Raw genomic sequence first — 72,089 nt, 5'->3', positions numbered from 1 at the left:
GTACGAAGTTGCGGATGTCAACATCGTATCACATTTGAAACCATGTTTTGATACATATGCAAAAAACCTTGATGTACCTTAGAAGTTGCGGATAACTAGCCTCACTTCAAGCCGCTAGCTTGTTAGACCGGAAGAGGGACACTATTATTGATCAGCCCCAGGTGATTCCACTCTCATCACCTGATGACCATTCACCACATACTGGATTACAAATCCACAATGAGCCTCAAACACTTCATCGATCCACATATATATTCAACATTCACACTATCTTTCACCACAAACTGAATCAAAACATCCTAATAAGCCGCAAACGCCTATACCATCTAAAACCTCTGACCTAGTAGACAAAACAATCCACCATCTTTTTTATACCTAATCAAGTTTGTAAACTTCAAAAAAAGCTTATATGGAATAAAGCAGACAAGTATAAAGTGGTATGAAAAATTAGTCACTTTTCATTCTCAAGACAATGAATTCACTGTTTCATCTTGCAAGTAAGAATACTTGCTTTGTAGTTCATTATCAATTGTAATATTCATTTGATCCATGCCAATTCTCTCTTCAATTCACTTTCTCAACAACATGTTTATCATTGAAGGTTGAAAACTTAGAAAAGAGAAAAAACAACTACTATTCTTTTGGTAAGACATAAATAACAAATAGTGGGAAAAAAGGTTAATCCTTTCTAGAATCACCTCTAAATGATTGCCAAAAAACAGGCCAATTCTTTTGTGCTTCAGTCCATCCCAAAAGTGACCCTTCCCTCAAAGGATCCCAACTTGCAGACACAATCCCATAACTCACACCCAAAAGAGCAGTCCCAAAAAAGAAGAAAGACACAATGAAAGGAACCCAAGTTGGCACATCAATTTTCAAACCAACTTTAAGATAGTAAAAAAATGGAAAAAACAAAAGCCCAATACTCAATGGAATCCCCACAGATAATCCCATTCTACCTATCATTCTGTTGGTCACTACTTCAGGAATCACCCCTTCATCTCTCTCTTCTTCTTTTCCCTCTTCTTCTCTATTATCCTCTTCTTTGTTCTTTTTGAGATTCTTAAATGTCTTTTTCTTTTTCTTTGGAGAAGGTCCAAATCCCTTTGAACCCTTTAAGGTTGCATGAATAGGTACAATGTGAGAGAAGTGAAATTGTGTTCTATGAATAGAAAACTGAGTCTTGTTGGTGAAAATCCAAATGTTATTGTGCCTAATATTCTGCAGATAATAATAAGAATCAGACAGAAAATACTATATAATTGAACATTTTAAAACCATAACTGTTGAGTCCTATGTTGTAGTATACCATGTTAATGATGTTTTCTTAAAATTAGTAAAATAAATGGAAATATATAAAAGATTTTGAGAAACTGAATGGAGAGAAGAGTGAGAAGGAACCTTGTGAAGAAACTGTGGATTGAGAAGTGTGGAGGGAGTTGTTGTAACAGTCATGATGAAGGTGTTGTTGATGGAATGAGAAGATGTTGGAGTGTTTCACAGAAGATAAGGTTGTGAGGGAAATCTATGTTCTTTTTTACCCCACACTTTTTGTGACACTTCACAAATTTGCTTCGTTTTGGATATGCTGCATTATTGAAACGACACAGTAGTGTAGTTGAATTAGATTAAAAACAGAAACTTGTCTTGGTTTAGCCAGTTATCATTTATTTTATGAAATTATTTTAAATTTGTTTGAATATGGATTTGGTTTCTGAAAAAAAAAGTTTTTATTTGACTAAAGTTTTTATAAATATTTTTTTTTCTGTTCTTTTATTTTAATCCAATAAAATTAAGTTAAATTAGAATTGTTTTGTAAGATATTTAATTTAAATTTTATGTTAATAATGGATGAACCAAAATTAAATATTTTAAAAAAAAGAAGATTAAAGAAAAAATTTATTATTAAAAGAGACTACCTTAACACAAAAAATGCAAAGATAAAAACTCAAGAAAAACTATTTTAAAACATACAAATAATCAAAGACAAAATTAGATGAAAATGAAAACACATCAATTGAAGATATCAAATGTTGGAAATTTGAAGCTTATTGTCGCTTCGATGGTGAGTTGATTACCACTTTCTAATAGGATCCTGACCCAAGGGCCTTTGTCACTGGATGAGTCATCCACAAATCTGTCTATCTAAAAGGCGTATCGTATGTTTCTAATATGGTATTTGTCTTGAAATTAGTCAGAATTTTGGCTTTGAAGACTCTTTAAGATTATTAAGTGATATTTGTAGTGTTATATTTGTAGAAATCCTAAACTAGGGCGCCCTCGCCTAGGAGTTGTGTCGTCCGGATGACGACCCGGATACCCGCCCAGAAGTAACCCTGACGTATGAGTTAAGAAAGAAGGAGTCTCCACTAACTCCTGAAATATAGGTGGTCAATAACTTCCCTTGAGAAGGAGGAAGAGGTTGATGCCATTAAGGGTGACTCAATCCCTAGGTCATATGGACCTTTATAAATACATCTCCCTCAAAGGGAGAAAGAACCAACCCTAAGTGATACATATTCATTACACCTTATAAAGCACAACGTTCATTCCAATCTTAACACACAACTACCCATAATTACACGCTTGCTACCAATCATCACCGCTCATCAGCATAGCCTCTCACCTCACGTGAGCAGGTCTACTAAACTCCCTTAAAACACCACCGTACATGACTTCTCGCTACCGTGGACAAACCCTAACCAACCTATTATGTTGTAAGCCTACTAAGACCTCTGAGTCTACATGTTATTGCAGGGAGAACACACACATATACTTTTTGACAAGTATAATGGTGCCTACCGTGGGGCCCTGATAAAATTAACATGGACGACACCCTTCTTTTCGTCACCACCACCCTTCCTACTATTGTCGTTCACCCCTACATTTAGCCATCTTTAGTTATGGTTAATAGGAAAACTCTATCTCATATGCCATAAGGCACCAGCGGTAGTGGTGATGCCAACGCTCTAGCGGAGATGCGTGCCACTATGGACGAATTACGCCGCCATAACCAGACGTTGGAATACGACATCCACAACATCAGACATCGCCAACAAGACTCCAACCCTCTGGAGGAGATGGAATTGTTGGACCCATAACCACTCTCCGATGAGATATGAGGGGTGTCTGTCCGAGAGGGTTTCGAACCTCCCTCCATGGTCAAGTTTGATGGACGCATTGATCCCTACGAGCACATTGTCTTCATCAAAACACATATGGTCATTATAGGAGTTCCTGACTCCTTGAAATAAAAGCTTCTATCTGACACTTTAAGGGATTTCGCCCTTAGATGGTATACGGTTTACCTCGTGCTTCCATTAACAGTTACCAAGAACTAGTAAGGAAGATGATACACCAGTTTGTCGACAACCGCCACAAGAAGATGTCCACTACCAACCTGTTCAATATACACCAGGATCCATCGGAGTCGCTAAGGGATTATCTTGCCCATTTCACTGAAGCCATGGTTAGGGTCTTCCCACCAAACCAATAAATATTTGTGGGGGCATTCTAAAATGGGTTTAAGGCGGGATACTTCAACGAGTCCCTCGCCCAGAAGCCAACACTATCGTTGGCAGAAGTGGTCACCAGAATTAAGTGCTTAATAAAGGGTGAGGAGAGAAACGCTGAAAAGAAGGCATGCAACGTCAAATTACGTATTCCCAACATTGAATGCTCACATCAACAGAGGAAGATCAATTATACCTCACTTATAAAGGACAAAGCATCATTCAAAAGGTAGGCTAGACGACAAAGAACTTCACACCTTTGGACACTCACCGTTAGAAAATATGATGCGAGGTACTTTACTTGCACACCATCCTTACACACATTTCCCCTAATGCAATGCAATGGGTTCTGAACTGGGAAGATGGTGCAAGTTTCACAAGGTAAAGGAACATCCCACTTAGGACTGCTATCAAATCAAGAAGAAAACTGAAAGACTAATACAAGAGGGGAACCTAAAGAAATATGTGAAGGGAGAATCCTCGCGCTCATCATATGAATCTAGCTCGTGCGGGCCAAACAATTCTAGGAGCCCTAGGCTCAACAAATCCAAAGAGTCACATTAAGGAGATGATAGAAAGGTTACGTGTAACACACTCAAAACTATAACATGAGGGTTCACCAAAGGCGGGGAGACTAACTCCACCAGAAAAAGCTATGCTTGCCAGATCCTGAGTATAAAAAACCTCCCTGAGGTCAAGATTGAAAGATGCAGCCGACATTCACCATCATAACGATGATCCCATGGTCATTGTCGTCAAATGTGAATATTGGGAGATTAAAAGAGTTCTCGTCGACCAAGGGAGTTCTGGAGACATATTGTACTAGGAGGCGTTTGAAAGACTTTTCCTTGACCCAAAAGACCTAAATCCCTTCAGAGGGTTACTAGAAGGTGTTGTATCCCGGAAAAGGAGAACACGACGCTTGCAAGGCGCAATTTCACGCTCGCGGAATGCACTAACAGAGTCCCTGCCGAACTTTATTTATTCCTAAAGAGGGAAAGAGAAAATATCAATAAAACCTAAAAAGAAAGACAATGATTACGACCGTCGTAACCAAATCAAGATCCAGGAGTCGATTACACAAGGGGAAGGTATTAACACCCCTCACATTCGTTGTACTCAATGAGAACCATTTGGTTAGTTTTGCGCGTTAGTGTTAGCTTTAAAATGTTTGTCTTTTCGAGTTATTGAAAGGAAAAAGATTAGGACCAAAAGATTTTTTTTATTAGGGTGTCTGACGAGACTTTGAGTTTCGCTCATACGTATCTCCTAGTACGATGGAGAACTCAAGGCTACGCAGTTTTGGGTATAAAATATTTATTTGTTGATCAATTTTGGTGAGAGCTATTTTGTCTCAATCGACTAAAAACAATTACTTGCTACCCAAAACAGGTGGAGAAAGGAACGTTTACAGCATGGTAGAATGGATTTACAACTCAATATTTGCGGGAAACATCACTAGCTTACTTAGATAATCAAGTGAACGAAGTGTTGTCTTGCATCGTCTCAAGACAAAATATCTTTCATTTGTGAAAAGGGTTTGAAAGTCGTCGCGCGACAGCGAGAAAAGAGTTTGATTGGTTTAATGTATTTTTGGGTGATGACAAGAGCTCGGATGGACGAGAACTACATCTCGGATTCCAACTCTTGGGAGCTCGTGGACTACACAATGTTCCTTTTTCATATTATTTGTGAAAAAAGACTAATAGTTTTAGGTATTTTTGAGTTTATTGAGAAAATGCACTTGATGTTGATTGAGTTTTGTTTCACATTGTGAAATTTCTTGGAGGATGATGAGTGTTTGGATGGGCGAGAACTACATCTTAGATCCCAACTCTCAGGAGCTCGTGGACTACACCCCATTCCTTTTCATCTTATTTTATTGAAAAATGTCAAATAGTGATTAGGTATTTTTGAACTTTTTTGGGAAAATGGCTCGAAATTGGACCAAGCATTTGATTATTGTTTGCAAAAAGGTTTGAAAAGAATGGTTTGAGGTGGTTTAAAAATGAATTTGAAAATAGCTTGACATTGGATCAAGCATTTGACTTGTATTGCAAAATAGTTTGAAAATGATTTTGAAAATGTTGGAATCGATGGGTAAAGTGATGGATAGGAATAGTAGAATAAAGGGTGTGAATTGGATCGCAAAGGGGTGTGAGTTCAAGGGTAGTGACGTGAACTTAAGCACAAGGTGTAAACCAAACGCCACAAGTTTCGAATCAGATATACATACAAGAATTCAACAATTATAAAGGGGTACAAGGGCATACACAATATTTACATCACACATCCACAACAAATAAATTAAGAAAGTAAACTGAAAATAAATGTGCACAAATTAACACCATGACGCAAAGACGCGAATCAAAGTTGCATACGCGAAGACGTGCAAAGGCTACCATAAGAAATTAAATTTGACATAAACATAACGACATTAGGCCGTTGTTCTTAACGTAAATCAATATGACAAATTGCTAACGCGTAAGCGGTCATCGCAAGTCGAATTAAGAAGCAACAATATAATAAAGTCAAATGAAAGCACAAAGTTGCAAATCGAAACGCGAATTGGTAAACACACAAAAAACGGATTGCCACTATGCTAAACCATCAGACATGTGTAAAATCAAAACGCAACAATACGCGATTAAAGAATCGCACATAAACCAATAAAATTAACCATTAGCTTGCTACACTTAACGTGATCATTGCAAGATGGATCAAAATCGCACGACAACCAAATTCAAAATAATAATAATAATAATAATAATAATAATAATAATAATAATAATAATAATAATAATAATAAAATAAAATAAAATTCAAAGCAAAATGAAATATAACGCGTTAAGCAAAAATCCAACAATGTTGTTAACGCAAGAATTCGAGCATCCTAACTGGATCAAACTAAAACAAATGTCACGCATCATATACACACATATATGCAAACAGCGTATCGACATGATTCAATCCAAATAAGATAATCAAACCTAAAATAAACAATAGCATCCCACGCAGATTATATTTTTCATTATTCAGCAGTGTTACAATATTTTTACACCAGATCTATGTAATCGAAAAACTAAAAACCAAACACAACACGCACACGCATTATCCAACAATATTCTGAATTGTTACAATATCGAAACATATCTAAAAAAATAAGAATAGTAAAAAACAACTTTTATAGTAAAGAACTTATCTGAAGGTGAATGATTCACCTTTTCTTTTTAAAGAGATTGGGTAACAGGTTTTATGGTGTGAGTGTGGTTTATGAGATGATGAAGTTTATGTTTGAGTGTTAGGTTACTACTGTTTGGAAATGAAGAGGAAAAGCTACCGAGATCGAAGTGGTATCAGGTTCTACTTTGTGTGAAGGTCTTTTTCCATTGCCTTTTTCTTTCTCAATTTTCAACAAATGAAAATAGAGATGTGTTTTGTTCAAATGGGTGTTGCCAGTGTTGTTATTGTTTTTTCTCTCAATACACACATATTAGCTTATATACAAGTGAGTTAGGACTTTTGATTTAATTTTTAAAGTCCACAAATGCCCTTGATGTTTAATTTAGAGACAAAACTAGTTAGAAACAAACTAAACCAAATCAAATCAAATCATTTTAAATAATAAAAAATAAATCGAAACGAAAACGTTAAAAATTCTATTTAATTATTATGAATATTTAGACAAAAAAAATAAAGACTCAAAATGAATAAAAATCGGTCAAAAAAATATCCGAAAATTAAAATGAATGCACCAAAATAGTCAGTGGAAAATTAACCTCTGGAAAACAAACATGTTTTGATCAAATTTTGAAGTAAAAAATGATCGGTTAAAAGGCTCAGGCTGATCAAAATGCTACCACAAAAGGAGTCGAAAAATAAAACGAGCACACAAGGTTAAACTACGTGAATCGTAGATTAATAAAATTGACGTCTTCGAGCTCGATTTTGAATTTTTTTGCCCACTAATTTTACATGCATTTGAGAATCAATCCAACAGGTTTATCTGTATATCCGAAAATTTATTATGGTTGACATTTTAGGCATTATGCAAGATGAAATACATTTTATGTTATGCAGGTGAGGCGAATGCCATGATGAATGTATCGATTCGATGATTCAGGGTCAAAATTGGGGTGTAACAGCTGCACTTATTTAAATATCTTTGCCAAATGATATGGGCGATGGCAATCCTCATAGCATCCTGGTGAAAGATATTTAAATACAGAAGACCCAAATTTTGTACCTCAATACAGATGACATGATATGATATATTATGTATGCAGGAATGACTCTTTTTTTTCTTTTCATTTTGATTTGCTATAAGTATGAAGTGATATGAGGTGACTTGTGGGGAACGAAGGAGATATATGGTAACGGTGATCCACAGGAAACAGAAATGAGGGTAAATAATCATTGGGGATAACACTCCACTGGAGAAATGACACTGAGGAATATGCAAAGGTGAATGTTATCAATTGGTCAGAGATGACAAACAAACACTTTGGAATATACTTTAGAGTTTTGGAGATTTCTGAAGAAATTCATCCAATCAAAGATTTTGGAGATCCATAACAAGGAAATCATCCAACACTAGATTATGAAGGTCTCTAACAAGAAAATCATCCAAACAAACAAAATGGAGATCCCTAACAAAGAATTCATCCTAGATAAACTCGGGAGCTTTCTAACAAGAAATTCATCCCCACAAAAGAAACTTGGAGATCCTTTACAAAGAATGATCCAAGACAAAACTCGAGAGTTTTCTAACAAGAAAAGCATCCACATAAAATACTTTGAGGATTCTTGACAAAGAATTCAATCAAGACAAAAACGTTGGAGTCTTCTAATAAGAACAACTTCCAATCCTCTAGGAATTTCATAAAATAAAGGGTCATACATGACTTTCTAGGAAAAATCAGGACAAACAGGGTAATAAAACTTTTTGTATGTGCCAACAAAGTTGGACTTAGACCGTAAGCATTGGTAACAACCAACTTCTAACGAATTGGTGCCATTTACAATTGGACTTTCAAAGATGAGGCCAGTGACAACTGGACCTTAAACAGTGTCAATGACAGTTGGATTTTGAAAATAGGGTGCTAGTTACAACTGGACTCTAATAGGGGATGCTTGCGACAACTAGAATTTAGGTATCAATGACAATTGGATTTTAAAACAGGGTGTCAGTTACAACTGGACTTTAGAGATGCCAATAACAATTGGACTTTGCAAATGGTGCCAGTGATAACTGAACTTTCAAGAATGATGCCAATAACAATTGGACTTTGAAACTGATACCGATGACAACTGGATTTTGGATACCAATAACAATTAGATTTTAAAGGTGCCAATGACAATTGGACTTGCAAAATGGTCTCAGTAACAACTGGACTTTAAATACCAATGACAATTGGACTTTGAGGATACCAATAACAATTGGATTTTAAAAATGAATTTATTTGACAACTAGACTTTGAATGAGACCAGTGACAACTGAATTTAAAGATGGTGCCACTAACTAGATTTTTTTTACCCAAATACCTCTAATTTTCAAAAAATATCCCAAAATAACCCTGATTTCAAAAAAAATTCCAAACTACCCCACTTTTAAGAGGAGGCGCCAGACCAATTGGTGCCAGCTCCTAAAGTTAGAGAGGAGGCGCCAATTGGATTGGCTAGGGCACATGGTGTTGTCAATCCAATTGGCGCCCATGTGTTACTTTTGAGAGGAGGCGCCAATTGGTCTGGCGCCTCAATGTAAAGTGTAATTTTTTTTGTTATAAATAGAGGTATTGTGTGAATCATTTTTCCACATCTCATTTTATCATTTTGCAAACATGTTTGGTGTTATTCGTCGCTATGGAAATGTGATTTATTCGAGAGACAAACCTCAGATGTTGATGCTCTTCTGGAACATCACTAGTTTCGATCAACTGAAGAGGGAGCTGGTTCGTTGGTTAGATGGAAAAATACCAGAAGGGGAAAAAATTAGAAGTATTGAGAGACTCGACAGTATATTTGGTTGGGTGCGAATCAAAATTGATAAGGATGCTAGGGAAATGATGTTTGGACGAGATGACATCAGTTTTATTGTTGTAATCAGTTAGAAAAAATTTGTTTTAAGTTTTCTTATGTTGTAGTGATGTTTGTTGTTAACCTTGTTGTAACAAAAAGTTAATGATATATAAAAATTGAAGGTTACAAAAAGATTATGACGCCGATGTTGCTCCTCGATTGGGACAATTGTTCTTATTGTGTCCTGGTTAACGATACTACATAGTCTTATCATTTTATCAGTCGTATCCATTTCTGTTCTAATACGTGTGCTGTTTGGCCGTCCTTTTTTCTTTCTTCGTATCTCGTCGTTGTGTCAAACAATGTCACCTTCACATGGAGGTCAATATTCCTCCATTGGTAGCACTGAGAAACTTTTGTTATACACATTCATAACGGTAATGACCTTGTAAACATTAGATAGATGGGTGTAAGCGTCTTGGCGAGTATGTGCGCATGCTACAATGACATGGGAGCAAGGAATGCAGAAGACCTGGAACTTTCCACAGTCGCACCAACTTCTATTTAGTTTGACAACATATGATAAATTTGGTCTCCCCTCATTGTGGTCCATTGGTTCCTATACGCTGAAATTTTTCCTATGACGGTCAAAGACTGTTACCACGTGTGTGCTAGCTTTGATGCTCTCCTCTTTCATCACTTTCATCTAACCTCCAACAACATTGCCAGACCGGCTACACACAACCCCCATCCGTCAAACTTTCAGTTCCATAAACACACAAACATACAACCCTAACATGCCATACACCCAACCACAATACCAAGAGTATATCCCGTACCACCACCAACAACTAGATCATCAACCAGAGAACCAACATCGCTTCGCACCCAACACATCACCCTACCAAAGCCGCCTTAGCCAAAACACTTAACGATCATTTAACACCAACCGTCCCTCCTCCTACCATAGCCAAGAAGCCCAAACATCTCAAAAATGAAACCTTCAACAACCCTATCTCTACCAAACACCACAATAATCCTTCCAACCTTTCCTCGACGCATCATTCACACCAATGTCTCCCTTCAATCATCCTAGTCGCCCACCAGCAAGTCAAACACAACCCAACTACTCTGACATGGGTCATAAACTCAGCCATGGCGGTACATCTTCGATGCATACACAAGACTACGCTGATTTGTCTGACTATCTCAACAGGAAATCTTCCGCAGTTGGTAGTGATGTTCCTGGGCCCTCAGATGCTCAAACACCTGTGGTGAATCATCAACGTGGGTTAGGGCCACAGGTTCCGGTAGCTGGGTGATGTGGGACCGAAGGTCGGTTAGGTGATCCCGATCATCAACATTAGTCTTTTTTGTGTAAACGGGAATTAATATTAATATGAATTGGTCTGATTTCGACTTTATGTATCATCTAGACTATTTTTGAAAAAAATTTACAAAACACACAGAGGTGCCAATCCAATTGGCGTCTCCCTTTAATCTTTACACATAGACGCCAATTGGATTGGCAGCACCATGTGTCTTAGCCAGTTCAATTGACGCCTCCTCTCTAAGTTTAAGAGGAGACGCCAATTGGATTGACGTCTCCTCTTAAAAATGTGGTAGATTGATATTTTTTTTGAAATCAAGATATTTTGAGATTTTTTTTTCAAGTATTATTTTAATAAAAAATCCCACTAACTACAATTGGACTTTGCCAATCATGCAAACTTTTATTTCAAATTTTCTACAAATAATTGATTTTAAAAATTAAAATTAAAATAATTTTAATATTAAAAAATATTTCAAAAAAATAAAATAAAATTACGGATTAAAAAAAAAACATCTCAACTTACATTTAAAAAAAAACTGTTTAAGAATATATCATAATGTATCAAAAAAAGAGTCGACAAAATAATTGATACTACAGAATATTTTATTATAATACAAGAAGAAAATAATAAGATATGTCTGTTGTTCTATCAGATCTGTCGAGGCTCATACTCTTGCCTATTCTCTCTCTCTTCAATCCTCACTGAATCCCTTACCACCACTTTGGCCATCACATTTCTGAATCTTGAATCCTAAAACCTGTCAAGTGAAGCAAATTCATCCATATCCAAAACTCATGGCTGTTCCAACTTCAACCACTCTCTTAAAAATGGAGAACATACCTAACAAAGGTAGAGGCCTCATTGCAGCACAAGATCTCAAAGCTGGCCAAATAATCCTCACCGAATCCCCTCTCCTTCTCTACTCAGCTTCACCTCTCTTCTCTCCTTCACCCTCCCCTTACTGTCACCATTGCTTCAGAACCCTACCACCTTCACAAATATTTTCATGTCCTTCTTGCTCAAACTACCTTTTCTGCAGCCAGAAGTGTCTCTCCATTGCCCTTAACTCCTCTCACTCTTCTTGGACATGTCAAACACTCTCTCATCTTCAAAACCCCGCTTCACCTTTATCAGAAAAACCATCTCAACTCCAACTTCAAGCTCGTTTCATTGTTGCTGCTTACAATCTTGCTATTCGCACCCCTTCAGATCTTCAAGCTTTACTTTCTCTTCATAGTATTCCTAATGATGATGAAAGTGATGCTATAGTTTATGCTTCTAAGTTCATTCATTCTCTTATCTCGCCTTTTTGTCCACCCCACATGAATTTTTCGCCTCAACTAGCAGCTAAACTCATTGCAATAGAAAGAGCAAACTCTTTTTGCTTAATGGAACCTTATTCACCAAATGGGCCTCAAAGATCAATTAAGGCTTATGGAATTTACCAAAGAACTACTATTTGTAACCATGATTGTATTCCTAATGCATGCAGGTTTGATTATGTGGAAACTGGTGAGCCTGGTGATGAACATAATACTGATATTGTTCTTAGGTTGATTAAGGATGTTAGTGCTGGAAGTGAGATCTGCATAAGCTACTTTAGAATTAATAAGGATTACTCAACAAGGAAAAGAATCTTGATGGAGGATTTTGGTTTTGTTTGTGAGTGTGATCGGTGTAAGATTGAAGCAAATTGGAATGAGGGGGAGAACAAGGACAGTGATCTGCCACATGTGATTTTCTTGTCCAAGTTTGTTTGTGATAAGGTGAATTGTGCAGGTACTTTGGCTCCTCTGCCTCCAAAAGATGGTGAAAAATGTAATGTTCTTGAGTGTAACTTTTGTGGTAATTTGAAAGTTGACTCTACCACTTAAGTTCAGTTTGGATTACTTTTCTAAGTTTTCTTTTGTTAAAATGTTTGGACTTTTGTGGAAGGACTTATTTAGACTTTGTTTGAAACGTGTGTGGTGATTGCTCTTGTCTTCTAGCCATGGTTAGAAATAGTAACATGTTGCAATTCTGTATTTTATAACTTGATTCTATGAGAAATGTCTAAACTTTTATAGTAATTAATATGAATTTGGTGGGCTTGTTTTACTATATTCCATCATTTATGGTTGTGTGTGATGTTTACACCTATCAAACAGGTTTTCTTCCCAAGTGTTAGACCATCAGACAAGTTTCCTCCCGAGTGTTTGGTCTATGGGTTAGTATAGAATGATTTAGTTCTTCTTAATCCAAATTATAAAATGTTTTGAATATTTCATGCTAATTATGAAAAGTAATCAATATTGTATGAGAAATAAAAATTAAATATAATTTTATAATATTATCCTTTATTTATTACATATAAGAGAGAAATTTTAAGAATTGAAAAATAAAATAGTAATAAATGATTCAAGGTATATTGAGAAAAATGTCATTTATGTTACATTGAAACTATAAAATGATTTATAATTTGGACAATTTTTTTTTAAAAATGATTTATAATTTGGAACCGAAGGATTATATCTAATTTTCATTTTTAGAAAAGACAAGAAAATTGAATATTCATAATTAATTGTTGTAAATACTATTATAAGTAGAAGTAATACAATGAAGAAATAATGAAGTCAGAAATTGTGACATGTTATCAGAAACTTCAATCAAACCTGAAGTCTTATTACTTTGGCTAAATTGTGACATCCCACTAGTTCGCTCTCGAAACAGTGTTTATTGTTCGTTTTTATTTCAAAATCGTTTCTTTGAAAATTGAAATCTTGTATTTGATTGCGATTAAGAGTTGTTGGCTATTGTCTCGTGATTTCGTTTTTGCGATGTTCGTTGCTTCGTTATGGGCTTGATTTTGTGTTTATCGCGGTCGATTCTTGTTCGTTTGTTTACGATTTATTCTATTTTGTTCGGTGATTGTTGATTGTCATTTGTTTTCGATTCTTGTTCCTTCGGTTGTGATTGAGTCTGTTTCGTTGATTATTGATGGCAGATTGTTGTTCGATGATGGCAAATTATGGTGTGGTGATCACAAATTTCTCGTGTACTTAATTATTTTATTTTAGTATTTATCAATTTGGTGCACATTAATAAAAGGACAAAAAAAATCGATGCACGTGAAACAAGAAATTTATTTTACATTGAAATAAAAAAGTGTCACTATTATCATGGCTTCGAAAAACAAAAAAAAAATCAATTTGAAAATTTCAATTCAAAAGTGTGAAAGGAAAGAGATTATGGAATTACCTATCGAGAAATGTTGCATTAGATGCGTGGAAAATAAAATATGCTCAAATAATAATTTAGAATCTCAACATTATTGATTCTCAAATGATCAATAATTTACGCTCATTTCCAACTGCTCAAGAAATGTAGAACTATTTGAAGTGTAATTACATACATGATAATGATGGATCATTAGGAGGGGGAAGCATTCACATTGGGTCAAACACCCACCTAAAGATCAAAGACTCATTCAAATAAGTGAGAGAGACACTGCATATTCACCCAAAAGATTTATGGCGACACTTTGAAATAATGAGGTTGCTGCTATTAGTAGTTGAAAACCATGACAGGATCTAGGTAGTTTTGTATGGGATTCTGTTTGGAAATAGTTTGAAAACTCTAGATGTTAGTTGTAGCCCTAATAGGATGTAATTTGTGTTAGAATTTGATTGTTGATGCTATGAATTATGTTGGTATTTACTTTGAAAATAACATTAGATTAGAATTGTGATGCATTGGTTTGGATTGTTGATATTGTACCATGTGATTTGATATTTTACTTTTTATTTTTGAATGGTAATGATGTGTTATGCTTACGTGGAAATGCAAAGAAAGGAGATGGATTGATATTGCTATATTGTAGGAAAATGAATTTGGTTAGTGTTAATAGGGTGAGTTAACTTAAACTGAACCTGTTAACTTTGAGCTCATGTTAGTATTGACTGCTAGGTGGACTTGTTAAGTGAATTGGTATGGAATTGGTACTATGATGCAGGTTGAAATTGGCAAACACTAGTAGCTGTAATCGGTCACCTGATTTTGGTAACCGGTTACCAACTTGAAAGTTAGCTTTTTGTTATTGTGGGTGCATTGTGTTATGTGTATATGTATACTAGTTGCTACCATGTGATACTTGGATTGTTATACATGTGTTCCTATAATATTGGAAATGTTGGTTTCGATGTATGTACAATGATGACGGATGCATGAACTTGAGCATAACATGGAGTTTTGGCAACATGAGGGCTATATGGTTATATCATGGCACGAAACTAAAAGGAATATGGACATAAAGATGATGGATGAAGATGAAGAAAATAGGTTTATAGTAAATGACATGGTTAGGGTTTAGTTGGTTGACTTTGGTAAATTATTGACCAAAAAGTCAATAGTTGACTAAAAGTCAAATGTAGTCAAAATATGAATTTGTGTAATTTTGTATCTTGATGCCTTTATAATGTATTTGCATACTTGTAACTTGTAATTTGTGACTTATAATCTGTGACTTGTAATCCAAGTAATCCATTTTTAATTTGAATGCTTTTGAATACAAATGTTTGAATGTCATCCTTGAAATGAAACATGAAACATGATACTTAGCCTTGAACCCCAATCAAACAAATTGATGGGGTAATGCACAAACTAAAATAATCAGTTGAATTCAATCCACCAAAGTTGACCTAAGTTGTAATCCAAAAAACCAAACCAATGCCCTGATGCAAACCAAGTTATCCATGTATTCTAAAACCCAAGAATTAGGGTTTCGTGATCAAATCAAATATCGTGATGCAATCCAAACAAATCAAGATCTCAAGCACCAATAATTAGGGTTTCATGTCAAGATCTCAATGATGATCCTCCCCACTTAGATGCACCACAAAAGTTCTATCAGTTTTATTCCATGTCAACCATAACTAACAAGAGACTTAAGAACACGTGATGCTTGTTTTGAAAATACTAATGTGAATGAATGATATACATGAATATGGCATGATTATACAAATGAATTAAAGATCATGAGTCAGATGGAAAGAGAAAGGGGAAGGCATGATAGTTGCCCCTATTTAATCTTCTTGAACCTGAATGTAGGAATATCAACAACTTTTTAGGAATCTGAGGTAGAAGAGGTTGGTTGAAAAGTATATCAACAACGGCGCCAATTTGTTGAAAAGTATATCTTCGGCAAATATTTTTATATCGTATCCACAAAGATTGGTTGTTATTACCACCGTTCTATAATCCAAATTGTTATAAGTTTAGAAAGTAACCAAGTTATTTTGTTTGGAAAGTTATCTTTTTGAGTAAAATGTCACTAAAACAATAAAGTGGTTTTAATCAAATGTAAAAGCTTGGCAAGATTGGAGTTCACTATTCAAATTGTTTATGCTTCCTTATGACAACTATATAGATTCAAGATTATTGATGATGTTCAAGTATCCTCTCAACATCATTTATGTCTAAATGATATTGTGATAATCAGTATATTGATCCTTAGACGATCTCTCCACCTAACTATCAATATAACAATCTTTAATGGTTGATACAAAAGAAGAGTAATGAATAAATCTATCTCTACAACTTATTCACTACTTGAAAACATATTTTCTGTCAAGACTTAAATAATCTCTTTCAACAACTACTCAAATCTGATATTCAAATTAGGGCAAAAATATCTTTCAATACCTCAACAATCTTTCATCATAGATAAAAGTCAAATGAAATACATAACCAAATAAGAATAGCTACTACCTCCAATCTTGAAAAAATGGGGTTTAGCTTCTCATCATCATTTTGGACAGCAAAAGGCAATGGAGAAGATAAACTCTGTTTTTTTTCCTCTTACAACAATACTCAACTATGAATGAATGTGTGAATAATAAATTATTGAATGAACAATTTCCATTCTGATTTTCTAAAAGGATTGACATTTCCTAAAATGATCATTTTCATCCAAAGCTGAAAAGCTCTTCTAAGGCAGACACCAAAATGGCAAAACCAGCTGGCCTTGAACACAACACCCTTGGCCCAAAAACAGCTTGCTGGATTCGCAGGCTTCGCGGCGCGAACTGAAGCTACCTCAGCTTCCTTGCTTTGCAAGCTTAATCCAAATAGTCTTCCAAGTGGTATTCTTCCAAGTTAGGCCTCCAAATTGCATTCAACACTTCTTTAAAAATATGATTGTGCAATCCAAAGCTCTCTTGCCCAAAAATTCTACAAAACTAACAAATATGTGAAATAACTATTCAAAACAACATAAATTAAACTTAATTGCATTTATACAAAATAGTGAGAATAAAAGTGTGTAATTACATCAAAACTTGGTAAAAGGGACCAATAAAATGATATAAAAAGTAGTACTAATTGGCCCCTAACAGTATGCTACGTAACAAATGCGAGTTTTTTTGTGTGTGGAAGGATATGAATGATATCTACAAGGGTGAGACTCCTTTGGTGTAGGGTAGTAGACTTCGACTCTCCGTCATTTGATGTATAGAGCGGAGCTTGCCACAAAGGAGTGGACTTCCTGTTACCACAACTGTTGAAGATTCCAGTCCTGACCCCGCTGGAAAAAAATTAAGTGATTTGATAAGCAGTTATTGAGATGCCTTCGTGTATCAAGCGTTTACAATAGACTACTGATCTCCCTTTAGGATTTTTCAAATAATCAAAGCAATGCACAGAGTTTTCCTTTTGTTTTAGCTTCTTATTATTTTTGATGTTTAGTGGCATTATATGATCAAAATAAATAGTTATTTTGCAAACAAAATAGGAAAACTGAAAAATTAAAATGAAAAGCAATTGATAAGAGAAAAGTGAATTTTATTGATTGTGGAAAAATTTGTAAATATGATGTGTATACAAGGATAAAGAGAAAATTAAAAAAATTGAAAAATAAAGGTCCGGGCAATTAATGGCACGTCCAACGTAGATGGTTGTAACCGTCATTCTTATATCCATGTGATTACTTGTTGCGTCAAATTACGATTTACTATAGACTTATAAATTCCAAACATTAGAATACCAAAGTTACAAATTACGAATTACTCTGACTTTGTTAACTTAAACATTAGAATACTAAACTTACCGTAAACACTCCATCACCAACCATAAAAAACATCTATCTCTGTCATGAAGACCATCCACAATAAACATCAACAATCGACTTTTTTCTCAAAATGCCCCAAAGCTGAAATTAATATCCCATAATACCCCAGTTTGAAAAAAAATTCTCAATCTGCCCCCTTTTCTTATTTGGGCTCGTCCATTCATTGGGCGAGTTGATGAAGCCCATTTTGCGCTGGGTAGGCTAGGCCATTCATTGGCCGAGCTAGTGAAGGGATTAAATTTTTTTATTTTTTATTATTTTAAAAACTATTATATAATTAAATAACTTTATTAAAATTATTATTAAATAGTTTTCTAATTAATTCTATATTTAATTAATACAATTGATTTTTTTAAAAATAATAATAATATTTTTATAAAATACAAATAATAGTTTTCTAATATTGTTTTATTAAAATATTAATAATAAAAATGATTATTTTCTATAATATTAATAATAAAAATAATTTTTTTTCTTATATATTAATAATAAAAATTATATGTTTCCCTCCAAAATTTTAATAATTTTTTGGGAATGATATGTTTCCCTCCAAAATTTCAATGACCGAGCAATTGCTTTGTGTTTGTACTGTCTCGTCCAATGATTGGCCGAGTATTCAAGTATTAATTTTCTATAAATAGAAGAACTTGTAGAAATGTAACTTAGATCACAAAATCCTTTCTTTTGGTCAGAATGTCTGTTTGGGGTCTTGTATTTTATGGACAAGATGAAAAAATCAGTGTTTGCCTTGATCCGCAATGGAATTTCAGAACACTGATTTCAGCCATCCACACTGGCTTCCGACAGTTGGGCGGACGTCGTATGAAGGTGAGGAAAGTAGAGTATCATTGTCCATACATAACGTTGACTGATGCAAGCCCCGATGGTACATACATGTATTACCTGGATCGTATAGAAAATGATGAAGATGTCCAGTGTATGTTTTCGGCACATAGTGGTGAAGTTAATAGAGGAGTTGAAGGTCCACTTGTGTTGGTTGTTGTTGTTGATTAGTTTTTTAATTACCACCTATGTTGGTTGTTGTTGTTGTTGTTTAGTTAATGTGGTCGTACTTTGTAACCAAAAGCCTTTGATTATCAAATGTATTTCATAATTGTTTGTTCCCAAAAGACATTAGAAATACACAATGGTTTATATATAGTACGTGCATAGTAGTTAATAATTAAAAAAACAACAAAATCATCTGAACGGATATTTAAAATAACAACATAATCATCTGGATGGTCGCTGGGACGGTCCTGCAACATTAGGACATTTCCTACGCATGTGTCCTATTTCACGGTAAATTCCACACCTTCTCTTTTCCTTCTCAACGTCGTCCATCTCGGTTCTAATCCTGGTGCTGTTCGGGCTCCCTTTCTTCCTCCTTCTCATAGAGTCGTCGTGGCAAAGAGTAAATCCTTCATATTATGGCCAATTCTCCTCATGGGGAAGTCCTAGGAAACTCTCCTTATAGACCTTGAAGACGTTAAGAATTTTGAAGAGGTCTGAAATGTGAATGGAGTAGTCCTGGCGTATGCTCGAACATGTTGCGATTACATGGGAGCAAGGTAAGTGAAATGCATGAAATTTCCCACAGTCACAATGTTGTTTCCTCAGATCAACGCTGAATGTTCCGGTTGGTCGACCGTCGTTATGATTAATCTTCTCTTGGACCATGAAATAAAATCTCTCTCGATCGAACTGCATGATGTTGTGCATGTTAGCTTTGATGACTTCCTCAACCATCCCCTTGTTGCAGTTATCAGTGAAAACCTGCCCAGAGGCTAACATTTTTGTCCATTGATGACCTCTTCTACCAAATAGTGATCCTAAACGATAGTACGTAGATTTGACCAATGCAGTGATCAGAAGGTTTCGGGTTTCTTTTAGCACCGAGTTCATTGCTTTTGCTAGGTTAGTTGTCATGTGACCCCAGCGTTGCCCTCCGTCAAATGCCCCTGCCCACTTCTCCCGAGGGATGTTGTCTATCCATGATAAATCTTCGTTGTTTGTTCTTCGGATTTCCCCCCGATAGTAGTTAAATTTTGCCTCTATTAACGCATAACCCATGTTAACAACTATTTTGCGCAGATCCTTGTCTTTAATCTCGCGCATGAAGTTTTGCGCGATGTGTCTAATGCAATAGACGTGTGATGATGGAGGATACTGCCATCCATTTTTCGGATTGTTGTATGCACTCTTTATCGATTCATGCCTGTCTGATATTAGGCATAGATTTGCTTAGGGGTAACGTGTATTCTTAAATTCTTAAGAAAGAAACTCCAAGCTTCCTTTGTCTCACTTTCAACCAATGCGAACGCTATCGGAAATATGTTCTCGTTCCCATCCTGTGCCACATCCATCATCAGAGTCCCTCTGTACTTGCCATACAACCATGTTCCTTCAACCTGCACAATAGGTTTAAAATACACGAAACCACGTATACATGGTCGAAACGCCCAAAACAGACAATGAAATATCCTTTGGTCACCCAAGTATGAACCATCATTTGAAATCACAGGTAAGGATTGTAATTCTATAATGGTACCTGGTAGATATGTTTTCATTACCAGTATCCACTATGGCAGATCGTTGTAAGATGTCTCCCAATTTCCATACAGCGACTCAATTGCCTTACACTTTGCAATCCATGCCTTTTTGTAGGATATGATATACCTGTATTTCTCAGCAACATGAGCGATGATAACCTTCACCTTAAGAGAAGCGTCCCGATTTACAAGCTCCATTATGCTCTTACTAATAATTTCTGAACTGAGTTTTGTATGGTCTTGTGACATGGAAGTGGTTGTGCACGTATGAGGCCCACCAGACTTACCAACTCTCCACCTTGAGTTGCCCTTACGCAAAGAGACCCTGCATTTGAAATTGCATGTTGAATTTCTACATTTGATGACAAAACGTACATTCTCAGATTTAACCACAGAAAAATCTAGACTACGTTTTATATGCCCTTGTTGCAATGCCAGAACACACTCTTCCTTATTTTCATACTCGATGCCCTCATCTATTTCGTCAGCATTGTGAGTTGGTATGAAACTTCCGAAAATGGAGATTGGTTCAGCATCATCCAAACTTATGTTTTGCATGTGCACAAGTGGGTTGTACAAACTAATTGTTGCGCTCTTAGTGCAACGGTCAGTGTGTCGAATATGTCTTCATTGCCATCGTCATCGCTAACACCAAATAGATCTTCAAATCGAACCTCCTCAAGATCATCCTCACTATTCTCGCCTACCTCTTCATTTGGTATGAATGGTTCATTATTTTGAGTCTGTTCTTCATCAATGGCTTGACTCATTCCATAGTCGTGTGACTGTACAGATTGCGTTGGATAACGAAGATTTTCGTTGTGAGTCGGTTGTTCTTCAACATTTTCATTGTGACTCGGTTGTTCTTCAAGATTTTCGACTAGACGAACATATATCTCAATGGTGGGTAATTGAGATAATGTTATATGACATTGAAACATCGACTTGACATCTTCGTCGGTCTCAATGGGTGTCATTATGTAAAAGACGGTATTATCATCTCCATTAAATAATGGATGGCGATAAATGATGTCTTCAACATAACGTTGTAACTTTTTTTCAATAGGTCTTTTAAATGATGGAAGTTGGAGTTGATGTGGATTTTGAACATATGCAAATTCGTATTGCAAAATGAGAATCCCTCACTTGGATCTGTGAAAAGGGACCCTTCGGAATGGATAAAGACAATTAAATTTCTTTGAGCCATGGATGTGGAATATTTGATTTGATTTAGGAGATATGAATGTAGAATATTTTGTTTGATGAAAATAAGTAAAGATATAAATGTAGTAGATTTGGTTTGGTGAGAATGAATGAAGATGTTAATGGTATTTATAGTAAACCAAACCCTATACAAATCACATGCAGGAAGAGACAGAAAGCGTGAACCCTAGGCTTTACTAGCTCGTCCATTCATTGGGTGAGCCATAACCCTTGAAGAATAACCTCGTCATTCCATTGGACGAGCCCATACGGCAAATGAATTATCTCGTCATTCCATTGGACGAGCTCATACATAACAAAGCTTAACTCGTCCATCAAAGTGACGAGTCTGAAAGCAGGCTTTTGGGCAGTGAAATTTCTCATCAGCGTGGGAATCTCTTCTTTGCAGGATTCCTTGCCAAAATATTTTGCATGCATTCCATGAATTGTCCAATCACCCATTAAAATTCTAACCTATATATTTATTATATTTTACTACTATAAATAATCCTTTTCTCTACAATTCTTTCTCATCACCTTCCTACAATTTCTATTTCACAAATACTTACTCTCTTCAAATATTTACTCTCTACAAATATTCACTATCTTCAAATCCAAAATGTCTTTGTTATGGATGGGCGAATCACACCGTGGGACGGCGGCAAACATTGCCGAATACGTAAGTCTCTTTCAAATCTATTTCACAAATTCAATATGTAAATATCACATCAAATATTCATTACCATTTTTATTTGAATTTCAGCAAGATGATAGGTTTCGGGTCCATTCGCATACATACATTCAACCAAGTGCGGTTATAATACCGTATTTGGAACTAGCCGGTTTGCAAATGTGGCCAAGATTGCAAGTCTAAAAGTAGATTCTAAATTAATTGTTGCATTGTTAGAGAGATGGAGACCCGGGACACATACCTTTCATTTACCAACGGGTGAATGTACTATCACACTAGAGGATGTGAGTATGTTACTCGGTCTCCAAATCCATGGTAAAGCTGTTAATGGCCTACAAACGTAACCAATGATGTTTACATGGAGAATTTGGGCATCAAACCAACAACTTCGGATAAAAATGGGGCTTCTGTCAAAATAGTTTGGTTAGAAGAAGTATTAACACAACTGAAAAATAACCCTAACCCGACCGAGGCAGAAAATATTCTTCATTCAAAAATTTATATTTTACTTTTAATTGCTACTTTTTTAATGCCAGATAAGAGTCACAATTTGTTGCATTCTTCTTGGTTACCTTTAGTAGGAGACCTTGAAAAATGTAATACATACAGTTGGGGATCTGCTTGTCTGGTGACACTATATAGACATATGTGCAAGGCAGCCCATAAAGGAGTCAAGAGCATATGAGGATGTGTTGTATTACTAACTGTATGGGCATTCACACGCATACCCTTGTTAGCCCCGGTTAGTACCGAGGTTCCATCACATCCTTATGTATTAAGGTAACGATTTTTATTTAAATGCAATTTATATTTCTCAAAATTATTTATACGTCGCTTTAAGGTATTTTTTTAATATGCAAGATGGTGCAAACGAGGTATGAATTATGGAAATAATCCTCGTCATCATCTACGAGGGTACCGTGTTGCAATAGAACACATGGAAGAAAACGATGTAAGAATGATTAATTATAATATTCAACTTATTTAAATTTATTTTATACATTCTAATAGTTATATTTCTTTTAACAGTTTATTTGGAGGCCGTACATACAATATCCAGTGCCTGATTATAATGACAGCCGAGTTTGGAGTGCAACAACATATATGGTATGTTTCTTTACCGTTGAGATGCATCAGAGGGATCAAGTCAAACTCCAATTTGGATTTGAACAACAAATACCGTCTCAGCCAAGATGTCTAAGTGAACACCATAACATGACTATGGTCCAAGCTTGGGACACACATTGGCAAGATTTAAACAAAGAAGAGCTAAAAGAATGGAAAAGAAGAAGGCATTTGGTGTTACAAGGAAACTCGGTAATTGGTGAGTCTAAGCCGGGTAGAGAATACATGAATTGGTTTTTATCAATTCCTTTTATGCACGTTGCTCCAACACAGTTTTTGAATGATCCCCGTCAATGTGTAGCTTCTTCAACCCAACAAACAACATCACCCCCACAACAACATAACCAACCATCATCCTCAGCTCAACAAACTTACCAACACACCCAGACCACACAACAACACACAATTTATTCCACCTTAACCCAACACCATAATCCCCACACTCCATTCCCTCAAACAAACTACTATTACAACCAACAATATCAACAACAAACCAACCTACGCCCACCCATACAATACACTCAAATTCCTCAACCCAACTTTGAATACTCAAACCCTCATTCTCAACCCCAAACATCTAACACCACATTCGCACATCCCACTCCTACATACAACCCTGATGATGTCTATTATCCTCTTATCTAACACACCCAACCCAGCACCTACACACAACTCCCACATTCACTACCCAACTTTGACCTCACCGATGACCATCTAATGAATATGCCTTCTTTTCGCATTCAAGAACTCGACGGTATGGATATGCCTCCAAACACATCACAACAACATCTTAGTCAACAACAACATCAACAACAAGACGCCCATGATGAATTATCTTCCGGCTTATCTCCGTTTCCCGCAAGACGAAGACAAGAAGACTTGGGCAAGGAAAAACGCAAAAAAGTTGGCACAAGATGTGGAACAGGCGGTCACTATAAATAAAATGTATTCGTTCCATTATATCAATAAAATGTATTTCTTCCATTGTAATTCTTAAAAAAATAAATCATTTCTATTATTAATATTTAAAAAAAATTCATTTTATTATTAGTATTTTTAAAAAAACAATATTAGAAAACTATTATTATTAACATTTTATTTTAAATATTTTTATAAAAATATTATTATTTTTTTAAAAAAAATCAATTATATTAATTAAATATAGAATTAATTAGAAAACTATTTAATAATAATTTTAATAAAGTTATTTAATTATATAATAGTTTTTAAAATAATAAAAAATAAAAAAATTTAATCCCTTCACTAGCTCGGCCAATAAATGGCCGAGCCTATCCAGCGCAAAATGGTCTTCATCAACTCGTCCAATGAATGGACGAGCCCAAATCAAAAAAGGGGACAGATTGGGAAAAAAGATTCAAACTTAAATATTATGGAATATTAATTTCAACTTTGGGGCATTTTTTAGAAAAAAAGTCTGAACAATCAGTATATTCCGAACCATAATACATTATATTTATTTAAAACTTCATTTTCTTTGATTCTCTCTCTGTTTACCACATTAATAGAGCACTTTCTTTATTGGTGCATTGGTGGTGTCGATGAAATATTATACTATACCATAAACTTAACAACTACCTTAAAATAATAAGTATTGAAAAAATCAAAACCTTATTGGAGACTTTTCACGGTTGAACATAGCCGTCCTACTACCTTCCGCACCAGAAAACTATATATTTATTCAACAGTTCATTTTCTTTCACTCTCTACCACTTTCTTTATTTGAGTGCATTGGTGGTGTCAATGCAATATTATACTACTAGAGAAATAAGATATTAAAATCTGAGTTGTTAAGTATCATCTTGCCACCGTTTTGGTCATTACATTTATAGATATTGAATCCTAAAACTTTTGTGAAGAGTAGTTAATTCATCCATAGACAATAACCATGGCTGCTCTAACCTCTCTCTTTAAAATGGTGAACATACCTAACAAAGGTAGAGCCCTTATTGCAGCACAAGATCTCAAAGCTGGCCAAACAATCATCACTGAATCCCCTCTCCTTCTCTTCTCAGCATCACCTCTCTTCTCTCCTTCACCTTCCCCTTACTGTCACCACTGCTTCAGAACCCTACCACCTTCACAAACATTTTCATGTCCTTCTTGCTCAAACTACATTTTCTGCAGCCAAAAGTGTCTCTCTATTTCCCTCAACTCCTCTCACTCTTCTTGGACATGTCAAACACTCTCTCATCTTCAAAACCCCGCTTCACCTTTATCAGAAAAATCTTCTCAACTCCAAGTTCAAGCTCGTTTAATTGTTGCTGCTTACAATCTTGCTATTCACACTCCTTCAAATCTTGAGACTTTACTTTCTCTTCATAGTGTTCCGAATTATGATAAAAGTGATGCTATATTTGGTCCTGCTAACTTCATTCATTCTCTTATCTCACCTTTTTGTCCACCTCACATGAACTTTTCGCCAGAACTAGCAGCTAAAGTCATTGCAATAGAAAGAGCAAACTCTTTTAGCTTAATGGAACCTTATTCGCCAAATGGGCCTCAAAGATCCATTAAGGCTTATGGAATTTACCCAATTACCACTATTTTTAACCATGATTGTATTCCTAATGCATGCAGGTTTGATTACGTGGAAAAGGATGAACATAATACTGATATTGTTATTAGGTTGATTAAGGATGTTGATGCTGGAAGTGAGATCTGCATAAGCTACCAAAGGATTAATAAGGATTACTCAACGAGGAAAAGAATCTTGATGGAGGATTTTGGTTTTGTTTGTGAATGTGATAGGTGTAAGATTGAAGCAAATTGGAATGAGGGGGAGAACAAGGACAGTGATCTGCCACATAAGATTTTCTTGTCCAAGTTTGTTTGTGATAAGGTGAATTGTTCAGGAACTTTGGCTCCTCTACCTCCAAAAGATGGTGAAAAATGTAATGTTCTTGAGTGTAACTTTTGTGGTAATTTGAAAGTTGACTCTACCACTTAAGTTCAGTTTGGATTACTTTTCTAAGTCTTCTTTTGTTAAAATGTTTGGACTTTTGTGGAAGGACTTATTTAGACTTTGTTTGAAACGTGTGTGGTGATTGCTCATGTCTTCTAACCATGGTTAGAGAAGGTAACATGTTGCTATTGTTCTGTACTTATGTACAAACTTTTATAGGAATTGATATGAAATTGTGTACTTTTGATGGTTTCACTATTCCAAGTTTACTTATAAATTTTTTATCTTTTTTAATTCATTAAATAATCTATTTGTGAATTGTACTCCCTCGGTTCTATTTAAAAAATAAATAAATTAAATTCATTGAATAAATAAATAAGATATATTAGTTATAAATCTAAAAATTAATTTTTTGTATAAATAAGATCAGATATAAATAAATCAGATGATTATTCAATAAATTTAAAAAGTTAACATTCTCTTATAAATAGTATCAATTGCATTAATGAATGATCATCATAAAGTGTGTTTGAATAAATTATTTAATAAAAGAATTATTTTTTTAAAGAAATTTAAAATAATTTAACCAAAATCTATTATTTAGATAAATAAATATGGAGAATAATTAAAATAATATAAATTTATAAAATATTTTATTCAAATTATATTTTAAAAATTCCAAATGACATCAAAAAGTGATTTTTTTAAACCAAAATACCCCATTTAAAAAAAAATCCAAAAAAATCCCGTTTTCAAAAAATTTCTCAAACTATCCCAGTTTAAAAAAAATACGTAAGGCATAAGCGCCAGACCAATTGGCGCCTACCCTTAAACTTTAAGTGGAGGCGCCAATTGGATTGACTACAACACATGGTGTTGCCAATTCAATTGGCGCTCATGTTAAATTTTGAAGAGGAGGCACCAATTGGTCTGGCGCCTCAGTGTAATGTGATTTTTTTTATAAATAGATGTTTTGTGTGATTCATTTTTCCACATCTCATTTCGTCATATTGCAAACATGTTTGGTGTTCGTCGTCGCTATGGAAAAGTGATTCGAGAGACAATCCTCTGATGTTGATGCTCTTCTGAAACATATGTAGTTTGGATCAACTGAAGATGGAGTTGGTTCGTTGGTTAGATGGAAAAATACCATAAGGGAAAAAATTAGAAGTATTAAGAGACTCAATAGTATATTTGGTTGGGTGTGAGTAAAAACTGACAAGGATGTTAGGGAAATGATGTTTGGACGAGATGACATCAGTTTGATTGTTGCAATCAATTAGAAATGTTCTGTTTTAAGTTTGCTTATGTTGTAGTCATGTTTGTTGTTAACCTTGTTTTAACAAAAAGATAGTGATATATAAAAATGCAAGGTTACAAAAATTGAAAGGAGACACTAAATTATGATGCAGATGTTGCTCCTAGATTGTGACATTTGTTCTTATTGTGTCCTGGTTGACGACACATACCACATAATCTTATCATTTTATCAGTCGTATCCATTTCTATTCTAATACGCGTGTTGTTTAGCCATCCCTTTTTCTTCCTTCGCATTTCATCGTTGTGCCAAACTATGCCACCTTCATATGGAGACTAGTATTCCTCCATTGGTAACACCGAGAAGCTTTTGTTATCCACATTCATGACGATAATGGCCTTGTAAACATCAGTTAGATGGTTGTAAGCGTCCTGACGAGTACGTGCGCATGCCGCAATGACATGGGAGTAAAGAATACGGAAGGCCTGGAACTTTCCACAATTGCACCAACTTCTATTTAGTTTGACATCATAGGATAAATTTGGCCTCTCCTCATTGTGGTCAATTGTTTCCTGTACACTGAAATTTTGCATATGACGGTCAAAGACTGTAACCACGTGTGTGCTAGCTTTGATACTTTCCTCTTCATCACTTTCATACAACATTCACTGAATATTTGACCTGACATTAACACTGCACTCCATCTTTCACCTCTGGTTGGGAAGGTAGAAGCCAACCTAAAATAGGTTGTTCTGACCAAAGCGGTTATTGGTAGATTTCTAAAGCCTTTGAATACGTCGTTCATGCATTCCACAAGGTTTGTTATCATGTGGCCCCATCGACAGCCTCTGTCAAATGCCCTTGTCCACTGCTCTACTGGTATGTTATCCACCCATCTTCCTGCATCTGCATTAGACAATCTAATTTCATCACGGTAATATTGAAATGACGGTTGAGTTAGAGCATACCCTACATTCACCATTTTTTTGCGAAGGTACTTCTCTTTGATTGCACGCATGAAGTTTTGTGCGATATGTCTAATGCAATAGACATGGGTAGAAGGAGGACCATGCCATCCGTTATCATGGTTATTGTAAGCACTCTCAATGACAACATGTCTATCTGAAATCAAACAGAGATTGGTTTGTGGAGCGACATGTGTTCTGAGATGTCGAAGGAAGAAACCCTAACCACCAGCGGTTTCACCTTCAACCAGAGAAAAGGCAATGGGAAAGACATTATTATTGTCGTCTTGTGCAACAGCCATAAGAAAAGTATCCTTGTATTTGTTGTATAACCATGTTCCATCAATTTGAATAATAGAATGGCAGAATGTAAAACCTTTGATGCACGGTTCAAACGCCCAAAGAGGTAGTGAAATATTCTATATTTCCAGCAACACAGGTTCTGTCTGGCGTAAATGCTGGAAATGTCTCCATAATTGCAACAGTTCCTGGTATGTATGTTTTTAATGCCCATAAAAACCGTGACAATTCTTTGTATGAATCCTCCCAGTTGCCAAATACCTGTTCAACAACCTTTGTCCTCGCAATCCATGTTTTCTTGTAAGATGGAGTATAATTATATTTTATGAAGATATGAGATATTATTATACTCACCTTCACTGATGGGTCTTTGTTAACAAGCGGAAAAATGTCTTGACGTATCAATGCAACGCTTAATTTACAGTGATCTTGTTCAACATTAGTTGCAATGCAACTGTGAGATGGGTCTATAGAAGCTATCTCCCAAGATTCACTTTTCTTTTTGTGAGACGCAGCCAACTGAAACTTGCAAAGGATGTTACGACATTCGATGACATACCTTCTCGAATCAGTGTGTATCACGGTGAAATCAGCAGAGTTATTCATGTTAAATTTTTTGATAGCTCGCACACATTCTTATTTAGTGAGGAACATGTCTCCCACTTTTAACTCACCCCCTGATCATGGATACAGGTTATAAAAAACACTGTTAGATGTTTCATCGTCATGCAGATCCATGTTTGTCATATGTTGAGGCAGATTATATACATGACTTGGACGTAATGGCGTTGGATGATCTTCACCTTCAATGTTGTTGCTCAACATATGATCGACATGTATCTCAGTCTCTTCTTCTTCTTCATCAACGATGTTGACTTCTGCATCTGCTTCTGGGTCGACTTCATCTGAGTTTTCTGAATCAAATTCATCAGATTCAACTTGATTAGTTATCTGAGATTGTTGAGATGGTATACTTGGTTGAAGAGTGATATATAACTAAGTATAGTTGCAACCAGAATTTTCGTGACTAACAAACATATATTCAACATCTTCGTTGTCCCGTTCCTTTAGCGGGAAAATTTTGCATTGACTGTTCTCGAAAAAAATTAGATTTTGATACGTGATTTGTGACACAAGACCAGATCCTATGCAGGATTCAATTCGTTTTTTTCAAATGCAAGAAATATGAATTTCTCTTGATCGTAAGTCAGATAGTATCGGTGTTTCAAAAATAAAACACGTATAAATTACACTCATATGTCTCACCGTTGCAGTGAGCATTGATAGTATATTTTGGTGCAGATGACATTGTAATATTTTTTGTGTAGATGAAAAGTAATATTTTTTTGGTGCAGATGAATTTGTGTTGATTGCTGAATGTAGATAGTAAGACACTTAAATAGACAAATGATATGTCAAGCATGCAAGCCCTAGAGCCAATTCAATTGGAGCTAGCATGTATTCCTTGTACGTGGGCGACAGTCCAATTGGCACGAGCATGTATTCCTTGCAGACCTCGTAACTTAGCATGCAGAGCCATGCAGGCACCAGGCTAGGTTAAGACCATGCATGCATGCAAGCCTAGGAGGCGTCAGTTTGATTGGCGCTTGCATGTTACATTTGCATGTGTAAGCCAAACCATTTGGCGTTAGCATGCAAGCACTACTATCCATGCATTCAAACGTTTGAATGTCTTTGCATGTCACTCATTATAAATAATCATGCAAGTCTCACATTTTTTCCTCGCCAACAATCACTTCTTCCTCTACAACAACAACTATTTCATCTCCAACAACCACTATTTCAAATATTTACTCCGACAAGATGTCTTTCCTCACTATGGATGAATCGTCCAGAGGCACAGTTGCAAACATAACAACTTATGTAAGCGTTTAATTATTGTATTATTTTCCTAGAATAATTTTTAATAACGATACTTAATTTGTTGTTTATATTTTATAAATTAACATATTTTGTTGTTTCTTTTTTAGGATGTTTCTAGGTTTCGAACTCGGCTCAACGAATTTGTACACATGGACCCGATGATTCAACCATATGTCGAACTCGCTGATTTTGGACATATAAGCAAAATAATGTCTTGGTCGGTGGATAATAAATTTATTCTTGCATTATGTGAAAGATGGCGTCCCGAGACACACACATTCTAGTTTCCAATCGGTGAATGTACCGTGACGTTAGAAGACGTCTACATGTTATTGGGACTGCCTATCGAAGGTAAGGCAGTAAATGGTAAAACCAACTATGCAAATTCAATTTGCATGGACCTCTTGGATGCTGATTTGTTAGATGATAACTCGAGAGGTCAAGGTATACTCCTTCCACACCTTAAGGCATATTATAACAGGTTACAGTTAGATGAGAATTCTACCGAAGAGGCTCGAACAATAAAAACTAGGTGTTACATTATGCTTTTAATTGGTTTATTTTTATTTCCCGAAGATAGTGGTTCTAGTATGCATGTTATGTATTTACCTGTACTAAGACATGTAGATAGAATAGGAAGTTACAGCTGGGGGTCCGCTTGTTTGGCTTATCTTTATAGCTCTTTGTGTAAAAATGCATACAAAGACACATCTACATTTTCTAGATGTGTTGTTTTGCTCCAAGCATGGGGTTGGTGCAGACTACCGTCCCTAGCGCCCGTCAACAACAACCCATTCACATTCCCGTATGCACAAAAGTAAGTTCTTAAAAAAGGACTATATTTACTTACTTTATCGATTATTATCTCTAAATAATATTTTTACTTTTATGGTGCAAATGGTCGGCACGTGGTATGAGTTATAACAGATGTCCCACTGTATTACCCAGTATCGCAATCTCTTGGATCACCTTCGACCAACCGATGTATGACCATTAGCCTAATTATTTCATAATAATTTGTTAATTTCTTCTACCAAATTTATAATGTAATATATGTTCACATTTCAGTTCATTTGGCATTCATATCTAAATTTGGACCATGACCATGAAATCAACGAACAAGACGCAACTGTTTGGACTGCATGCACACCGATCATAAGGTTCACCACTGTGGAGATGCACAATAGTGATCGTGTTAAATTGCAGTTCGGTATGCTTCAACACATCCCAGATCCCCCAACAAACCTAGGAGAATGACATCTACGCAAAGTTAACGACCAATGGAACTTTAACCCATGGCAAAGCTTCGCTAGATCTGAGTGTCCCAAATTGAAGCACCATCAAGACCATGTCTTAACTGACGTTGTGATGCCAATTGAAGAAAAACCAAGTCGTAATTATATGGCTTGGTACAGATCGGTTGGATTTGAGTTCATTGCCGATGATATGTACCTATACGACCCACGTCAGACAACTTATACACCAAAATGCTCAACATCTAACCGCCAACAACATTGTCAAACCGGCTACTCACAACCCCCTATCCATCAAAACTTCTAATCCACAAACACACAAACCTACAAACCTAACATGTCAAACACTCAACCACAATACCAAGAGCATACCCCGTACCACCACCAACAACTAGATCATCATCAAGACATCCAACATCGTTATGCATCCAACATATCACCGTATCATAGCCGCCTTAGCCAAAACACCCAACGATCATTTAACATCAATCGTCCCTCCTCCTACCATAGCCAAGAAGTCCAAACATCTCAAAACCAAAACCTTCAACAACCATATCTCTACCAAACACTACAACAGGGACGAAGGCACATATAGTGCAATAGGGGCGGCTGCCCCCACTTACTATTTTAAATTAATTATACTAACATTTTTTATATTATTTAAGCAATAGTACTTTAATAACTTAATATTTATTTTAAATATAATTTAAGATATTTCTCCTACTAAATTAATATTTTAAAAAAAATATTGGTAAAATATTTTGTATTTATTGATATATTTATTTCTTGATATTATAAATCAACAATTTAAAAAAAATAATGATGTATTTATTTTAAAAATTAATTTTTGTTTTGTGTTCAAAAATCATGAGCAATAAAAATATTTTTTTAATAGAGATTAAAGATGGTGCATTGAAATTATAAAATAGTTTTACATTATTCTTCAATAAAAATTCATTAATTTGTCATCTCATCAATGTAATTTTAAAAGAGAAAAAAGACTATGCCCTGAAAGTGTAAAATATTTTTACACTGCCAACCAATCAGAAACGTGTATCATGCCAAATCACATATTTAATTTTAAAATACTGGTATGACATGGCAGAACGTTATAATTCTATTGGATGATGGTGTAAAAAAAATTTTTAATCTCATTTTAAAATATAAGTTTGATTTGGTGGAATATAAGTGGTTGATTGATTGACAGTGTAAAATTATTTTAAATTGTCGATGTATATTCCTTTTCCCGTTTCAACAATAACTTTGTGAAAAATCAAATATCTAACAATATAAAATATTAAATATTAAATAAAAATTTGATCACATCATAAAAATATATATTTTTAATAACATTAAAAATAAATTAATCATACAATAATTTAATTAAGATTTATTAGCCCCCACTTGTTAATATTTCTGGTTCCGTCTCTGCACCACAACAATCATTTCAACCTTTCCTCGACGCATCATTCACACGAATGTCTCCCTTCAACCGTCCGGGTCGCCCTCCAACAACTCAAACACAACCCAACTACTCTGACATGGGTCATGAACTCGGCTATGACGGTATCCTTTCGATGCATACACAAGACTACATTGATTTGTATGACTATCTCAGGCAATCTCTTGCAGTTGGTGGTGATGTTCCTGCCCTCTCAGATACTCAAACACTTGGGGTGAATCATCAACGTGGGTTAGGATCACGAGTTCGGGTAGTTAGGGGATGTGGGACTGGATGTCGGTTAGGTGATCTCGGTCATCAACATTAGTCTTTTTTTGTGGAAACGGGTATTTATATTAATATGAATTGGTCTGATTTCGACTTTATCTATCATGTACAATGTTTTTCAAAAATAATTAAGAAACATACAGGTGTCAGACCAATTGACGCCTCCTTTAAAACTTAACACTTATGCGTCAATTGGATTGGCAAAACAAGGTGGACTAGCCAATCCAATTTGTGCCTCCTCTCTAAGTTTAAGAGTAGACGCCAATTCATCTGACGTGTCCTCTTCAAAGTGGGATAGTTTGAGATTTTTTTTAAAAACTGAGTTATTTTAGGATTTTTTTTAAAACCTGGATTATTTGGGTAAAAATTTCTCAAAAAGTAGAGTATCTAAAATTCTCCATTCACACTATATAAACTATATAATATGAATGTTAAATTATTTATTATGAATTTTTCAAATTTTGTAAGATGGTTCTCACATTTTATAAAATTTTCAAATTCATACCTAAAATTTTTAAAAATTGTAAAGAAGTCTCTAATAATTTTTAAATTTTACAAATTAGTCCTTTAAAATTTTCAAAATTTGCAAATTAGTCCCTTTTTTCGTATTTTAAATTTGGTCCAAAAATTTTAAAATTTATGAAAATGATCTCAAAATTTAAAAATTATTTATTATTAATTTTCAAGTTTTGTAAGATGGTTCTCACATTTTATGAAATTTTCAAATTCATCCTAAATTTTTTAAAAATTGTAAATAAATCTCTAATAATTTTCAAATTTTACAAATTATTCCCTTAAATTTTTCAAAATTTGCAAATTAGTGCTTTTTTTTTCATATTTTAAATTTGACCCAAATTTTTTAAAATTTATGAAAATGGTCTAAAAAATTACAATAAATCTTTTTAATACCACATCCAAATAAAAAATATTTAAAATGAATAAATTTTAATTAAATTTTTTAAATTACTCAAAATTTTGAATTCTTTACAATTTTCATTTCCTTCGTCCAAACATATTTGCAAATACCAAAGTGTTCTGGCTTCTTGGTTGGTGCAAGATGAAGATTTGACTACTTAATGTTGATTTGGTGGGTTTGTTGATTTTTTATTTGTCGTTGCTCATTCATCGCGTGTACAAGGTTGTATCGCGTGATAAAAGAATTGATTTTACATAAATTTTGTTGAGGACAGGTTTTTATTGGTCTGGTGCCATGATTAGATGAACAATAATAGTAAAATTTTGGGATTCTACCTTCTTGCGGTAATAGATCAAATACTACTATTTCTTTATATTATTATTAAGTTGGACAACATTTCTTTTGATTAAAATCTCATTTCAGTGTCATTTAGTGTACTTTGTCTGCGTCACTCACATAGTCGTTAAAATTTTATTGATATTTAGTTGATTTATAAAATTCAACATTGGTTGAATGCTATTTTGATGGGTCTTGGAATATTTATATCGTAATAAATAGATATTAGAGATCACATCATGAGTGTATTTGAATAATGTAGTTTATAGTTGAATAAATGTATAATATATATGGAATTATTACAATTTTTTGAGTATGTTTTAAATTATTATTCAGATTTGAATATGGTGAACCGTTCTTTTAGTGAAAAAATATGATTTAAATTATTTTTCAAGTTGGAATTAATATGGTCAACATTATAATTTTTTAGTGTAAGAGTATCATTTAAATTATTATTCAGATTTTAATTAATACGATGAATCAATGTAACTCTTTAATAAAAGGGTAGGCCCCATCCACTTTTTCTATAAATGTCTTTGAACATATGTAAAATTTCATCACGTTATTACATTCTTAAATAAATGGCATTGAAAATCGTTCAAGAGTATACATTCTCTTTTCTGACTATTGTTATAAGTAAATTATATATATATATATATATATATATATATATATATATATATATATATATATATATATATATATATATATATATATATATATATATATATATATATATATATATATATATATATATATATATATATATATATATATATATATATATATATATTCATATATAAACTATATATATTGAAAAAAGTTAAATTTATTTATAATAATGATCCGATTGTGTACAAGACACTTGGTCAATCAATCACTGGTTACAAAAAAGATAAGTTTTATACCTTCTCATTTAATATATTAATAGTGTCATAATTTATGCAACTATGATCAAAGTTTTTTATTTATGATATGTAAATTAGGTTTCGTGATGATGTATGATAAATTTATAACATATACCTGTTTATTTAGGATCTATTTAAATGTTTGAATGTGAAAATTATATGTTAGAATTACTACTATAAAAAGTGTTTTTAACGTCGAACACGAAATGTATTTTATCTCGTCTGGAATAACGAGTTAACGAAGAACGTCATAAAAAGTTGTCACTTATCATTTCGGTGATTGAAAAATCGAGGGTAACATTATATGCACATGAGTTTGAATCCCAGCAGCAACACCCTTAAAGATATAGATAAAAATCAAACTCCCTAGGGATCTTGATAAAAATTAAATTTCCTAAAGATCTAGATTTTAGATATTCGAATTATTGAATCTTTCGGAATATCAAATGTTGGATGCAAGATTATTTTCTACAAATGTTGAATGCATTTGATTATGAAGTAAAACAAAATAAGCGTTACATAAATAAAATCAATATTCAAATATATGATTTTGTGCTCAAATAAATATTTAAGAATGCTCAAATAAATATTTAAGAAAACAAACATTAAATCCAAGTAATTTTATGCTCTTTCAATCCATCTTAGAGAACTTTTTCAAACGTCTTTATGTTTCAAACGATTCATGTTCTATGTAGGTTAGATTTTCAAAATTCAGCATGTTTTTATAATTGATATCCCTTAGGTTTCACGCGGATCACTAATGGCATATTCTTTAGCGTTGATAAACATTAAATAGACGACTAAGATTTGTTTAAGGACGTTGAACATAGTAAAAAAACCCTTTAACTATCCCCTCGGTCACGAAGAAAACCGAGGTGAATAAGTTGTTATTTTTAAAATTACAGTGTTTACACATAATATTAAAAATACATTGTAAAATCTGTTTCCCAATGACGATTTATATTTTTTATGCCCATGTCTCATGCAAGATGCTGGAGATTTGTTTCCTAGTGAGAATCTTTATTTTCTGCACTTGCAATCCATCTCAGAGATCTGTAGTAGCAACTCATGATCAAATGGACGGTGATGAATATCTCTTCCAACATATATTCATTAAAAATCTTCCACCAAATCTCAAGGGTAAAATGACGTTTGATGAATATCTCTTTGGGGCTGCTACATATAAGTTAGTCTTAGGGTAAAATTTGTTTAACGAGTGTTTTTATAGTAAAATATGATTATTAAACACCTGATTTAATTATAAAACCGAAGTGAATATATATTTTTTAAATTACATTGTTTACACATAAAATTAAAATACATTTTTACCATAAATCTTCAGTGATATCCAAGTTTTTTGTTGCATACCCTTTAAAACAATTTTTTTTTGAAACAAAAATGATTTTCTGCACATGCAATTTATCAAGAGAGTACTCTTCAAAGGTTGAGCTCCCTTCTTTAACTAAGGGTTATTCCAAAAATACAAATACGACAACATCAAGATCATTATGTGAGATAGATTGCAAGGGCAGAAAAATGTTTTGTTCAAGATAGAAGAATATTAAAGATTTTTTTTGTCTTGCAATCCATCCCAAAGAATGATGCTTGCGAGTTTGGGGTGACTTCATATTAGTAAGAATTAGGGTAAAATCTATTTAACAAGTGTTTTTATAGTAAAATCTTATTATTTTATGCATCAGTTAAATAGAAACTAAAGGGTTATAACATTTTGTTTACACTTATAAACAAATAAAATCATAAACTGCGATAGTTGGGAATCGAAGTTTGTACTGAGTTGTTTTTTCACTCGGTGTTTTGAAAATTCGAGGGAATATATGGTTTTTTTATTTTTTAAAATAATAAAAAAGTGTCTTGGCTTTATACCTCGGTTTTCTATTGTTCGAGGTGAAAGCTTCGTCATGAAAAGTATTATTTGTTGTAGTGAATTTAATACATTTGTGAGTGCAACTTCGTTTAGATGTATTTTGTATGATGTCAAAACTAGGATCCTTTAGCGTTAATATATATTGAACGGTACCCTCTGATTTTCTAAGTGCATCTTAGAATTATGAAGCATAAAAGAATTTGGAAACAACTTGGAAAAGGTCTCATGCATAAAAAATGCATGAAAAATAAGTTTTCATCACAAATGCATGAAAAATTAGTTTTTGTGAAAAATGCATGAAAAATAAGTTTTTGTGAAAAATCCATGAAAAATAAGTTCTTGTGAAAAATGCATGAAAAATAAGTTTTTGTGAGACTTTTGTGAAAAATGCATGAAAATTAAGTTTTTGTGAAAAAATTGCATTATAGGTTGACACATGATGTCTACAAGTCAACGCATGTGGTCTACAGGTCGGCCTATAAAAACATTTTCACTACTATAGGTCGACACATGCATTCTATAGGTCGACGCGTATGCTACTGTATTAAAGCTTGTAGCTTTTGTTTCATATGCTGACTCCTCAGGTCAACACATATGAAGCACATAATTGTTACAAGTCGACGCATGTCGTTTACAGGTCGGTGCATAGATCTTACATGTCGACTATAAGACCCCACTTTTGACCCTAAGATCCCTAATGATATCTCATCATTTGCATTGGCATTGGGATCACACCTTAGTATCCCCCTCACCCCTCATTCATTGGGTTTGCATTGGGAGAGATCACCAAGCACTTTTGATTGTATCATACTTTATTTTTCTTTGTTTACTAACCAAAATACCAAAAATATGTCTAGTGTAACTTTGTTTCTTTTGTAGATAGTGTGTGTGTCCATCTGTGCATCATCAAGTCCATATCTAGGGTTTGAGACCCTCAATACAAGAGATCAAGAAAGAAAAGGTCCAAATTGTTTATAAGCATCATATATGGATCCCCATGTTCTTTATTTATCATTTTGATCAAGAAATCATCAAGAATTTGAAGCTTATTTGCCTTGGAAACCCTAATTCATCTATGTATCTTGTGTGACTTTCTCGACAAGTTTCTTCATCATTTGGTCAAGTATATCAAAGGATACTTCATTATACATCATCTTATGCATATATGATCCTCCATTATCCCCAAAGATCAATAAAACTTCCAATTTGCAAGTTGGTTCAAAGAGGTTGACCAGAGAAAGTCAACTGGTCAAAACTGGGGTTCCCTAGACCATATCTCTTACAATATTTGTCATATTAAAATGATTCCAAGAGAAATGTTACTCTTTATTACATTCCAAACAACTTTCATGTTGTCATCAAGATCTAAGTTTGCTTGGAAAGTCATTTTTTATGGTGAAAGGTTATAGGTCATTTTGTCTGTGCCCTAGTTAGAAGGTCAACTTCCATGAATCTTAATTTGCTCAATTTTTATGATATGAAGACCATATGAGTTTCATGATAAAATTAAATATGTCTTATCTAACTTTTCTTCTTTGAGAAATGTCAAATTCAACTTGCAAGGGCATGTACCAAGAGGAAACATTATAGGTCATTTTGGGCCATCATCATTGAATAAGCATTTATCCTCAACTTCTAAAATCCATAACTTCCTCATGAAAAATCCAAATGGTGTCAAATTTGAGACAAAATTTAAACATTGTGAAATATCTACAACTTTGAAGAAGGAACCATTTTCATTTGAAGCTCATAGAAAAAGTTATTCAAGGCGGAAGAAGTGATCATTTGACTTTATACTTAGAAAATTTTCAACCATGTTTTATTTCTCCAACTTCCACCTTAAAATTCATCATGATCCAAGTTCGAAATGGAAAAGTCTCTAACAACAAAGTTGTTCCCCTTCATATTAGCTTTCTAAAACATCCAAGATCATTGAAGTTGGATCATTTTTGAGTGACTTGTGCATGGCTACTTTGCATGGTTTGTTTTGCCAACTTTTGAACTTAATTTCCAAATACCTTTGCATGGCTTCATGATATGATCTCAAAATATTTTGTGCATAAATTTGGACTCAATGCAATCATCATTTGTGCCTAAATTCATGGCCATGTACCCATGCACACAAGTTACTAAATTTGGCCAAGTTTTCAAAAGGTGTGGAAAGCAATCCTCATGCTATAAATACATGCCCTTGTTGATCAGAAAAGGGATATCTCTTGCACAAGCTTTGCATCACTAACTCCCTAACCTACATTATAGGATAAGCTTGAAGATTTCACTTGAAATCGAGTTTCAACTCTCATTCTGTTTTGGAATTGAAACTCCAAGAATCCAAGCCTTTCAATCATCCAATCCACTTCCTGCAAGTTGTTAGAGTCGGGCCAAGGCAAATTGGAAGCAAGATCAAGCTCAATTGAAGCAAACCAAAGATGAATTTTCAAATTTTTCTCTTCTTCGATTCTCCCTGAATTCTCCACTATTTTGATTGTTCTTTGGTTATCTGAAGACCTACCAATGTAGGCAACAAGATTGAGTTGCTTTAAGGCCAAATCGAAGCAACTCAGATCATGCACCTCAAATTTCAAATCCATGTATCTTTTAATATACTTGGAATTAAGAAAAATTAAGGTCATATTCGAGCTCCTGGGTATTTTTCCTTTAAATTAGTGTATGCACTTTTTATTTTAGTGGAGGTTGGTGGTGGACCAGTCCGGTGAGGTCCACCGGAGAAGAAGGCCGGAGCTAGGACTCCGGTGGTGCGTTGGCGCCTTTCCAACCTTTTGATCTCATTTGAATGTTTTAATCCTGACCTTCGCTTCTGATTACCACGTGTGTACATGTGTTGACTGTGGTACATGATAGAGCGCGCATTGTGGCCATCCGATCTACCACCTCAATTAAAGAGGGAGATCTGATGACCCTTGTTTTTTTTTAATTTTATTTTATTTTTTGATTTTATGTTTAATCCTCTTATTTTATTTAATTCATAGAAATTTCATTTTTAATCCAAAAAATGGGACTTTCCTCTTCCATATTCTGAATTAAAATCATTTTTGGATTAATTTTGATATTTTTTGTGAATTAAATTATTTTTGACTTGTTTTTAAATATTTTAAAATACTTCTGACTTTCCAAAAATTATGAATTTTTTTGCCTAAGGTCCTTTGACCCTGTTTGACCTAGGACAAATCCATTGGCCATTTATTTGGTGATTTGAGGTTTTGTCCATTTAAAAATGCATTTTATTTCATTTTAAAATTGATTTTTAATTGTTTAATTGTTTAAAATTATGTTGAGCCATTTAATTGATCTTGTGATGTTTGACTTTTTAATTGGGCCTTGGTCATGGTTGATTTGACTTTTGTTTGACCAATACTATTGGTTTTAGAGGGTTGATAAAATGTACATTTCATCCCCCAAAATGAATGGATAGTATTGGTCAGATGAACTTCCTCCTGTGATCAATTTGGGTTTCTCTTTCCCCTTCCCTCTACATCTTCATCCCTATTATTCCCCAATCCATCATTGACCAATGAATTCTCTCTATGTCTAATGCTAGTTGATTCATCAATAACCTTGTGTCAGATGAATCAACATGAGCCTGACTGAGATAGGTCCCTGCCTTTTTTTTTGTGGTATGTTTTAGCAGTTTGGTTCTTTGTACCAAATATCTAACATGCATTAACACCTATATTTATATTGCTCGACCTCAGATAGTTGTGACTTTTTACATAAGTCCAATTACGATTGCTTAACATAGAGCTAAATTTATCCCGCAAGGTATAACATTCTATAAGTGAGATTGTAAGTCTCCCATTCTTCATGGAATTGTATGCAAACTTGACCTTTTTTCCTTTTATGAGAGCTAGTGGCATACTTATTGATTTTTCAAAGTTTGAGCCCTTCTCATGAATGATGTCTTGGTTCATGGATTCATACTTGTGAATGAATGGTTGAGTGTTCTCCAAAGAATGACTTAAACAATTAAAACTCTTCACTAATAATTGACTAACTTCTTATTAACATTGCTTTACTTTCAAGTCATTTACTTAATGCAATTTAAATTTCAGTACCTTTATCATTCATTGCCATTTACATTTTCATGCAAGATGTTTATGTTTCAGTCATTTTTACTTTGCTCACTTGAGCCATATCATTTGTGCTTGTATATATTGTGTGCTGTTGATTTTGTTTGTGGTCTTAGGACCTTAAAATACCTAATATTAACAAAAACTCTAAAAAATATGTTGGTGGACTGTTGGACTTAGAATAGACAACTTCCATATGCTTTTAGGACTTGGCCAATACCATTATCTGAGACTGAGTTATCCTTGATTGTGCCTTTCATCTGATGCAAGAACTTGAGTGCCCTTAATTCATCTATCACTTTGTCTATGTGCTCAAATGGTTATGCTATTATTGTTCATGTCTTATGATTGTGTCTAATGACCAAGGAATATTTCATCTGATACATATGAAGACATTTGAAGACTGCTAGCTATTGAAGTGCTTGCTCGGATATTATAGCTATCTTTATTTGATGCCTTGGTCTTCATATGGTTTGCTTGGATATTGCTTATGATGGTTGCTTGTTAAAGTCCAAAGGAAAATGGGTTTCTATATGACATTCTTGTCTATTGGATTGCATCCCATTGGTCAGATCTTTTCAACCCTTAATTTTTAATTTTTGTCTAGGATACTCCCTTCATCTCCTCCCACTTTTTTAATATCAAAATCTCTCTCTCTCTCTCTCTCTCTCTCTCTCTCTCTCTCTTTTCAAAACCTTCTTTTCTTGTGATTTCAAACTTAAACATGTTTTAATGATTAGAAACGTTGGCCTTATGCCAATGAATTTTCAAACTTTTTCTTAAATCGAACTTGTGAATGAACTTAACCATATTGACTTTAAATTTCAAAAAGAGAAAAAGAACTAACAATCTCATTCAAGTCTTTGGCCTTTTGTGCCTTCCCTTTTAAAACTTTTGTTAAAATTAATCCACAAACTTCTTTGAAATTTCTACCACGAACTACGGGGTTTTGATCCCTCCTTTTTATGTTAGTACGTAGGCATAAGACCAAAGGTCTTGTCAAACACAAAAATGAAATTAATGAATTCTTTTCTCATCCCCCCACTCTATATTTTACCAAACATCATTTTGACCAAAACACTTGAACACAAAAAAGGGCTCCCTAGGATACTTTGGGTGCTAACACCTTTCCTTTGTGTAACCAACCCCCTTACCTGTAATCTCTGACATTTTATTAGTTTTGATTTGAAAACTTATTATCTTTGGGTTTTGTTCGTACTTTTCCCTTTTTCTTTGGAAACAATAAAAGCGCGGTGGCGACTCTGGTTTTATTAACGTCAAGTTTATCCATAGCTTGATGGTCATGAATTTACCGCTACAGAAATTAAGTGGTGACTCTGCTGGGGAGTAGTCTTCAGTGGGTTTAGCCTACTTTTATGTGTGTATATATTTGTATATTTGATGTTTGTTTGTATATATTGTTGTGTGATATTCTGTCTGTTGTGCTTGGTGATCTCTGTGTGGTGAGATAAGTTCTAACCCGAACTTGAGTGAAACCTAAGATAGAATGGTGGTATAGTCATATTGGCTTTGAAGGAGTAGTCCTGAAAGAGTTAACATGAAATCCCCTACTCAGTGGAGACCTCTTTGGAGTTAATGATGTCACATAAGTAAGTCGTGGATAGGCATTACTTTCTCTAATTTAGGGGTCTGAGAAGCTGAGGACCGTAGAACATTTAACCCAACTTGACCTATTTAGGACGTAGTGCGGAGACTGTTCAAGTGTAGACTTGATAATAGTTGTTACGCGATACTACACTCAGACGAGTTTCTCTTGAGAATAATATGGGTTGATGAGTCAGTCATCCTAACCTATAGTATCCGATAGATGGGATCAAGACTCTAGGAACTTTTTAGAACATGATCTACAAGTTTTTTTTCCTTAGTACACTCCTTTGGGAGGGTTCTTAACCCGACTTCATGCTTGTGACTCACAACAAACCCTTTGATTCTCTGTTGATCCGATCAGTCTCATCAATATCAATGGAACTTGGATGTTGATAAGGTGAAAACCATAATCCACCAAAATGGATGATTGATTTTGATGATGACTAGATCCATCCCTTGACCTTTGTTTGTGTTTGCCTTGTGTGTGATTGTTTCATTCATGCATACATGCGCATCATGACATTCATCATAGAAAATAAATTTTCAAGGAAACTAAGGTCTTGTTTGCAAATATTTTCAGACCATGGATTTGAAGGTTGAGAAAAACAAGAAAGGGGGTTTGAATTGTTTTGGAAATAAAAAACTTTTTCAGAAATCAGACACACACAGAATAAAAAGGAAATGACACATAATTTTATACTGGTTCGCTTAAAATTCAAAGCTACTCCAGTCCACCCGGCCAAGGTGATTTCACCTTCAAAAAGGACTTAATTCACTAATCTTGAAAGATTACACAACCAAACATCTAAGAGAATAAAATCCCATCCCTCTCAAGTATTCAAACTGCGCAGAGTCACTTGAGGAAGTAGTTCAAGCAAGAGTATAAATTGTAATGTAAAGTGATTCTAACAAAAAGCAAATATTACAGAATTATAAGAACAATAGCTTTTCATGTAAGAGCAGCAGCTCGTGAAAAATGAGAGAGGATAAATGAGATTTCTTGTATGTCTCAGGTGTATGCTCTTGTGAAGTATTCTGTTCTTTATATAGTCGTTGTGAAGGATCGTTGGAGTGATGATAGAATCTTGGTCATTGAAGAATGATTACTGTCATTACTCTCCTTGTTTCTTTCTAAAACAGTTTTGCACGCCTCATTATTCCCTTCTTGAAATACTTTCTTTCCATATTAAGATTCTTTTCGGTTACGTGTTCTGGACTGGTGAGTCTACGTCAGAGTCTTGATATATCAGAGTTTGTCTTCAGAGGATGATTATGTATAACCTCATCAGAGCTTCTTAATGATCTAGACTTCTTTAGTATCATAGTCTGGATTTAGTAGTCTTTTATCGGAGCTTCTGACTTCTTAATGTTGCGCTGGTATCTGCGTTGATCAGAATCAGAACCTTTTGGATGCATCCTTTCTGAGTGGCATATGATCATCGAATATTTTATATCTGATGTAATTTTCTATCTGATGTATGGTCAGAGTCCTGCATAAATGGTCAGAGTCCTGCACACTAAGAAAAAATCTCATTAGAGTACCATTTTTTTTTCATCCTTTGTTATCATCAAAATCTTAGAGATATATTATAGAACCAACTTTGTTCTTACAATCTCCCCCTTTTTGATGATGACAAAACAGTTCAGAGTAAAGATGAAACATTTAAAGAAAATCTTAGATCAGATAGTATAGTGGGCTCCCCCTGAGTTAGATCTTTGGATAGCTCAGAAGTTCTTACCGGACCTTCCTTGGTTTGGTGCTTTTAGCTACTTTCCTGCATATCTTTAGTCATTGTAATGGTTTATTAAGAATGTTTGCAGTGCTTGAGAGGAATTAGTTATGTTTTCATCAGAGTTGTTTTAGTTCTCCCCCTTTTTGTCAGAATCAAAAAGACATAGCAGCAAAAAAAAGTTGATATTGATAGAGAAGCATTTACAGATAAGCACATATGCCAGAAAGCAGAAAGTAAGGAGCAAATAACAAAACATAGAAAGCAACAAGCAAATAGCCTAAGTGCCTAAGGGTTTGGAGGCGGAGGCATCCTTTGGAGCAGCTAGGACAACATGTTCTGAATGTTAACATTGATAGAGTCCTGTTGATCTAGCCTGGCTCGAACTATTTGTTGTTCTTTCTGCAGTTCCTCTAGAGTTTTCAAAACCAGAGGGACAAACCCAGAGTTGGAGTGTTCCCCCTGAGTCAGTTCATCAGCGTTGGCTTTGGCAGCAACTTCTTCAGCAATGCGAGCTACTTCTTCAGCGTCGGCTTTATCTTTTGCCTCAGCCTTAGCAACAGCAACATCAACAATAGCCTTGCTTCAGCTTCTCTGATTCTCTAAAGTTCTTCTTGACGCGCTTTCTCTTCAGCTTCCTTCCTTGCCCGTTCCTCAACTTCTCTGGCTAGGCGCTCTTGGAGTCTGATCGCAGCGTCTCTGATGAAGTCGTCGCGGACTTGTTCAGAGAGGCCTTTTAGCTTGAAGGCTTCAGAGGTTATCCAACTTATCACTTTATTCCAGTGGATCCTTACAGCAGAGGGATCATAACTGATACCAGAGTTGATGGTCAGAGACTTGACCTTCTCAACTAAAGACTCTGCAAAAACCTGGATTGCTTTTTCAAGGGTAGGAAGGGTAGTTTCTGGTTCAGTGGCAGAGGCTGGGGAGGGTGAGGAGGGTGAGATGGGGGAACTTAGATTAAGTGTGGGAGTTGTTAGGTCAGCGGAAGTGATGGGTGATGGTATGTTAGAGTGGGTTGGTTCAAATGGTTGTGGTTCAGAGTGGGTTGGTTGTGGTTCAGATGTGGTTGGATTTGGATGTTCCGGAGGTGGGGAAGTGACTTCAGGTTCAGGTTCAGGATGTGATGGTTGTTGAGAGGCCATAGTACGGGCTTGGAGCTGAGCCAGAGTGGGGGATTGAGGGTCAGATGGTTCAGTATTAGAGGAGAGTTCGTAGTAAGGTGGGGATTGAGGAGATGGTGAGGTGGTTTCATTCAACATTTCTGCTTCTGAAACTAGTAATGTTGTGGTGGTGAGGTTGAATTTCAGAGAAGATGGGTTAGAAGATCTGGTGGTTGAGGGAGGAGTTTCAGTAGAGGTGTAAATGGGAGTTGTTTGGGGAAGAGAAGAAGCAATTGGTTTAATTTTGACAGAGGGAGGGAGAGATAAAAACTTACCCGGAGAGCCAACCAGAGGAACTGGGGGTCTTGATCCAGAGGATTCTCCCAGCTTAGCTTTCTTTTCCTTCTTGGACTTCTCATAGGGCTCTCGCATCCTCTTCATAAAGTTTGGTGGATGCTCAGGTAGCCAGTCCACTATGAATTCAGAGATATACACCCCTTGATTGGAAAAGTTCTGTAGATAGTAGGCTACTACCTCTGGAGGGTCAACCTTGGAGAACAGGTAGAGTCCGTTGGGAATCTCCCTCTTATCTCTGAATGCTTCCCAGGAGGTATCAAGTGTTGGTTTGGCTCTGACTTGATCAATGATTCCCATGCTCTTCAGATTCCGAGAATTCAGAGGTCTTCCAGTGTCAATGGTGACATCTTCCATGAGTCTGAGCTGAATCAGGTGGTCCACGAGGCCACTCTCGATCAATACATCAGATATCAGTCTCCCTAGAGGGATGTAGTTCCTTGTCTTCATGTTGTTTCTGGTGTCTTTAACTGAATCTCTGAGGTACTTGAAGAGGAGTGCAGGTAGACAGAGTTTTAGACCCTTGTGAATGCAGTACAAGATGCACTTCTGATCTGTGTTGATGTAGTCAGAAGAGTTTGAAGTAGGACGATGATGGATGGTGCCTAAGATGATCTTCAGCCAGATCCGAAGGTTCTGATGTAGTTCCTTGTTCTTGGAATGCTTGCCTTCAGCACTCTGTTGGAAGATGGTAGGGTTTACTTCCTGGGACAAGTACTTTCCCCTAGGGTTTATGTTGTAGATGCGTCTTCCTCCTGTCTTCTCCACGATCAGAAGAGAGGCAATTGATTTCTCAGTGATGACTATCTTGACTCCCAGAACGTAGGAGATAATGTAGTGATCATCTGAGTCTGCGAAACGCCAGAACTCCTTCACCAGATTCGTGTACACAGGGCCATAGAGGCGTTGAAAGTAGTTTTCCCTGTAGATTGGAGTTGAGACGATGCCGGTGGTTGTAGTAGTTTGTTGGCTAGAACTGGGTGCTTGCTCTGTTGAGTTATCTGTTGGGAGAAGTTGTAAACTGATTGTTGCTGAGAATCCATGAAGAATAGTTAAGGGTGATGATGAATGTTTGAAGAACTTGATGAAGACTGCAGAAATCCTTTGAAGGAGATGAAGATCTGAGAGAGAGGGTTTTGTGAGGTCGTGAGTGTGAAGGTGTGCGAGTGTAGTTTGTGAAATGAATATATACACATTTAGGGTGCATGCAAAACGACAATAGAAAGTGAGTTTAACAGTTAAGAAATTGAATGCAGCATGTTTAACCAAGTAAGCATGTTTGGAGGAGAATGATTACAGCCCATGATGGAGGTCTAATCCCCAAATCAGCTCACTGCTCGAGGAGATAGCAAGAGTCTGTCTCTTGATTTCTGCTAGACAACTATCTAAAAGTTCCAAGGTTAGACGCAAGATGTACCACGTGTTACTTTATCAGATCTTAAGGAATACCAAAGGGTTGGATCCTGAAGATTTCTAACTCAGATGACTTCTAACTGGTAGTAGCATCAAAGTCAGATACATAATCCAGGTGTTTACTTCAGAGTCTTATTTTGCTATTTCAGAGGCACATTTCATTCTAAACAATTTTGAATGTTTAGATTTTTCAAGATAAAAGAGAATCTATCTTCAGCCAGGGGTTTGGTAAAAATATCAGCCCATTGATGGTCTGTATCAATAAATTTTAATGTTATTACCCCTTTCTGAACATAGTCTCTAATGAAATGATGTTTTATTTCTATGTGCTTAGCTCTGGAATGCAAAATAGGATTCTTACTTAAACAGATGGCGACAGTATTGTCACAGAAGATAGGAATGTTACTCTCAAAGATCTGAAGATCTTCTAGTTGATTCTTCATCCAGAACATCTGAGTAGTGCATAGTGATGCTGAAATATATCCTGCTTCTGCAGTGGACAGAGCTATGGTTGATTTCCTTTTGCTGGCCCAGGATATCAGATTCTTTCCCAAGAACTGACAGTTCCCATATGTACTTTTACGTTCCATTCTGTCCTCTGCGTAATCTGCATCATAGTAGCCAGGAATTCTATACTCTTATGTTTTCTCATACATCAGGCCCATGTTAGGGGTTCCTTTCAGATACCTGGGTATTCTTTTAACAACTGTTAAATGAGATTCTCCAGGATCTGATTGGAATCTGGCACAGAGACATACACTAAATAGAATATCAGGACGTGTAGCAGTCAAATAGAGAAGAGAGCCTATCATACCACGATAGAGCTTTTGACAAACCTTCTGGCTAACTTCTTCTTTTTCCAGAATGCAAGTTGGATGCATAGGTGTCTTAGCAGGTTTGCATTCCGCCATTTCGAATTTCTTCAGAATGTATTTTATGTATTTACTTTGATGAACGTAGGTAGCTTATGAAGCTTGATTGATTTGAATTCCTAGAAAGAACTTTAGTTCTTGCATTAAGCTCATTTCAAATTCTGCCTGCATTAGCTCAGAGAATTCTTGACATACAGCAGGGTTAGCTGAACCAAAAATAATGTCATCAACATATATCTGGCATATCATGAGGTCATTACTAACGTTTTTACAGAAGAGTGTAGAGTCAACTTTTCCTCTAATAAAGTCATGTTCTAGAAGAAAATTGCTTAGTCTTTCATACCAAGCTCTAGGAGCTTGTTTTAAACCGTATAATGATTTTTTAAGTTTAAAAACATGTTCTGGACATTTGGAGTTTTCAAAACCTGGAGGTTGATTGACATACACTTATTCTGATATATAACCATTAAGAAATGCACTTTTGACATCCATTTGATATAGTTTGATAGAATGATTTACAACAAATGAAACAAGTAAATGAATAGATTCTAACCTGGAGACCGGGGAAAAGGTTTCATTGTAGTCAATGCCTTCTTGTTGATTGTATCCTTGTGCCACCAGTAGAGCTTTATTTCTGAAAACTTCTCCTTTTTCGTTCAGTTTGTTTCTGAACACCCATCTGGTTCCAATAATGTGAGTTCCTTTAGGCTTTAGAACAAGATCCCAGACGTCATTCTTTGAGAATTGATCTAGCTCTTCTTTCATAGCTAGAACCCAGTCGTTGTCTTGAAGTGCCTCATCACAGGAAGTAGGCTAAATCAGAGATACTAGTCCCAGAGGGATTTCTTCAGGTATCTTCAATGTTGACCTAGTTCAGACAGGTTCATCCTTGTTTCCCAGAATAAAATCTTCAGAGATGTTGGGGCGGCTTCTTGATTTCTTCTGGATAGTTGAGGCTTTAGTTGCATCTGGACTTTGTTTATCAGATACTTCTGGTGCTTGGGTCTTTTCGTCAGAACCTGCAAGAGTAATCTCGAGATCTGCAAGTTTCTCAACTAGCTTTGACTTTCCAGGGTCAAGCTTATCATCAAATCTAACATGAATTGATTCTTCCACAATTTTGGTTTCTCTGTTGTATACTCTGTAGCCTTTAGAGCGTTCTGAGTATCCTAACATAATACCTTTTTGTGCTTTTGAATCAAACTTGTTCAGATGTTCTTTAGTATTCAGAATAAAGCAAGAGCATCCAAAAGGATGAAAATAAGAAATGTTTGGTTTTCTTACCTTACACAGTTCATAGGGAGTCTTCTCCAGGATAGGTCTTATAGAGATTCTATTCTGAATATAACACGTTGTATTGACTGCTTCAGCCCAAAAGTACTTAGCCACATTTGTTTCATTGATCATGGTTCTGGCCATCTCTTGGAGTGTCCTATTCTTCCTTTCTACAACTCCATTTTGTTATGGAGTTCTAGGACAGGAGAAATCATGGGATATTCCATTAGAATCAAATAGTTCTTCAAAAAATTTATTTTCAAATTCTCCACCATGATCACTTCCGACTCTGATGATTTTGGAGTCAAATTCGTTTTGCACTTTGGAACAGAAGCTAGTGAATACAGAGTGAGACTCACTCTTGTGCTTTAGGAATTTTACCCATATCCAGCGACTAAAATCATCAACAATAACTAGTCCATATTTCTTTCCATTGACTGATGCTATTTTAACAGGTCCAAGCAGGTCAATGTGAAGAAGTTCCAGAGGCTTAGAGGTGGAAACAATATTTTTCTTTTTAAAAGATGTTTTGGAAAATTTCCCTTTCTGACATGTCTCACATAGAGCATCTGAAGAATGCTTCAACTTGGGTAGACCTCTGACTAACTCGAGTTTATTTAGCTGAGAGTTTTCTCATGCTAATGTGGCCCAAGCGTTTATGTCATACCCATTGCTCTTCATGAAAAGACATCAGACATTTTACATTTTGTTCTTTTAAGTCTTAAAGATTTATTTTGTAAGTATTATTTTTCCTCTTGCCAGTGAATAAGACTGTTTCATTGATCTGATTAATTGCTTTACATCCTTTTTGATTGAAGATTACATCATAGCCGTTATCACTTAATTGACTTATTGATAACAGGTTATGCATTAATCCTTCTACATAGAGAACATCAGATATAGAGGGAAGAGTTCCATTACCAATAGTTCCGGAGCCTCTGATCCTTCCTTTCTGATTTCCTCTGAAACCTACGAAGCCATCATCTTTAAGTTCCAAGCTTTGGAACATATACTTTCTTCCCGTCATGTGTCGCGAGCATCCAGAGTCCAGGTACCATGATTGGTGTCTTAACTCTGCTGCATAAGATATCTACAACATAAACAATCTTATCCCTTGGTACCCATAATCTTTTGGGTCCTTTATGATTAGTTTTCCCAGATTTTCTTAGAACTTTGGGTTTTCTAGCATTACTAAAACGTTGTGCTTGTGTATGTGTGTAGTGATAAGAAAACGGAGATTTAGGTTTGTCATTTGTGGAAGATTTATCTTCACTGGGGTCATACCCTATTCCTCTTTTATTATTCTGACTTACTCCATAAATCATGGATGCCATTCTGCTTCTCTCTATCCCATTTTTCAGAAACTTTTGAAATGATTTTTCATATTCATAAATTACTGTGTTCGAAGTTTGTGGAGCTTGAGATAACGCTTCTTCAAGTTTTAAACATTGTTTATTTGTGGAGTCTCTTTCTAATATCAAAGTTTGGTTTTCATCTTTTAGTTCTGAATCTGTCATCTCAAGTTTACCACATTCTTCGATGGTTTCTTCAAGAACCTCTTTTACAACTTTAATTTTTTTTTTAAGTTTCTGATATGAGTTTAGAGTTTCAGAAAGGCATGATTCAAGGTCAGAGCGAGAAAGATCAGAAAATACCTCTTCAGATTCAGATTCTCCATCTGATGTATTTCTGGAGGTGGTAGCCATGAGTGGAACATTTGCCTGTTCTTCAGAGTCTGATTCCGAGGAATCAAATCCACTATCATCCCAGGTGGCCATCAATCCCTTTTTAGTTCTGAATGAATTTTTCTTGAAATTGTCTCTTCTAGAGCTTTCTTTCTTCAACTTGGGACATTCATTTCTATAATGACCTGTTTCCTTACATTCATAGCATGTTATATCTTTGTTTGACTTTGTCGCGGTGAAGAATCGGAGACCAAGCTATTGATTAGACTTGACTCATGAATCAAAATATCACCACCGAACTTTAATTTATCCAAGGGAAGGGGAAAAGATTCAAAAATAAACCAAATATGTATATGCAAAGCTAGAAGATTAAACTTAAGCTAAGCAAAAGGGGGGGGGGGGATTCTAAAGGTACATGGGTGTGTTATAAAAAGGGAAGGTATTAGCATCCTAATCATCTGTAGTACTCTACAGGAACTTTTTAAATATATGTGTTTGGTTTAAAATTGTTTGCTATTTGATTGGGGAGATGAGAAAAAGAACATTTTTTATTGTTTGATGATTTGGAAAGACGTTGAGTCTTATGCCTACGTACCCGTGAAGGATCAAAACCTCGTAGTTCGGGTTCAAAAGTAAGAAGGGATTTATTGAGGTTGGTTTTATGAGAAAGAGACAAATTGTCATCTTACGGAGAAAACTCACATTTAAACCACCACAAACATGTGGAAGATAGATCTTTGCATCAAATTGAAAGAAGGGTTCTCACTTGGATATAGAATCAACAAGTATGCCACATACCTCTTCCAAATGGAAAAGAATCAATATCAATCTCAACAATGTTATGGGGTAGGAGATTTAAATCTCAAATAGGGATGACTCATGTCTAATCCTTTTATGAAAAGGTTTTAAACATGGAAAAGCCAAAGTGGCAAAAGGGTTTGAGTTAAGTTTGTGTTTTTAGGTCTTATGAAAAGATCTTTCAATATGCTTAAGTGTTTTGAAGCATTTAATTAAGAAATAAAAGGAGAAATAATGACCTAAGTCAAAGTTTATTATGAAAGTGGTTATAAGAAGGAGAGAGAGATAGAATCCTAAGGTTTAAATTGAGGGGAACCTAAGATTGTATCTAGAAGCTTTTGGATTAAGGGGAAGCAAAGTTGTATAGATTACAGATGAACACACACACGCAAAATGACAATAATTTCATGATTCTTTTCCCTTGGATATAAACAATAACAAGATTGTATATGCATCAACATTATGGAACAAAATATGCCTAAGTACAATAGAAATCACAAGGTATGGATGACAATGTTAAACATGGTTTTTTAGGCATTGAGATAAGCATAAACAAGACATGACGAAGTTTCACATGACATCACAAGACACAACATATTGATGGTGAAGACAAAATCATACTTGACATGGTAAAAGCATTCATTGGTACATGGTAAACACAACATGAATCAATTTAGGTCAAACATGCATCACATCATAAGTCTTCACAAAATAAACATTAGACTTGAATCAAAGTTCATGATAAGACCAAACTTAAGTGGAAACCTAATCACCTCTTAACCATTCATTCAAACATGTTTTCAAGGTCAATCAATTGATACATTGTATGAAAATAATCAAGTTCAAACATGTTAAGGATAAAAATCAACATTTAAAAGAGTGTGCTTTAATCATACAAACTTTCAACGTCGAGAACAAATAAGACATAAGTCGAAAGAATCGATTAGGAACCTTAAAAAACACTTAAAACACATGTTTTCCATCCAATCAAAAGTTGTGAAATAAATAATATTTTTGGTATTTTTTTGGTGTCATCATAAAATAGACATTCTTATAGACACATGGCAAAAAGAATGGGCCAAAAAGGTTAAGGGATCATAAAGTTATGGGTTTTTGAAGTTATGAAGAAAAATGAACATTTAACAAATGCGAAAAAATAAACACTACGCTGGCCAGGTTCGAACCCACGTCCTTGGGGTTCCATGGAATTTTTCCAATGCCAACTCAGCATTATCTTCAACCTCTCTCTCTCATTTTCGTTTTCTTTTTCCCACTATTTTTCCAATCTTTCATCAATCATCTCTCTCTCATTTCTCAACCATTTTTCATGAAATAAAGATCAAAATCGCATAGAAAAATGCAAGGAACATAATGGTACCATAGGTTTTGGCTAATACTCAAAGATGGAGATGCACGAAGGCAAAAACCAGAACTGAATCTTTAGGTTTCATGCAACATAATTTCACATAAACAACAATATAAATGACATGTAAGCTAATGATCCTTCTTAACACAATAAATGCTACATATTTGCTTCAGAAATCAAAATGAAATGACGTATGTATGATGAGTTTCAAAGAGCAAGAATATACCTATTAGAGCAAGGTCCAATGCCTCTTCAACACTACTTCCAGCTACTGTTTGATGCCTCTCCTAATGCTTATGAGTTCCCAGAAGATGATTGGAACCTTTGGTTTGCAGAATGCACAAGCCAAATGAGAGAATGAAGGTTATGGTTGAAAAGCTCTCAAGAATGGAGTTTTTCTTAGAAAGCTTGGTGTATGGATAGATGAGGCTTTGTCCTCTATTTATGGGATCCTTGAGGGTTTAAGAAGCCTCAAATACCATACAATAATTAAGACTTGTACTGGTTTGCTTGCTTGGTTGTTTCTTGCACAAAACACCAAGTAGGAAGCATGGCAAAAGCATTGGGGGCTTGGAGTGTTTTATTGAGCTTTGTCTGAAGTGTAGGAGTGGACATGATGTTTAGAGTTGGTATGTATCAGAGCCAAATCCATTTGGGAGCTCAATGGTACTTAATGTTGGGTTAAAGCCACTTTACACAAATGGAAGTGTAACCTTTATGCCAAAAATGGAATGATTCATTGTCTAATGGCTTGGTTGCTTGAATAATGACTCAAAAGTGTGTGTGATCTTATGATTAGAGTGAGATTTAGAATCAAGAAGTACATGTACTTGTGTATTTGTTTGGATTTGTAGTGTACTTTGGCTTAAAATTTGACTTATGAACCATTCCATGAGGTTGTCTTCCAAAATTCTTTTCTCTTAGCTCGAGCATGGGAATTTATTGATCTTGGACATTTTGGAAAGATGGAATCATGATCTACAACTTTCATGTTGATCACTTTTCTTGAATCTATTGGGATCTGGGTGAAAAACTGGCATAAAGTTGGTCACTTGACTAGGTCAGCATGCTGAAAATTTCACTAAGTGTTTTACCACTTGACAAACAAATGAATCATCCACTTCATGACCCCATATCTCCTTATTCGTGAATTTTTTGAGGTTTTATCACCTATGACAAATTTTAAGTATGAAGCAAGGTATTTAATCTGATCGTTGGAGAAAAGAAAATGGTGGCTTGGATCATAAGTTATGGCCTTGGAAAGTTGGATACTTGGACATGTTTTTAGGGACTTCGTAAAAATTTCAAATTCTCCATCTTTGCCCTTTTTGCAAGTAACCTTGATTTTCTTGACTAAACTTGATCAAATGACTTCAATGATCATATTTTCATAATCCTTGACTTGAAAAGTCGATAGTTGACCAAAAATCTTAAAAGTCAAACTTTGACTTTAAGCATTTATTGAATTTTTCATCAGTTGTGTTCAGACTTTCATCTGCTTATGAATCTAACCTCTTGAGCCATATGAATTGTATGAGGGGGTTATGAGTACACATTTTAATACCTTGGATCATGCCTCAAGCCATAGAATCATGCTTTGGTCAAAGAGCCAACATCAAGCTGACTTTGACCAAAACCCTAATTTTGAGTGTCAGATGAATTGTGGCTTGATGAACTTGAGATGAAATGATCTTGAAATCGATTCTTATTGATGGAAGTCACTTGATTACTTGGTAAGAATGAGGAGTTTGAAATGTTAAAACTCATGCCAAGTCTTGATTGATCAATCTTTGAAAGCTCTTGGTGCAAAACCCTAGCTTAAGACAAACAAAGTAAAAAATCTTTTTGTATTTTCAATAGGTTAGTAGTGCAAAAATGCTAGATGTTATGCAAATGGTACAAATGATGGTGGCATCTTAGGGTTGAAAATTAGGTTATGACAGATGCCCCTATTTAAGTTTCTTCAATCTGGAGATATGAATATTGGAATTTTCATCTTGACGTGATTGAAGGGATTTAAATACAAACATGCACGATTTTTGGCCCTAAGAGGCTACCAAACGCTTATGATATGATATGCATGCAGGACTCAGGAATTTTGTGAGGAACAATGTCACAGGGGAGTAATATTAGTTGATAAAACACATAGAGATAAAGGAACACCACTATGGGGACAGACAAAAGGAAATTCCACCGAGGAAAAGATTACAACTTCAGTTTGCAAATTCCAATGGATCCGTGCTCCCTGGGGAATAGATCATTCCAAATGATCATGACTTCAACTGAAGAAACATCTTCGCAAAAGGTTTCTCAAATGTAGAGATGACAATCTGTTCAAATAACGAGTTCTAGCTTTCGCAACAGGTTTCTCAAAGGTAGAGATGACCGCCTGTTCAAATAAAGAGTCAAAATAAAAGTATGCTTCACTGAGGAAATATCTTCGCAACAAGTTTCTCAAAGGTAGAGATGACCGCCTATTCAAATAACGAGTCAAAATATGCTTACATGATCAAAACATGAGTCAACTTCTTCTTTACTTAAGTATTCCACTCAGAAAAGGCAAAATAAGCTTATCAGCGATTTGGGTCATAAACCAGCGAACGTGCCTTGGTTTCTTCTTTAACCAAGTCTTTCTCTAGAAAAGGATTAATGAAAAAGCTCCTAAAAAGGTGTCCACTTTTTGGGGAAAGAGAAGTAACTTCACCGGGTATCTTCGAAGGATGCGGGTCAGTTAATCTTATAAAAAACTGGAATTCTCAAATAAATAGAAAATCGCAGTAAGGATCTTCAATAGACTTCCACCGTGATTTACTGGGGAAAGTACCATTGGCTGTGACTAACACCTCACTGGTGATATAAGTCCTTTTAACGGAATACCTCACCGGGGATATAAAGTCATGTGATAAAAGAAAGGTTCTTGTAATAGTCTTCAACAAACTTCTTTGACGATATTTCCTAGGGAGATGGCCATTTGTTGGAAAGAACGATTGATATGTTGATAACTTCATTGGGGATAAAAAACTTCTCAAAAAGAGGCTTCCATTTGTTATCCAAAATGGGAGTCAATAAGCTTCTCGGGAAAAGATAGCTACTTATTGGGGATCAGAGATCGTGAAACATGCTTCTCAAATAAAGAGACAGCTACCTGTTGGAAGTCTTCATCAAACTTCTCTAGAGAGGAAACCATTTGATGGAAGAAAACTTCTACATTGATAATTCCTTCGAGATAAATAAGCTTCTCAAAAGAGATAACCACTTGTGATCATACCGGGGAAAAGGATATATCTTCACTGGCGATAATGAATATGTTTCTCCTGGGGAGACAGTGCAAAATAAATGCACTCTCGGTCTAGGTTTAACAACCTAGAGAGATTCACCATTAATTTCCAAATATTTGGCTCACTCCAGGAACAACTTGAGAAAAAAAAAGTAAGACTCTCCCAATGGGGAATGAAGCTCACTTGGGATTTTATCCTATCCAAAGATGGAAAAGGACAACTAAAACAACCATCTTCCACGAGGAATGAACTTAGTGGGGAGTTAGAAAGGATATAAACTCTCTGCTTAAGGTTGACGACTCCTATAGGGAAGGAAACATAACACCCAAGGATGAACATATTCAAAGAAATTAAGGTAAATGTCATCAAGGAATTCAAAATGGATGTGAATTTGGTTATTCATGATATATATGCATGTATGTATATATGCATGTATGCATGTTATGTTTATGCTGACAAAAACAGACAAAACAGACATGTTGGGGACATAATATGTTTCATAGCTCAACATGAGCTTGGCTAATCTCATTAAGGTGGAAAACATCATTAGAGATGAGTTAATGGTCATCAAAGGAAAAAGTATCGTCACGAGGTCCAATTCTCTCTAGGGAGAGGAAGATGCTTCGTCTGGGGATGAAATGTGACCCTGGAGAAGAAGACTTCACTTAGGGAAAAAACATGTAGACTCTACCAAGGACAGGTGTAGATTGGTCAGGAAAACCTTCAAAATGATTCTTCCGGAGACATCATCAAAATTTGCATCTTCCATCGGGGATAATGAAGATCGCTGAAAAAACTTGACTATTTATTTTAAAGCTTGATAGAAAATCCAGGCTTAACACTTTGTTGGGAAACATTGAGTTCCAACATCCAACATTTCCCAACTTACTCGCCGCTTGAGGATTTAACTATGAACGTTCTTTTTTTGCATTCACAAATCAAAACAAAATTTTATTTTGAAAAAAAAAAATTTTTTTTTCAAATATTCGTTTCAAGATTTTTTATCAAAATAAAAATGATATTTTTGCGGAGCAGAAATAAAATAAGGATTGCCAATAAATGGATAAGTCTCGAATTTTATTGATAGAATGGTGATTCGCAAATGGCGTGATCCCATGGATATTTACAAAGTTATAAAAATGGTAATATGGGAAAAGGCTACATTAAAATACAATGAAACTTTTCTCCCTAACAAATTTGAATTCCAGATGTATTTGGGCTTCTGATAAGAGCCAGTTGAGAGCTTTGACAGACATACGTTTCTTCAAGTGATCCAATCTGATCTGATGCAGTTACTTGCCATAATCCTTTGTTTTGCCTAGATTTCCTTTTCAGGTTTTCAATCTACCAGGATAATCATTTTCTGTTTATGTCTCTAATTTTTTCCTGGACCGCCCTTTCGGGTTTTCAGTCCACCGAGACGCTCATTTTTGCCTAAGCCGCCCTTTTGGGTTTTCGACTTAGCGAGCTATTCTTTTATTTTTTCTAGGCGAAGTATTTCTTGATTGCGTCGGTATTCACAGGACGTGGGAGCTCCTCACCATCCATATTTGTAAGAATCAAGGCCCCCCCGGAGAAGGCTTTCTTGACAACATATGGGCCATCATAATTAGGAGTCCACTTGCCCCTAGAATCAGATATGAAAGATTGAATCTTTTTAAGCACAAGGTCACCTTCTCTGAATACGCGAGGTCGAACCTTCTTGTCGAATGCTTTCTTCATTCTCTGCTGATATAACTGACCATGGCATAAAGCCGTCATTCTCTTTTCTTCAATCAAATTCAGTTGGTCATACCTGTTTTGACACCATTCAGCTTCTGATAACTTAGCTTCCATCAAGACACGCATTGACGGGATCTCTACTTCTATTGGGAGCACTGCTTCCATGCCATAGACAAGAGAAAAGGGGGTTTCCCCTGTTGAAGTGCGGACAGACGTACGATATCCATGCAGAGCAAAAGGGAGCATCTCATGCCAGTCCTTAAAAGTCACTACCATCTTCTGAATGATCTTTTTGATGTTCTTATTGGTAGCTTCAATAACACCGTTCATCTTAGGTCTGTAGGGAGAGGAATTATGATGTTCAATCTTGAACTCTTCACACATTTCCTTCATCATTGTATTGTTCAGGTTTGAACCATTATCAGTGATGATTCTGCTTGGCATACCATAACGACAAATAAGTTGATTCTTGATAAATCTAACCACCACATGCTTGGTCACATTGGCATATGAGGCCGCTTCAACCCATTTTGTGAAATAATCAAAATCCACCAGAATGAAACGATGTTCGTTGGAAGTTTTGGGCTCAATAATACCAATCATGTCGATACCCCACATAGAGAAAGGTCATGGAGAAGAGAGAACGTTGAGCAGAGTCGGAGGTACATGTATCTTATCAGCATAAATCTGGCATTTATGACACTTCTTCACATACTTGCAACAGTCAGCTTCCATTGTTGTCCAATATAACCCGCTCTTAACATTTTTTTAGCCATTGCATGTTCGTTGGAATGAGTACCAAAGGAACCTTCATGAACTTCTTTGATCAATAGGCATGCTTCGTGTCTATCCACGCATTTGAGCAGAACCATGTCAAAGTTTCTCTTGTATACCACGTCTTCATTCAGAAAGAAGTTATTAGCCAGTCTTCTCAAGGTCTTATTATCTTTGTTTGATGCCCCAGGTGGGTATTCTTGACTCTGGAGATAACACTTGATGTCGTGGTACCATGGCTTGTCATCAGAGACTTCTTCCATTGCAAATACATGAGCAGGTATATCAAGACGCATAACATCGATCTTAGGCACATTATTCCAATGATTCACAATGATCATGGAAGCCAAAGTTGCCAAGGCATCTGCCATCTAATTTTCCTCACGAGGGATGTGATGAAATTCAATATTGTTGAAGAAAGTAGATAACCTCCTTGCATAGTCTTTGTATGGGATTAGGCCGGGTTGACGAGTTTCCCATTCTCCTTTAATTTGATTGACAACTAGATCTGAGTCTCCATAAACATCGAGATTTTTTATTCTAAGATCAATGGCTTATTCTAGACCCATGATGCAGGCTTCGTATTCCGCCATGTTGTTCGTGCACTTGAATGTTAATCTTGCAGTAAAAGGGATATGTGAGCCATGAGGAGTGATGATTACTGCCCCAATACCATTACCATAAGCATTAACTGCTCCATCAAATATTAAACCCCATTGAGAACCTGGCTCTGGCCCTTCATTTGGCAGTGGTTCATTGCAATCTTTGGCTTTTAAGTACATCACATCTTCATCTGGAAATTCAAAATTTATAGACTCATAATCGTCGATTGGATGATGAGCTAAATGATCGGCCAAGACACTTCCTTTGATAGCTTTCAGGGTGTGATACTCAATGTCATATTCGGACAAGAGCATCTACCAACGAGCAACTCTTCCGGTCAATCCAGGTTTTTCAAAGATATACTTAATTGGATCCATCTTGGATATCAACCAAGTTGTGTGATTCATCATATATTGACGGAGACGCTTGGCAGCCCAAGCCAGAGCATAACAAGTTTTCTCTAGCATGGAATATTGGAACTCGCATTCAGTGAGTTTCTTGCTTAAATAATAGATGGCATACTCTTTTCTTCCTGTTTCATCCTGTTGACCCAAGACACATCCCATAGATTCTTCTAGTATAGTCAGATACATAATCAATGGTCCTCCCTCAACTGGAGGGGACAAGATATGAGGTTCTAGAAAATACTCTTTGATACTGTCAAAGGCTTTTTGACAATCATCCATCCAAACACAACCCTGATCCTTTCGGAGGAGCTTAAAAATGGGAGCACAAGTAGCAGTCATATGAGATATGAACCTCGAAATGTAGTTCAAACGTCCAAGGAATCCCCTCACCTGCTTTTCTGTTTGAGGTGCTGGCATTTCCTGAATGGCTTTAACCTTGTCGGGATCAACTTCAATACCCTTTTGACTGACGATGAAGCCTAAAAGCTTTCCTGATCGAACCCTAAAGGTGAATTTATTTGGGTTCAAGCGGAGTTTGTATTTTCTCAAACGCTGAAACAGTTTCAAAAGATACTCAACATGATCTTCCTCATTCTTTGATTTTGCTATCATATCATCTACATAGACTTCAATCTCTTTATGCATCATGTCATGAAAAAGAGTAGTCATAGCTCGTTGGTAGGTGGCACCAGCATTCTTCAAGCCGAAAGGCATTACTTTGTAGCAAAATGTGCCCCAAGGTGTAATAAAAGCTATTTTTTTCCATATCTTCGGGCGCCATTTTGATTTGATTGTAACCGGAAAATCCATCCATGAAAGAGAAGACCTTTAACTTGGCGGTGCTATCGACCAACATGTCAATGTGTGGGAGAGGAAAGTCATCCTTAGGACTGACTTTATTTAGGTCTCTATAGTCAACGCACATGCAAACCTTTCTGTCCTTCTTGGGAACTGGCACAATGTTGGCCAACCACTGTGGATACTCTGATGTGACAAGGAAACCTGCATCAATCTGCTTTTGCATTTCCTCTTTGATTTTGACCGCCATGTTCAGCCGAGTTCTTCTTAACTTTTGCTTGATCGGTGGACACTCTGGCCTCAATGGTAAACGATGCTCCACAATATCGGTGTCCAACCCTGGCATGTCTTGGTATTGTAGCGGTGTATTCGTCACTTTATGATTTATTGACTAAATCAAAAGCAAAGTATACAAAGATAGAGTCGCCACCGCACTTTTATTTATCCAAAGGAATGGCTAAAAAGCGAACAAAAGCCTAAGAAGTTTTACACATAGAAAACTAATGAAAAGGTCAGAGATCTGGGTAAGGGGGTAATTATGCAAAGGGAAGGTGTTAGGCACCCAATGCATCCTAGGTACTCCTAGGGAACCTCTTTTCGCAAATTGTTGCAAAAGATATTGTTTATGAAAATATTTATTGTGCAAACATTGATTGGGAGGATGAGAAAAGAATATACAAATTTTATTATTTTTGTGTTTGGATGGATAACCATTGCCTACGTACCTTTACAGGATCAAAACCTCGTAGTTCGGCTAAAAGATTTTCAAAAAGTGAGTGGATTGATTTTAAACAAAAAGCCCTAAGGTCTTTCATTATCCACGGGAGAAAACTCAACCTATACAACCACAAGTCCACCATGTGAGAAAAGCTTCAACTTGCTAGTGAGGGACCATGCCCTATAATAAGCAAGGAAGTCTTACAATTCAATCACTAAGGACAAAAGGTGAGATTCACATCAACCACTAAGATAATTGAGATCTATGGCTAATGTATGAAAACTTATTAATAAAGTGGACTTGAGCCACAAAACAATTGAATGAGTGGAATTAGTCAATTTAGAACTATTCACAAAATGAAGTCAAAGTTGGTATTAGAATTCAATTCAAAAGAAGTATTATGAAAATGAAGTTTGAAAAATCAAAGGCTTGGGCCTAGGTTTCTAGTTTGAAAAGAAATGAAAATGTTTGCACAATGTTTTTGTTTGGGTTAACATGCAAATGGAGGTTTAAAGAACAAAAAGGGTGAGAGGTTAGGGGATGTAAAACTTCTTAGATGTTCACCTCTTGAGATCATATGTAGATGATCCAAGTGATTCCTTTGGAAAAGGCAACAAGCAGATAACAGATAAGCAACAAAGATGGATACCAGATGCCAATCAATGGACTTACACTAGTCTCACAGAACAAAGGAAATATGGATACCGGATGCCAATCAATGGACTTATACTAGTCTCACAAAACAAAGAAAACATGGATACCGGAAGCCAATCAATGGACTTACACCAATCTCACAAAACAAAGATGGATACCAGATGCCAATCAATGGACTGACACTAGTCTCCAAGGAATGATCATAGGAAACAACTGCCAATAGCTGAACTTACAATTGACTCCTCACAAGAAACAAATAACAAATGCAATAAGCAAGAGGAAACAAGTTACCAATAAATGGTCTTACACTCGACTCCAAGGAAATGGGATGCCAATCAATGGTCTTAGTCCCAACTCCTACCAGATCACAGGAAACAACTGCCAATAAATGGACTTACAATTGACTCCTCAATGGACAAAACAAAATGTCACAAAGTATGAACAATGATCATGAAATGATATACAATTAATGAAAACAAATGCACAAAGGCACACACAAACAATTATGCACATATGGGCAAACAAACAACAAGCAACCAATTAGCACACACTATACACAATCAATGGGCTCAAGCAAGGTTAGGCTTTAGAAACAAGCCAACTGGAATGGGGTGTTTTGAGCTCTTAACCCTAACATTGAGAGTTAGGGTGAAGCAGATGAAATGGAGATGAGGGTTATGCCTCATAGCTCTTATCCCTGGCCTGGGAGAGCTTTAATCAATAGAAAGTGTGGGAGTTCAGAATGAAGGAACTCTTCTCCACAAATGATGGACTCTATAAGATCTTGGGTTCTTATTCACAATGCATCAACACATGGTGTGAGCAAAGTGAATGACACAACTGAATAGCAGGGGATGGATTACACATCCCTTTTATCTGCCAATTGCCTCTTAAGAGGACTTTACCTGCTTGGCACAAAATTAAACAAACAAAAACATGGCCTCTTAAGGAGGGCTTCAGACAGGTGCCTGCCAATAACAGCAGGTCTTCCAGACTACATGAAGATTAGGGATTATACCTAAGTGGTATGCCAACCACAAGCAAAAGCAAAGCAAAGTTCAATTGAACTTAAAGCAACTTAAGTACCTGTGTAAACAACTAAACAAATCAGTACAATACTCAGACAAACAGATAACAGTCAATAACAAACAGACAATCCCAATGTACAACACATAAGCCATAAGGCAGACTCAAGTGACTTATCATCAACCTACAAAACAGCAAATGTTAGCAATCAAAAGCAAATATCAACATTCAAATGATGAAGCATCATTAACCATGGAATTTGGATGCTTGGACCTGAAATTCAAAGCTCACATGTAAGTACAAACCACTAGGTCAAAGCCTAGGGTCAAAGGTGAAGGAAAAATTCAAAACAGGAGCTGAAATTCAAGACAATGCAACTTTAAACACATATTAACATGTCCAAAAAAGGATCACATCAAAATCATCAAGCAAAAGCATTTCATGATCAAAAGAAGTCAAAGGCAATTTCAAGGCTCATATTTCGTCATCATGAATGAAAATTCCAAATCAAAATAGAAATGATTCAAATAATTCTGGAAAAATTCATGAGCATTCAACACATCCAACATGATCATCATACAAAAAATAAGAAGCATCAAAGATCAATTGGCATGGAAATTAAATTGCACAAGTTGAACAACCAAATGTGTGACATAAATTGTCACACCATGCAAACATGTGCATAAAACAGAAATGGTAAATCATAAAAATACCAAACCAAGCCTAAAACATCCATTAACATGTCTAGAATCATCATGTAAAATTTCATGTCCATTGGATTAAAATCAAGCATATCACAATAGAAAGAGCAAGGCAAAGTCACAAAAGCACATATGATCAAAGATTCTAGCACCATTCAAAATCCAGCCATGCACAACTTTAAAATTTAACATTATTAAATTCTAGACATCCTAAAGATCAAGTAGCAAAAAATCAGGCATTTTTTGGAGCATTTTTCAATTTGTTATGCATTTTCTAAGTTGATGAAAAAATAAAAATCAAAGGAAGCACATAGCATGTAATTTGGAGGGAAAGGCAATAAAATAAATGAACATTTGAAAATATGGCAGCGCTGGGAATCGAACTCGGTGAACATTTGAATGTGAGCGCGCGCTATGTACAAAACGACACCGTTCCATTGTAAACCCTAGCGAAGATCAATTGGACACAAATCCGACGCTAAACCGACGCTACTTCGTCTTCTCCATGAAGACGAAGATGAACAGTGCATGAGCTTCATGCAATTTTCCAGAAATTTCCAGAAATCCAAAACAAGCATATCAACATGAAGCATTTTCAATGGAGATCATAGATCAACAAACATTTAATCCTAATTCATCATAACAAGAGAGAATCGATAGAAAACATTTTGATGCATCAAACTTTAATCACACATATCTTGCTCAATAATGCACCAATTCACACGATTTTTAGCTCAGAATCATCAGCAAGCATAGATCTACAAGAATATGGCAATGAATTGCAAAATTAAGAGATTCGAAACTTGACCTCTTGAAGAGCAGAATCTTGGAAACGCACGATCCACAGCTTGAAATGATCCAAATCCAATCTACAATGCTTGAAATGATGTTTGAGGAAGAAATTGAAGCTTGAGAACGTGTAGATCTAGCTAAAAGCATAATTTCCATCTTCATCTTCATGAGCTTGCTTCACTTGGTTCTTGCTCGAATTCACCAATCTAATGCTTGATCTGCACAGAATCAAAGCCAAGGAACAAGAATATGGCAAGAAAAAGCAATGTTATGAAGAGAAAATTTGAATTATGAATGGAAGAAAACTTTTGGAGGGAGAGAGAATTTGGATCTTGAAATGGTGAATTGTGATTAACCTCCTGAAAATTCTGTTAGATTTAGGTATTTATATGAAGTCCTAATCACCTTGCTAATCCATAATTAGTTTGGTTAATGAAAATAAGGTGTTTTGCAAAAAAATCAAAATTGCATGGTGCATGTAGTAAACCCACGTGAACAGTACCACTTCCTTCATCAAAGTCACTTAAAATTATCTTTTAAACATATTGGCAATGGTAGAAAGTCCATATAATGCACCATTTTTGAATTTTTCAATTTCCCTCCAAAAAAGGCATGGAATAGCAAGTGATCATGTGATAACAATTCATGCAATGTGGTGAATGTTTTGAAAAGCTCATGTCATGAGAAGAAAAATGCAAAAAGAACCACCAAATTTGGAGTTATGGATCAAAAGATATGGTCATTTGAAGTTCCATGCACACTTGGCAATGATTGGATCATATCTCCTCAACCATTCATCAGATGCTCATGATCTTGGACTTTTTGGAAATGGGAGAGAGAGATCTTCGACTTTCATGTTGGACAAAATTCCATTTGAAGTTTCTTTGATGTTGGAAAGTTGAGTTGAAGTTGGATCAAAAACTTGCCATTTTTGGAAAGTTGAAATTATAGGTCACTTTCCATTTTTGGAAACTTTTGACTTGACTTCAAATTCTTCAACCTTGATCTTTGGTATGATGAATAAGCATGATTTGGACATGAATGGGATGAAGAAACTCAATTTCTCAATTCAAAACCCATAGTTGACTTTTCAGTTGACTGCATTGGCCCTTAGATGACCTGAAAACATTCTGATGAATCTGAGCCTTAACCACTTGGGGAATTTGCTCCAAAATGAACCTCTAGCTCACATAAGCTAAAAATAATGATCACATGATCCATATCTCAATAGAAACTTCAACTCTCTTTGTACCATGAATTCACCTGATGCCTTGACTTGTTGACTGTCTAAAGCTGCAAGTAACAAAGGTTAATGACATATTTTTGTACATTTTGGTTAGTGATTAAAAGAAAAGCAATGATATACAAATTCAAGCAATGCTTGGTGATCAAGAACCACTCTCAAAGAGATATCCCACCCACAGGGAAGGAAGCAAGGTGTCCAATGATCCTTGAGGCAATGCAATGTTATGATATGATGCCATGAGGGATCTTAGGGACAAAATTGGGGTCTTACAGGTATGACCAAGCAAACACATCATTATATTCTCGGAGAAGCTCTATCATCCTCTCTTTGACCTCTGGCGCGAGCAGTGCTCCAACTTTGACTTCTTTTTAAACCTCTTCAGACCCTAAGTTGATTACTTCCATAGGCTTTTTGAATGGCTGAATGGTCTTTTCTTCTTTTTCGAGCAGTCTAGAGATTTCATCTGGAATGTTTTCCTCTTCTTCTTCTACTTCGTACACAGGGAATTCAAAGTTGCAAAAGGGCATAGGGTCATTGGTTTTAATGGATATGTCATGAATTAATCGGCACATGTGATTTTATGCTTGTTTTAGAAACAGATAAAAGTGTGAAGTTATGTGCAGCTATCTGGAAGTGTTTATTTTCTTTTTTTTTAGATTACCATTTTCCAAAAGAAAAAAAAACAATAAAAACAACAATATGGAAACAAAATAACATTTTCATTGATTTAATTCTTCAAACGCAAGCGCAAACATTGTCACTTTCGCCTTAGGCATAACGAAAGGATTTTTTTGAAAAGAAAACAGACAACAAAGTATTACTTTGAAATGTGAACAACAACAGGAACATCAACATAAGTCCAGTTTTGGCGAATTACTCTGTGATCTATGAAGTCGGTCGGAACATCTTTAGGATTGTCTTCCATAATGGCATTGGCTTCAGCTGCTTCGTCTTCTGACCTCGGGATGTATTCAAGTTCTCTATGATGAGGAAAGTATAAAGGCACATATGCATCTTCCGCCTCAAGATCATATTCAGGATCATCGCAGTAGGGTTCCCATGTTGAATCATTATCCTCAGTGACGACACTAACTTCTGGTTTAATGAACCCTCCACTATGGAAAGTTTCTTTGATTGAACGAACAGAACTACTTCCTTCTGCAATCTTCTTGGAAGTAGGAGAAAATCCTAAACCCTCTCAGTGTTTATTTTTTGGGAGATCCAAAATTGTTCCCCAACCATCGGTTATACCATCATTGACTAGCCGTTGTGCATCCTTGAATGAAGAGATGGATACTCCTCTCTTGATATATTTGTCAATCAAAGAAAGGGCTTGGAATTGAGTTCCAACATATTCTTCAGGTTCAAGATAAGAGAAAGATGATAAGTGGCTCACAACCAGTGTTTTCTCCCCACAGGCTGTCACTAGCTTCCCGTTCTTCACAAATTTAAGCTTCTGATGCAGAGTGGAAGTGACTGCCCCAGCTTCATGGATCCAAGGCCGACCCAATAAACAACTATACGCAACTTCTATGTCCATCGCTTGGAATGTTATCTGGAAAGTATGAGGTCCGATGGTCATAGGAAGGTTAACTTCTCCAATGACTGTTTTTCTGGAACCATCAAAAGCTTTGACAATAATCCCGCTACTCCTCATATAAGCACCTTGAAAAGAAAGTATGGAAAGTGTCGACTTCGGCATGACATTGAGAGACGATCTTGTATCAACTAACACACTTGACAAAGAGTCATTCATACAGTTGATTGAGATATTTAGTGCCATGTTATGATTTCTTCCTTCTTCAGGGAGATCTTCATTACTGAAACTCAAGTTGTTGCAGGACGTGATGTTAGTGACGATACCATCAAATTGTCCAACCGTCACATCATGGTCTACATAAGCTTGTTCTAAGACTTTCTGCAAAGCTTCACGGTGAGCCTCAGAGTTCATCAACAAAGATAACACAAATATATTAGAAGGTGTATGCAGTAATTGTTCCACCATATTGTATTCACTTTTCCTGATGAGCTTCAACACCTCATCATCATCACTTTTCAGATTCATGTTATCAGATTGGCCAACCGGTTCAAAAGGGATCTCAACATGAGCCTTCTTTTCTGCCGCGACATCCTCAGTCCTTTTTGCAAATATACGCCCACTCCTTGTGACTCTGCTTACATCACCGATGTTAACAATGGAGGGTAGAGGGACATCATTTCCATTCTCAATCATTGTAGCATTGTACTTGTAAGGCACAACTTTATCATATTGGTAGGGAACTGGGCCCAGTAAGTTAATGACCAGAGGAGTCACAGAAGTCTTCCGACTGTCATAAGTAATTTGTATAGGCTCAGAGTCGTTGAACTGAGGAACTATGACATTCATTTTGTTGTCACTATTGACCATATTGACTTGATTATAATCTCTGTCTCGGTAGGCTTCAATGTAACCTTGATCCATTTGATCCTGGAGATCCGTTACAACAGTTAGGCATCCTTGAGAGTTCCTAGAACAAACCCTACAATTGGCATAGTTATGTGGAGGCACAAAACCATTCTTGCTATATCTGGCATGTTTCTTTACTAAGCTCTCTCCCAATAATCGTACATCATGGATCCGGAAACTTCCCGGGCAACCATATACCATGTTAATTGAGGCTGAACCATGTTGCAGTAGAGGATTAACTTGAACATTGGGGTTTACGTCCTTAAATGAAAGGATACCACTCTTTATGAGCCTCTGAACATCTGACTTTAGACCAAAACAATTTTCAACGCTATGTCCTGGTGCCCCTCGATGGTAAGCACAAAATCGATATGCCTTGTACCAATAGGGAAGGTCCTTTGGCACAGGTGGTGGAGACCTTGTCTGGACATGATTTTTAGCTAGCAGTGCAGGAAACAATTCTGCATAGGACATTGGGATAGGATCAAACTGTGGCCTTTTTTGAATACGATTTTGACTGTTGAATTGAGAGCGAGCCTGTTGTAGAGGCTGTTGATGCTGTTGATTTGGTGGTTGTTGCTGAACATGTTGTTGTTGCTGATGTTGTTGAGGATAATGTTGTTGATGTTGATGTGAGAACTGTGGTTGATAAATTGGCGCTACCATTGGTGGACTAATGATTGGTGAAACGACTACAACATGTTGATACTTTCTTCTTTGTCTGCCATATGAAATGACACTAACATCTGATTCTTTCTTTTTGGAGAAATTATTGGAGAATTTCTTAACATGACTAGAAGCGCCGACTTCCTTAGTCAAACGTCCCTCTCGGACTGTTTCCTCAAGTCGCATGCCCATGTTTACCATCTCGGTGAAATCACTGGGTGCACCGGCGATCATGCGGTCATAGTAGAATGAACTCAGAGTTTTCAAAAAGATTTTAGTTATCTCTTTCTCTTCAAGTGGAGGGAAAATTTGTGCAGCAATTTCACGCCACCTTTGAGCATATTCCTTGAAACTCTCTTTGTCTTTCTGAGACATGACCCGGAGTTGATCTCTGTCTGGAGCCATATCTACATTATATTTGTATTGACGAACAAAAGCTTCACCAAGGTCGTTGAAAGTACGAACCTTTGCACCGTCCAAGCCCATGTACCACTTAAGAGCGGTACCAGTTAAACTGTCTTGAAAGTAGTGGATCAGAAGCTGATGGTTGTCAGTCTGAGTGGACATCTTCCTAGCATACATAACCAAATGACTTTGAGTACATGAATTTCCTTTGTATTTCTCGAAGTCTGGTACTTTGAATTTAGGAGGAATTTGAACATTAGGAACCAAGCAGAGTTCGGAAGCGGTCTTGCCAAAAAGATCCTTACCTCGAAGAGCGTTGATTTCCCTTTGCATTTCTAAGAACTGATCTTGAGATCCCTCTAGCCTTTCATCTACTCCCACAACTTCACTTGGAGTAGCGTGAAAAATGTTTTCTTCATTATAAGGAGTTGTATGCAGCACAGGAGGAGGTACAAACATCACAGCAGTCACTACTGGAGCTTCAACATTTTGAGGGCGGTATCCTGTTGGCATATAACCGTGAGGCATGCCCCAAGGGAAAACAGGTGCCATGTGATATGGTTGATCATTGACGGCCGCCACTGGAATGGGTGTTGAGACGTTCTCAGAGATTGATGTTCGTTGCAATGGATCTTGAGAATTGTTCGATGACTGATTCTGAGCAGCCACCAAAGTGTCCATCATAGCAGTAAGCCTTTCCAAACTGTATTTCAAGGTGATTACTTCCTCCCTGAGCTCTTGGTTTTCTTGTTCAAGTTGACTCATCCTTCTCCGGCGACTAGCTCGAGTATTGTACTAGTGAGTCAGTTTGACTATTGGAGGGAAAGACACGTGTAAGTTTCTTGAAATGCAGGAACTTGTGCTTGAATGATGCATGATATGCAGATGCAAAAGATGAGTTTTAATTTTTAAAAGACTCAATAATTTATTGCAAATATTATATAGACAAAATTTGGTATAAGCTGAATAAAAACCTCTTTTTATTAAACAATTGAGGGATCACAAAGGGTGAAATACAATTTCAGCGATCCTAAACAATACAAGAGGAAAACAGCTAAGTCTATGAGTCATAAGGAATCTCATATGTAGAAGGTCCTTCTGCTGGCTGATGCTTCCTTTTCTGCCTCTTTAGCTGAGCATTCTCGATCATAAGCTTGTCGACGATTCCCTTCCAAGCACCTGAGGTGGGAGGTATGCTGGAGTACTCATGAAATGGCTGGACTTTAGAGAGAAGTAAACCTTCTTGTTCCTCATGTTTCTTCACATCTTGTTGTTCCAAAATCTCAATCAAATCATCCTTCTCCTTCAGCTGCTGCTCCATCTTCATCTTCTTATCATTCAAGACATGGTACTTGCCTTCCCAAGTGTCTCTTTCCAATTTCAACCTATCCAAAACTTCTTGAAACTCTTCCCTACTCTCAATAGGAATGGTGGATGATGATGTTATAGCAAAAGGGAATGAGGTTTTCTCAAGAGCATATGGCATCTTAAGTTCACTAGCTCTAGCACAAACCCATTGGGTGTAGGGCTCAAAAGCAACACAACTCTTTCTTCCTAATCGGTCTTTTCCTTTCCTATGAATGTTACGCCAAGTATGTATGACTCTATCCTTCAAACCAAAACTCTCTTCGTCGTTGAGGTAAAAGAAACCTGACAACAGAAGGTTG

The 72,089-nt window shown here is 35.8% G+C and overlaps 5 protein-coding genes across 5 annotated transcripts; 2 read left to right on the top strand and 3 right to left on the bottom strand.

Moving 5' to 3' along the window:
• Positions 1-435: 435 nt before the first annotated feature.
• Positions 436-1,634, bottom strand: LOC127119838 (protein PAM68, chloroplastic). The gene is made up of 2 exons (XM_051050175.1): positions 1,402-1,634; positions 436-1,221 (listed from the first exon to the last, which is right to left on the bottom strand). The coding sequence occupies exons 1-2, from the start codon at positions 1,453-1,455 to the stop codon at positions 679-681; spliced, it is 597 nt and encodes a 198-aa protein (XP_050906132.1). The 5' UTR covers positions 1,456-1,634; the 3' UTR covers positions 436-678.
• A 9,844-nt stretch (positions 1,635-11,478) lies between these two features.
• On the top strand, positions 11,479-12,964 carry LOC127119836 (histone-lysine N-methyltransferase ASHR2). Its single transcript, XM_051050173.1, has one exon. It carries the CDS (start codon positions 11,659-11,661, stop codon positions 12,736-12,738), a length of 1,080 nt encoding a protein of 359 aa, XP_050906130.1. The 5' UTR covers positions 11,479-11,658; the 3' UTR covers positions 12,739-12,964.
• A 12,460-nt stretch (positions 12,965-25,424) lies between these two features.
• LOC127119837 (histone-lysine N-methyltransferase ASHR2) lies at positions 25,425-26,606 on the top strand. Its single transcript, XM_051050174.1, has one exon. The coding sequence runs from the start codon at positions 25,444-25,446 to the stop codon at positions 26,503-26,505; it is 1,062 nt and encodes a 353-aa protein (XP_050906131.1). The 5' UTR covers positions 25,425-25,443; the 3' UTR covers positions 26,506-26,606.
• A 19,038-nt stretch (positions 26,607-45,644) lies between these two features.
• Positions 45,645-47,077, bottom strand: LOC127123501 (extensin-like). Its single transcript, XM_051053712.1, has 2 exons — positions 46,115-47,077; positions 45,645-45,872 (listed from the first exon to the last, which is right to left on the bottom strand). The coding sequence occupies exons 1-2, from the start codon at positions 47,075-47,077 to the stop codon at positions 45,645-45,647; spliced, it is 1,191 nt and encodes a 396-aa protein (XP_050909669.1).
• Positions 47,078-67,722: 20,645 nt separating this feature from the next.
• Positions 67,723-71,187, bottom strand: LOC127123500 (uncharacterized). The gene is made up of 5 exons (XM_051053711.1): positions 70,728-71,187; positions 70,096-70,307; positions 68,944-69,948; positions 68,157-68,844; positions 67,723-68,093 (listed from the first exon to the last, which is right to left on the bottom strand). Exons 1-5 carry the CDS (start codon positions 71,185-71,187, stop codon positions 67,723-67,725), a joined length of 2,736 nt encoding a protein of 911 aa, XP_050909668.1.
• Between the last annotated feature and the right edge of the window lie 902 nt (positions 71,188-72,089).

The sequence above is a fragment of the Lathyrus oleraceus genome, chromosome 2 (assembly GCF_024323335.1).
Source record: "Lathyrus oleraceus cultivar Zhongwan6 chromosome 2, CAAS_Psat_ZW6_1.0, whole genome shotgun sequence".
Lineage (NCBI taxonomy): Eukaryota > Viridiplantae > Streptophyta > Magnoliopsida > Fabales > Fabaceae > Lathyrus > Lathyrus oleraceus.
Note: the sequence above shows the minus strand (reverse complement) of the source record. Positions and strands in the feature narration are given on the sequence as shown.

Coding starts and splice junctions, on each gene's coding strand:
- LOC127119837 (XM_051050174.1), top strand. CDS start 25,444: ATGGCTGCTCTAACCTCTCTCTTTAAAATGGTGAACATACCTAACAAA.
- LOC127119838 (XM_051050175.1), bottom strand. CDS start 1,455: ATGACTGTTACAACAACTCCCTCCACACTTCTCAATCCACAGTTTCTT. Junction 1,222..1,401: donor ATCCACAGTTTCTTCACAAG/GTTCCTTCTCAC, acceptor TATTATCTGCAG/AATATTAGGCACAATAACAT.
- LOC127123501 (XM_051053712.1), bottom strand. CDS start 47,077: ATGGGAATCATTGATCAAGTCAGAGCCAAACCAACACTTGATACCTCC. Junction 45,873..46,114: donor TCAGTTATGATCCCTCTGCT/GTAAGGATCCAC, acceptor GCTGTTGCTAAG/GCTGAGGCAAAAGATAAAGC.
- LOC127123500 (XM_051053711.1), bottom strand. CDS start 71,187: ATGAGTCAACTTGAACAAGAAAACCAAGAGCTCAGGGAGGAAGTAATC. Junction 70,308..70,727: donor GGAAATCAACGCTCTTCGAG/GTAAGGATCTTT, acceptor CTCCACTTGAAG/AGAAAGAGATAACTAAAATC. Junction 69,949..70,095: donor CCAAAAAGAAAGAATCAGAT/GTTAGTGTCATT, acceptor CAACAACATCAG/CAACAACAACATGTTCAGCA.
- LOC127119836 (XM_051050173.1), top strand. CDS start 11,659: ATGGCTGTTCCAACTTCAACCACTCTCTTAAAAATGGAGAACATACCT.